Source organism: Ostrea edulis, chromosome 8, assembly GCF_947568905.1.
Source record: "Ostrea edulis chromosome 8, xbOstEdul1.1, whole genome shotgun sequence".
NCBI classification, from domain to species: Eukaryota; Metazoa; Mollusca; class Bivalvia; order Ostreida; family Ostreidae; genus Ostrea; species Ostrea edulis.
Genome location: NC_079171.1, coordinates 75,881,920 through 75,954,008, shown reverse-complemented (window position 1 = coordinate 75,954,008; position 72,089 = coordinate 75,881,920). Strand labels below are relative to the sequence as shown.

The 72,089-nt window shown below is 36.2% G+C and overlaps 4 protein-coding genes and 2 long non-coding RNA genes across 6 annotated transcripts in view; 3 read left to right on the top strand and 3 right to left on the bottom strand.

Moving 5' to 3' along the window:
- LOC125667406 (NAD(P)H-hydrate epimerase-like) overlaps window positions 1-12,517 on the bottom strand; it is a 22,894-nt gene extending 10,377 nt beyond the window's left edge. Inside the window, exons 1-2 of the mRNA XM_048900913.2 lie at window positions 12,447-12,517; window positions 11,225-11,458 (exon numbers count right to left, since the gene is read on the bottom strand). Of these exons, the coding sequence (XP_048756870.2) occupies window positions 11,225-11,340 (116 nt within the window). The 5' untranslated portion in view covers window positions 11,341-11,458; window positions 12,447-12,517. The remainder of the gene's footprint in view (window positions 1-11,224; window positions 11,459-12,446) is intronic.
- A 4,257-nt stretch (window positions 12,518-16,774) lies between these two features.
- Window positions 16,775-21,722, top strand: LOC125667413 (uncharacterized). Its single transcript, XM_048900920.2, has 2 exons — window positions 16,775-17,579; window positions 20,814-21,722. Exons 1-2 carry the CDS (start codon window positions 17,346-17,348, stop codon window positions 21,303-21,305), a joined length of 726 nt encoding a protein of 241 aa, XP_048756877.2. The 5' UTR covers window positions 16,775-17,345; the 3' UTR covers window positions 21,306-21,722.
- A 9,256-nt stretch (window positions 21,723-30,978) lies between these two features.
- Window positions 30,979-35,382, top strand: LOC125667398 (mucin-2-like). Its single transcript, XM_048900895.2, has one exon. It carries the CDS (start codon window positions 30,979-30,981, stop codon window positions 35,380-35,382), a length of 4,404 nt encoding a protein of 1,467 aa, XP_048756852.2.
- Window positions 35,383-39,465: 4,083 nt separating this feature from the next.
- On the top strand, window positions 39,466-41,405 carry LOC125667414 (uncharacterized). The gene is made up of 3 exons (XR_007367177.2): window positions 39,466-39,901; window positions 40,855-40,939; window positions 41,074-41,405. It is a non-coding gene; the product is annotated as an uncharacterized LOC125667414 (long non-coding RNA).
- Window positions 41,406-52,433: 11,028 nt separating this feature from the next.
- On the bottom strand, window positions 52,434-60,747 carry LOC130049792 (uncharacterized; the record flags this gene model as incomplete). The annotated part of the gene is made up of 3 exons (XM_056147802.1): window positions 52,434-52,645; window positions 58,831-58,980; window positions 59,808-60,747. Coding segments are annotated over 3 exons (1,302 nt in total), but the record flags the coding sequence as incomplete, so codon positions are not given.
- Window positions 60,748-63,666: 2,919 nt separating this feature from the next.
- On the bottom strand, window positions 63,667-67,072 carry LOC130049319 (uncharacterized). Its single transcript, XR_008797820.1, has 2 exons — window positions 66,824-67,072; window positions 63,667-64,562 (listed from the first exon to the last, which is right to left on the bottom strand). It is a non-coding gene; the product is annotated as an uncharacterized LOC130049319 (long non-coding RNA).
- Window positions 67,073-72,089: the final 5,017 nt, after the last annotated feature.

Here is a 72,089-nt window from a genome sequence, read left to right as displayed (position 1 = left end):
CATTGCTATTCTAGGCTAGCCCCACGTAGTGCTAGACGTTGTTATTCTAAGCTAGCCTCACATAATGCTAGACATTGTTATTCTAGGCTAGCCCCACGTAGTAACATAATGCTAGACATTGCTATTCTAGGCTAGCCCCACGTAGCGCTAGACGTTGCTATTCTAGGCTAGCCCCACGTAGCGCTAGACATTGATATTCTAGGCTAGCCACACGTAGCGCTAGATATTGCTATTCTAGGCTAGCCCCACGTAGCGCTAGACATTGATATTCTAGGCTAGCCCCACGTAGTGCTAGATATTACTATTCTAGGCTAGCCCCACGTAGTGCTAGATATTGCTATTCTAGGCTAGCCTCACATAATGCTAGACGTTGCTATTCTAAGCTAGCCCCACGTAGTGCTAGATATTGTTATTGTAGGCTAGCCCCACATAGCACTAGACATTGTTATTCTAGGCTAGCCCCACGTAGTGCTAGACGTTGCTATTCTAAGCTAGCCTCACATAATGCTAGACATTGCTATTGTAGGCTAGCCCCACGTAGCGCTAGACGTTGCTATTCTAGGCTAGCCCCACGTAGTGCTAGACATTGCTATTCTAGGCTAGCCCCACGTAGTGCTAGATATTGCTATTCTAAGTTAGGCCCACGTAGTGCTAGACATTGCAATTCTAAGCTAGCCTCACATAATGCTAGACATTGTTATTCTAGGCTAGCCCCACGTAGCGCTAGACGTTGCTATTCTAAGCTAGCCCCATGTAGTGCTAGACATTGCTATTCTAGGCTAGCCCCCCGTGGTGCTAGACATTTCTATTCTAGGCTAGTCCTACGTAGCGCTAGACATTGCTATTCTAGGCTAGCCCCACGTAGTGCTAGACATTGCTATTCTAGGCTAGCCCCACGTAGTGCTAGATATTGCTATTCTAAGTTAGGCCCACGTAGTGCTAGACATTGCTATTCTAGGCTAGCCCCCCGTGGTGCTAGACATTTCTATTCTAGGTTAGTCCTACGTAGAGCTAGACATTGCTATTCTAGGCTAGCCCCACGTAGCGCTAGACGTTGCTATTCTAAGCTAGCCCCACGTAGTGCTAGACATTGCTATTCTAGGCTAGCCCCCCGTGGTGCTAGACATTTCTATTCTAGGTTAGTCCTACGTAGCGCTAGACATTGCTATTCTAGGCTAGCCCCACGTAGCACTAGACATTGCTATTCTAGGCTAGCCCCACGTAAGGTTAACAAGCGTCAATTCACGCAGTGCGATCATCTAATCTAGCAGTACGATCTTGAACGCAACTCGGTTCTCGAATCGCAAACCTTTGACCTATAATTTTGAATCACACAGCGACACTGGTCAGTATCTATAAATAGCATCAAACAGGTGAGAATGATCGCCAATGACGTCACCTGAATTGCCCAGCGAGCACCTTTAACATTCCACATACTGATAGGTCATCCGTCCAACTGATGATACTAAAATCAATACACATTAACACAACATAGAAATTTATTCAGATTTTATAGCCCTGCTAATTTCCTCCGTTTTCAACAGTACGTTAAACCTTTCAGATGACGTCGATTTTCCTGTGGATTTATCGGGCTCGGAATCCCGATAGAACGAAATTAACACCACGAGAAAACCCGTCAGGTACCCATTATCACGGCGAGAATAATTTGTAAGACCAGACTCACACAATAGAAACTGCATTATATCTGATTCCCGCTCTAATAATTCATCGATATTCCGACAAAAACCGGCAACATCATCAATTATGTAACAGAATATATCGCTTAATTAGCTTAATTAGCCGAATTCGTGCCAGGAGTTGAAGCAGACTAGATCTGGGTGTGTATTAAACTTAACAGTCTATATTCTCAAAGTCACTAGAGGTACTCTGTGTAACTGAAGTGTAATATCACGTGTTTCGGCACTTTTAAACATTTTGCTTATTTCCACACACCTCTTTTTAATTTCTTCTACATTCTTTAGAGAATCTTTTGCGTAGACCCTGAGAAAATATATAATAACCGGATGTCAAGGGTAATAGTCAATTTGCGCATGCACAACTGCACAATTAGAACAGGGTAGCACGTGATCGTACACGTGGGAAAAAATCAACTTGCGCATACACAAGTTCATGTTGAACGGAATGTTTCATATACAATTGTCAAGATAATTTTAAAAAGTTCTGCAAAGTTTGTAAAAAACAGATTTAAGTTTTTAATTTAAAAAATGATGTTATGGAGTCTAATTTCATTTATATAAGTTACATGAAAACATATTCACTTCAGCATCGCTCAACAAAGGAAGTAGAGTTTTTGTGTTCATATCTTAATGGACATCATATGTGATGTTGTACCGAGCTAATAAAATGAAAATGGACATTCAACCTAGTGAGCATCAATATTTTGTTGTCAAATTTATTGTCAGAGTCATATTTTGTAAAATCTATATCACTGGATTAAAGTATTTTATTGCCAAATCTATATCATTGGATTAAGGCATTTTGTTGCCAGATTCATATCATCGGATTAAGATATTTTGTTGCCAGATTCATATCACCGGATTAAGGTATTTTGTTGCCAGATTCATATCACCGGATTAAGGTATTCTGTTGCCAGATTCATATCACGGGATTAAGGTATATTGTTGCCAGATTCATATCACCGGATTAAGGTATTTTTTGCCAGATTCATTTCATCGGATTAAGGTATTTTATTGCCAAATCTATATCATTGGATTAAGGCATTTTGTTGCCAGATTCATATCACCGGATCAAGGTATTTTGTTGCCAGATTCATATCACCGGATTAAGGTATTTTGTTGCCAGATTCATATCACCGGATTAAGGTATGCAACTCGAACTTGATCATTTAGACCAGATTGTGTCCCCTGTTGAATTTGAACTTTAAAATCCAGAACAAATACAATCGTGGTTTGATATAAATCACAAGATGACCCTGGCCATTAGAATGACATCAGCCTTACACACGTAGTTCACAAATACATTGAATTGAGACTATGACAACAACTGTAATTCAACCTCCCAAACGGCCTTGACATCAGGGTATGACCTTGAAATCACATTTATGCATTCTGTGTTCAGTCCCCGTTCACGCTTGTCCGTGAAGGATGCCGCACCCTAAGGAAAATTTTGATGCGTCCCTTAACCCCTTCTTTAGTCTACTGAATATTGTGATGCGTCCCTTAACCCCCTATATATCCTTTAGTCTACTGAATATTCTGCTTGTTTCGGAACAACCACAGCGGGGGCATTCATTCCTGTTCTATGTGGTTCTCAATAATGGGAAAGATATGAAGCCATTAAAAAAAACAAATTAACTTCTCTGTTCCAGCCTTCCATCAATTAGTATGCAGAAGATTTATCGACCAGCCCACGGTTTTATTTTTATGACTGACAATCAGTGCATTTATAAACGACATTTCCGAACCATAAAAGACTTCAAACTTTATATGCATGATGTACAATAAAAGATATTCATAAATGATATTTCACAAGACAGAAATCTACGTGAAAAGTATGCACATTGAATTTGTTCCAGGTCAGTTTCATGCTTGCAAACATACCAGGAGTTGTAGAACTTTACTTAAGGTAGTACTCTACATCGTCATAATGGCTGACTTCCTTTAAAAACATGGATGACAAAATCGATATCAGCAATATTTGACTTTTCCTTTTCCATTTAAATACCTAGCCGAGTAGCTTAGTAGGTTAGAATACCGACTGCTGAACTGTAGGTCGCAGGTTCGAGTCCAGCAGGGGTTTTAAATTTTTTTCAGATTACCTTCTACTAAAACTGTATTTTTTGACAAAATAAAGTAAATTTGAAAATTTTTAAATTCAAAATATTTTTGTATATATTCTACACTTTTCATCTACATCAAATTTCCCTGGTGTAGCATACCTCCTTAAGGTGGTATCAGCCTTCACCAAGCTATTTAAATGTAGGGTGATTCAATACGAGGGGTTGTAGAACTTTACTTAAGGTAGTATCAGCCCCCATCAAGCTGTGATATACATTGTTTTGTAATATGAATTAAGGAAGGTCAGCAATTTATTACCTGATCTTTCAAATTGTCATAGATATTCAGCATAGCTTATTCGAAATATGAGTTTACATAGAAATCTGTGGATCATAGGTTTGAATCTCGCAGAATTCGAATTTCTTATCAATCTAACAATAAACTATACGTTTGCAAGAGATTATGCAGAAATTTATTACATCAGCTCATTATTATATGAATGTAATACTTTCCTTTTATTATGAATTTCTTCGGTTCTCATGCCTCCTTAAACCACTCTTAACAAGACACCCGTATGTAGAATAAAAATCCCTGCATTACATATCCATCTTCAAGTTCTTAACAAAGACCCTAATTTAAAACTGTGAGAGCTCGAGAAGTAAAAAGGACAAAACCATGCACTCACTTTATAATATTTCCTCAAAATTACTAAGTTTGACAACGTGTATTTTCTCAAAATTGAAGAAAATCCTTCTCTATCTTCAATAAAGCATGGGCCCTCCATATAACATTAAATTTAATACAAAGGGACAAAATCCAGCAAGAAAAGTCGAAATGGATCAAATTTACAACATGATCTACGTCACCTACAGAGAAACTACTGGCAACTTGATATGTGACAGAAAATTAAAATAGAAACAGAAAACCCAGAACGGACGGACGGACGGATATCGTTATACCATACATTATAAGACACATAGAGACACAGGCGAATGAAAACTAAATATCTCAAAATCCGAAATGTTGGTTTGCCTTGTCAATAGAATATCTCTGTCATTTTCTGCTTTATCTCCCTTCCATTGGACCCGCACTCCCGCTATCCCCTTCCCGTTAGAACTTCAATTCATCTATCCCCATTCCCATCAGACCCTCACTTCTGCTATCTCCCCTCCCCTTAGACCCTCACTTCTGCTATATCCCGTCGTTAGACCCTCACTTCCGCTACCCACCCCCTCCCGTTAGATCCTCACTTCTCATTCTCTCACCAGAGGGCGCGTTACACATGCTTCACATACAGTGCGAGGAGCGCACGGAACTCTGGGTAGAGAATGCCTCACTTCTGCTACCCCTCTCCCGTTAGATCCTCACTTCCGCTACCTTCCCCCCGTTAGACTCTCACTTTCGTTACCCCCTCCCGTTAGACCCTAACTTCCACTTTCTCCTCTCCTGTTCGTACAACACACAGATAACCATCTTAATTTACTCAGGAGGACGATCAATAGCATGATCACTCGAGGATTTGCTCCAAATGGCAGGCTACAGACAAAATAAATCTGCTTCATTTCGGCACTTTATACATAATATCGCTTAATAAGATATTCAAAGATCTACTGAGCCGCAGATACAAGTTAATCTAGCCCCGTTGTACCGCAGATCGTACAATCACTGCAGCTGAATTAGTTAAAAGGCAAATCTGAATGAAGGCAAATTACAGAGAGGTTTATATCTCCACAATCAGCTTATTTATCCATCTTACGCTAATGGAGAGACATTGCACTGTAGAACGCTGACGTGCCTGTATGATGATACTGCACTGTAGAACGCGGACATGCCTGTACGATGAAAACAAGAGGTCCGTGGGCCACAACCTTCATCTTTATTTAACTCGCCTTACAGGTCTTCCATTGATTTAAAAAATATATCTACCCTCTTTAATCCAATGACAAACTCTGACCCCCATATCTTGACCTAAATCACGGGGTTATAACGTAACGGTACATGAACCCACACAACACAGGGCTGCTTCAATATATCTATTACTTACATGAACCCACACAACACAGGGCTGCTTCAATATATCTATTACTTACATGAACCCACACAACACAGGGCTGCTTCAATATATCTATTACTTACATGAACCCACACAACACAGGGCTGCTTCAATATATCTATTACTTACATGGCATTACTGTTCTGAAGAAGGGGTTCTTTAAATTAGATTCCCCAAATATTAAATGTATTATGTAACATTTGTTCGAACCTAAACACGGATTCTGTAAAAAAAAAAAAAAAAAAAAAAAAAAAAAAAGAGAGAGAGAGAGAAAGAGAGAGAGAGAGGAGAGAGAGAGAAAACCGTGATTGCACAACACAATTTGGGAAATTTGCATATTGATGTAATTCCTTATAGTCCTGCTTCTCTTGAAAAAAATTACCTACATGTTTTCATGAAAGACTGCATCCCTATTCAAGAATACGTGAAGTCAAAATACGAATCTGCACTATGGGAATGCTTGGTTGGCTGGCTGAATATAGTTTAAAATCCCTCTCTCGATATTTTTTTTTCACTCATATGGAGACGTCACCATTGCCGGTGAAGGGCTGCAAAAGTTAGGCCTATGCTGGGCGCTTATGGCCTCGTACCACACCTGTTGCGACACGGGACCTCGGTTTTCGCGGTCGTATACTGTGAACTAATCAGAAACTGGGGCCGGCGTTGTCATCTGGACAAGGAATGTCTTTCAAGCTCAGAATAATCGTGTACTGCACACATCAAATTCATCTGGCAAGTGGACCTTTTTAATTTGTACTTCATGTTTCATATATGTCATTTGTGTTTCTTGTCTCCCGAAAAGATTAATCAGGTCCCCGTTGTTTTAATCTTGCGAAGATGTTTTCTTAAATATGACCATGTAAAACTTACGTAGGCCACACACACCCTTTTAATTATTCCTGGATCCGCCCCTATGTATGATAAGGCATTTGCTGGCAAGCAATCGAGTCTAGATATGTTGCAATCCAGCTAAAGCCTCAGGAGCGAGATCAAAAGATCGATGTCGGATAAAAATCTAAGTTAGGGGGAGGGGGGGATAAAATCCCCCGTAAGTTTCTGTCATCCGACATCGATTATACTTTAGTGGAAAAAGAACAAATGACAATTAAGCGATTGTTAAATTGTTAAAAACCACATAATAATATTACATTTCAATGACCATCTAATAGTTTTAATGTGCACTTTCATTTGTGAATTAACTGTAGACAATTATACAGAGTGGTATCTATAATCGTATCTTTTTACTTGTTAATCGATTAGTTTCAACATCCATGAATTTAGTTTTAAAGGGTGGAGGGGTCTTGGTGAAAACTATGTGAATTTAGTTTTTAGTCAGACATTGAACTTTTGATCTCGCCCCTAATGATGTCTCTAAAGGACAGAAAAAGAATTCTTAATTTCCAAACAATCAGAGACATTTTCAGAAGGTCAGTTCAAACAATATTTATTTAAATAATTTGATTTGATTGGGCAGCAGACTATTAGCCTATATAAGCTCCCTCGCTTTACACAGTCAGCCTCTGCTACAGTGTAAAACCACTACTTTCCTACCCAGACCCCACAACAGACACAAAACACGTTGCATTGTTCTTCCTTATAATCAGGATAATGGATTATACATATATATATAATTTATGAGCTATAGGATCTGACAAAAAACCCACTCTCACGTTATTTGGCAGAATTCTGCAATCAGCCTTTGATTGCTTTTAAATCCACGGAACTATCGGGCCTCCTACAGTGATTTCTATATCCATTAAAATTATTACATACATTTTTCTATAAGTTTAAAAATAATTGGGATTCAATAAATATCGAGCTCTCTGATGGTTTGCCGTCGTGATACAGCCTTTACTGTTACTACATTGAAGGGGTGGCGGGCGGGGGGTGGGTGAGGGGGGGGGGGGGGGACGTGACTCTGATAGTATCAAGCACATCACACAAAATAAGATCAATGGCGGGAATCAGCCTGATCAATGGCGGGAATCAGCCTGAAACACTTACATTGATATTTCTTGTACCCCCCCCCCCTTTCCATTTGGCATTTTCATCCCATACAAAAATCCTTCCCCCATGCTGCAATACCCATCCCAATCCCAAATCTGAGACATAATCCTAATCCTAATACCATATCCTGATCCTCACCCCATTCCACAACTTAATTCCAAACTACAGCCCTACAATCCCAAACCACAGCCTTATACCTTATAATGCCACATCCTCCCAAACCCATTGTGCAAATCTCAAAACATACACCACAAATCCCACATATTAACCCTCCATCCCAAACCACAACCTTATAATGCCACATCCTCCCAAACCCATTGTGTAAATCTCAAAACGTACACCACAAATCCCAAATATTAACCCTCAATCCACAAATCCCAAATATTAACCCTCAATCCCAAACCACAAACAACAATCACCTACTACAAACAACACCTCTTCCAAATAATAATTTCTATACTATCTGACCCCATACCAGAAATCATACTCCTATCACACACCAGTTGACAGGGGATGCTTTCTCCTCCTAGGCACCTGATCCCACCTCTGGTAGATACAAGGGTCCGTATTTGCCCAACTCTCTATTTTGTATTGCCTATAAGAGTTATGAGATTGATCACTGTTCGATATCTTCGCTTTTTAAACTACGAACTCTAACATAGTTCTGCTTCCATCGGATCCCACACCACAGTCCCACACATTAATTCTAACTCCCATTGCATCCAACACCATAATCACAATCCCACCTAATCCTACAAAAGAATCCCACTATCATTCCTTTCCACACCATGATAGCAGCTCTTATCTGATCCTACACAAAAATGTCTACCCCATCAAAATCTCATTGTCATCTGATCCCAAACCACAGTTCCGATTCCAATCTGATCCCATACTGCAATATCGAATCCCATACTGCAATATCTGATCCCATACTGCAATATCGGATCCCATACTACAATATCGGATCCCATACAACAATACCTGATCCCACACTACAATATCTGATCCCATATCACAACTCCACTCTTAATTGTATAAAAGCTATGAAATCCCACATGTCTTATGATCCCATGAAAAGATGGAACTGCAACAGGTTAGCCAGCAATGACACATATTTACAACATGCTACTTAAGGTAGGTAAATACTATTAGAAATTTCTGTCAATCAAATTTTTTTTTCATTTAAATAACTTTAACAACTCATAAACTAACTAAAAAACCCATATTAGACATACCTTTGCAGGTTTATTTTTATACTATGTGCTACAGAGCACATATACCCCCAAATGCAAAAGCCAAATTTTAACACAAGAATGCATGATCTCATGTTATATTAAAAATATGCACCAAAGCACATCATATTAAGCTATAATATATAAAAACCAATAGCTATTCATTTACTGAGAGAATTTTTAAGGATATTCAATTGAAAACATACACAATTGCTGTTTAATCTGCTCACATCCTTCAGAAAAAAATCACAGAATATCGCAATTTTGAAAAATTCTCAAAATCTAAATTGTTTACATGCCAGTTTTTCTTTTGAAATATTTAGAATTATATCTAAGGTTAACAAAAAAACATATTTTACCATAGTTGACCAGAGATATTTTGCAAAATGGTCTCTTGAATACGTAAACCCCCATTTTTAAATTTAAGTTTTACAATTATTCTTTGCACACTATGGAAATAGTAAATTGTAACAGCAAATACATTCTTAAAATCAAGATTAACAGAATATGACAATATATATATATATATATATATATATATATATATATATATATATATATATATGTAAATCATACTGAAAATTTTGTCCCTGACAATTAGAACACAAGGAGTAGGGGGGGGGGGTACCCCCACCCCTTCCTTTTTCTCACAATGTTTTTGGTGTGTGTGTTATTCCTTTATTTTTGTTTGGCTATCAATCATATCATACATAAAAATACATACATGCTATCTCATACTTACAGAAAAAATAAATATAGTGTAGCATATATATCTAGCAACTACAGCACGTACAAATAATTTTGTTTCTTGAAAGTACTTGTGAAGAAGAGTTCAAATATTCAACAACTTTGCTGATGATTTTCTGAGGATTTATAATTCTGGGTTTCTTTGAACCAAACACAAACTCACTAAAAACAGTTTGAATTCCACTGTGAGGGTCACGCCTATGTATGATTTTTAACTTGTTCAGGCTTAGATTGCAAGTTATGAGCCTTTTAGAGATCAATGTAGATATTACATTGCTTTGTACCATTGGAGCTAGTGAGGACTTGATAGTATAATAATTCAAGGTAAATATATTTATGATTCACATTTGAATGCTAAATTTGACTCGTACAGTTCTTGTAAACTACAAACATCAGACATAGAAGTTATAACTGGAACTTTCTAGTCGGTGTTTAAAATTTAAAACCGGATACGTAAAAGCACGGACTTTCCTTAAGGTGATTAATGATTCAGTTATGTGTCTTCATTTCTGGGACTCTGATCGTGAAGAAAGATCACTGTACAAAGGCAGATAACTGTGTATTTATCATTAGTTACAGAATTAAAGATCACTGTACAAAGGCAGATAACTGTGTATTTATCATTAGTTACAGAATTAAAGATCACTGTACAAAGGCAGATAACTGTGTGTTTATCATTAGTTACAGAATTAAAGATCACTGTACAAAGGCAGATAACTGTGTATTTATCATTAGTTACAGAATTAAAGCTTCACCATACAGTATCTCCAAGCACACACAATAAATGTTGCTAGTTAATCCTGTTATGCCTCATTGGCTTTGTCATTTCATGCCTCATTATAATGCCATTTTTGAACATACATTAAGTCTAAAATGTTTCATGAAGTATGCCAGCGTGAAACATTGCTGTTCGTAGCTTCATTTTTTTTTTTTCATAAATGAAATTGATTTCTTAAATAAGGACTCGACAAAGTACAACCTTATTACCCAAACAACTGTCGTAACAGACACACATACAACTTACATCAAATAAGTCTACACTAGGCATTAAATATACACAGACAGACAGACCTCAGATTTACAGACAGACAGACCTCAGATTTACAGACAGACAGACAGATTTACTGACAGAGACTTCAGATTTACAGACAGACAGACCTCAGATTTACAGACAGACAGACCTCAGATTTACAGACAGACAGATTTACAGACAGACAGACAGATTTACAGACAGACAGATCTACAGACAGACCTCAGATTTACTGACAGACAGACCTCAGATTTACTGACAGACAGACCTCAGATTTACTGACAGACAGATTTACTGACAGACAGACCTCAGATTTACTGACAGACAGACAGATTTACAGACAGACAGACCTCAGATTTACAGGCAGGCCTGAAGCTTTACAGACAGACAGACTCACCCTAAATATTTGAGGTTCCCTGGCTCCACAGACATCTTGGATGTTGTGAAGAAAGTACGAGTTATTTTCGTCCGAGTTGAAAATCGAAAGAGAGAGCGGGTAACCTGGACAATCATACAGTCTGCCTGACCTTTGACCTTCAAGTGTCTTCTAATGAGGAAGTTTATAATAATTTCCGGTGAAACACCTTCATCAGCTGTTCCTAGGCTTCTTGTCTCACATTTCGATAAAAACCTGTAAAATGAGGAATATCTAAAGCAAAAAAGGAGGAAAGTAGAAAAATGAGTATTAAGAAATTGACATATGTCTTAGTCTTTGAAATTAGTCACTGGCCCAAAGACCAGCTCCAGTAAAATTGGGGTTGTATTTGTGATTGATTGATTGATGTTTTCCGCCACACTCAACAATTTTTCAGTTATCTGGTGGCGCTCAGCTTTTATTGGTGGAAGAGAGAACCCAGACACCATGTACCTGGGAAGAGACCATTGACTTTCCACAAGTAAGGGTAAACTTTCTCAATTACCGCCGCGAGCAGGATTCGAGCCGGCGCCGACCAGAGGTGTGAGGCCGTTTGATTTTGAGCGTGATGCTCTAACCACTCAGTCACGGAGGCCCCCCTTGTATTTGTGAAAACATTAGAAATCAGTCCTTTCCTTGTATAGGTATTACTATCTGATAAAATCATATAACCATAAAAATACTTAAAGGGAATGATTATCAAATCATATAACTATATAAATACTTAAAGGGAATGATTATCAAATCATATAACTATATAAATACTTAAAGGGAATGATTATCAAATCATATAACTATATAAATACTTAAAGGGAATGATGTCTTGTTATGTCACCCTGTTATTATAGTTTATAATCCTTACATCATTCTGTACATGTTTAATGTGTTATATCAATAGAAGAATTTGTAAAATCTTCCCCGTAAGGAATACATAATCTTACACTAGAGTTGACCCCACATAGGTATATGTGCCCACTATTCACACATTGAGACACAGGCACCTGTGAACAATATGTGTGCGGTACAGGTAAACATCAGAGGAAATTCGAAAGTATTGCTATGTGTTGTTGTTTGCAAGAATCGGAGTAGAGAAACTCTCTTTTAAGAATTTGCAAAAATAGCAAGCTTAGAGTTCTTGAGTATGGAAATTATATGTCCACATGTTATTTTAGTTTTTGTTTAAACAAACTGAAACTTAAAGTACCTGTCTCAGGGTTTTGACAATCGGGTTCAAGTTCCTAAAAATTCTTATCTTTTGGGTCTACACCAATTCAACACCCACTTTTTTCAGCCCGCATAGAATACCCCAGAAATTGTTTATATTCGATCAATGATCGATTTAATAATTTTTCAATCAAATAATACAAAATTTCATGTAAATACAGCATTTTGTTCTAGTTTTAAGCTCAGTGGATGGTGGATAAGCCTGAGGAAATAGATTTGATCAGCGTGGTGACACGATATAAGATTATAAAGTTTAACAAGCATGATGTTTTAATTAACATGTTATCCAGCTGTACATACAACATTGATATATTTCAATTTAGCAGACTAAGTGTTAAGGTTATATGATACCCAAGATTTTAGACACATTAAATGAAGTAGGATTTTTCATTATTTGATCAAACAGCAATCATTAGTCATTAATGAAAAACATCAATTATATATCAGACGTTTTTGAAGGAATTCAATTTTTCTGTATTTTTTCCCCCCGATGATTGAGTATTCAAGTAATGATTTATGAAGAATGCAAATTGGTTTCATAGGAACTTTTTAGGTAAATATAATTATAATGGGTTTTTATCAATAGCAAACCTGTACCAATAGTTTTATAAAATCTATAACAATTTTTTGAGAGGCTCCCTACGCTCTTGAACATTTGACAATGTTCATGCACCATACTTATATAAATAAGTTTATATATACATAAGTATATATATATATATATATATATATATATATATATATATATATATATATATATATATATATATATGGGGCGAAAATTTTCAGTACCTAGTTGTGATTATTTAGTGCTTTATATATTAATTAATTGATTTTCACATGTATCGTTTAGATCCTAGGGGTAAACGTAAGGTTGGGTGTTATAATTGTTTGTTTGTGCTTTATATTAAATATTCTATACAATTGCATCGAGAGATCCACTCTCCTTATAAATATCTTAAACACTGAATGACACAGCGACTGTGTGGGATTGCATCAGTGTGTATAAGTAGCGCTTTAGGAGCATAACAAAGCTTCCTTTTTTAGGGAAGTCGTTGTGGCCGAGTGGACTTACGCACTGGTTTGAAAATCTTGCTAGGCGGTGGGTGCCGTACGTCGCTGGGCGAAAATTTTCAGTACCTAGTTGTGATTATTTAGTGCTTTATATATATATATATATATATATATATATATATATATATATATATATATATATATAAAGCACCTAGGATCTAAACGATTAATTAATATATATTAATTAATTGATTATCATATGTCTCTCTTTCTTCGTCTCTCTCTCTCTCTGTGAAAATTTTCAGTACCTAGTTGTGATTATTTAGTGCTTTATATATATATATATATATATATATATATATATATATATATATATATATATATATCTTTCCGCTTTATTTTCAGGCATCTTTCTGTCTGTCTCTTTCTTCGTCTCTCTCTCTCTCTCTCTCTCTCTCTCTCTCTCTCTCTCTCTCTCTCTCTCTCAGAGTCTTTAACCATAACACGTAACACATTCTTCCGGCTTTTCCTTTGGTTTTGTTTTACAGAAGATTGCTTGCATTCTAAGTTCTGAAGTGTAACTTGTTTCGATTCACATTCAACACTAAAACAAAACAAATATTCATTGAATCGAGCACGTTCAATCATTTTGATGAAAAGAAAATTAACAGTGTCACCTATCGCGGTGAGAAAATTAAATATGATTTCCAAAGATCACAAATTCGTGTAAAGGATTCGCCCCTGTTGCGGTTTGATATTTACATGTAATAATAATCGAGTTATTGATCCCTGTCACCGATCGGTGTGCAAACCGCTAATTGATTTGTCATGTTACTATGGAAACCATGACGAGGTCGAGTAAGGACGAACCGCCCCTCACGATCGAGTGGTTTCCAAGTTTATTGAGAATTTTTAATTTAAAAAAGGGTGGTTAAATTAACTTGAAATGAATTAGTGATTTCAAATTCTTCAATACTGAATAATGATGATAATAACAATTATTATTAATATTCTCGTCGTTATTATTAATACCATCATTACGTAAAATTGTAAAAATAAGATAAGAGATTAATGATTAGAAAAATTCAAAAGAGACAGACGCGGATACAAGGATTCTAAACCAAAGAATATCTCGGAAACATATCCGGCTGTAGGCAGGCTTAAAGACCCGAAAATAGGCCGGGAGACCCGAAAGCAAGCCAGGTGACTCGGGGACAGAAGACCCCGCGTTCTCGAAGACTCTGAAACTCGGAGAGCCCCGGAAACAGATCCGGAGGCAGACCCAGAAACACGGAGACGGAAATGTAGGCCCAGACACATGCCCGGGCAAGGCATCCAATAAAAACTTCCGTCCTTAATCAGACACATGCCCGGGCAAGTCATCCAATGAAAACTCGCGTCCTTAACCAACAGGCTCGGATTCAGACAGGAAGACCCCGCCCCTTAAAAAGAGAGAGACAGATTAGTTGTTGATCAATCGGATGTTGAAAAACAACGTCAAAATAATAATAATAATAATAAAAACAAATATCAGAAACTAATTCCTCCCAATGTCTTGATATAAAAGTGATAACATCGCCCAACATACTACAAACATAAAATTGAACATGAGGTCTGACTGAATTACCAAAAAAATCTTTGCCCTACTCGGTCTCCGCCCTGGAACCGCTGGGAGCCTCTGAATCATCGCCATTTAGTAGCGCCCCCAATGTAAATTCCTGGATCCGCACCTGCTGAATTTCGACAGGGTCTTGCACTCTAGTAGCAAACAAAGATGGCCGAGCAGGCACCGATTTCGTAAACTCTAACAACCGCCTGCAATGTTTTAGATTATTCATATGATAAAATAATTATTGACCATATGCTTCATATATCCTCGGAATACAATATTTACTTGGCCCACCATGCTCGGCGAATATTTTACATCGCAGATAGCTAGCCGAACATAATCCACTATTTGTTCATGACTGGTATTGTACATAACTGTACGGGACATGACTAGTATTGTACATAACTGTACGGTACATGACTAGTATTGTACATAACTGTACGGGACATGACTAGTATTGTACATAACTGTACGGGACATGACTAGTATTGTACATAACTGTACGGGACATGACTAGTATTGTACATAACTGTACGGGACATGACTAGTATTGTACATAACTGTACGGGACATGACTAGTATTGTACATAACTGTACGGTACATGACTAGTATTGTACATAACTGTACGGGACATGACTAGTATTGTACATAACTGTACGGTACATGACTAGTATTGTACATAACTGTACGGGACATGACTAGTATTGTACATAACTGTACAGGACATGACTAGTATTGTACATAACTGTACGGTACATGACTAGTATTGTACATAACTGTACGGTACATAACTAGTATTGTACATAACTGTACGGTACATGACTAGTATTGTACATAACTGTATGGGACATGACTAGTATTGTACATAACTGTACGGTACATGACTAGTATTGTACATAACTGTACGGTACATGACTAGTATTGTACATAACTGTACGGTACATGACTAGTATTGTACATAACTGTACGGTACATGACTAGTATTGTACATAACTGTACGGGACATGACTAGTATTGTACATAACTGTACGGTACATGACTAGTATTGTACATAACTATACGGTACATGATTAGTATTGTACATAACTGTACGGTACATGATTAGTATTGTACATAACTGTACGGTACATGACTAGTATTGTACATAACTGTACGGGACATGACTAGTATTGTACATAACTGTACGGGACATGACTAGTATTGTACATAACTGTACGGTACATGACTAGTATTGTACATAACTGTACGGGACATGACTAGTATTGTACATAACTGTACGGGACATGATTATTATTGTACATAACTGTACGGGACATGACTAGTATTGTACATAACTGTACGGGACATGACTAGTATTGTACATAACTGTACGGTACATGATTATACCATTGCTCATGATTAGCATGTTTCTTGATTAACTGTACATGATTAATTACACGTATTAAGTCAGATCTCGTAAATCATAAATTTACGCTCCTTTTCGATTTAAAATTCAAAGTTCAGACTGTCAACTTCGAGGTTCGCCATATGTAACGAGATTCCTGTCTTCAAAAAAAAAAAAAAAAAAAACCCGACGGGAATTGAATAAATGATTAAATTCAAAGTGGAATTTTAACGATTTCATTACCAACGCAGGTAACCTGCCTAATCATTATGCTGATTATAATTTTTTTTTTATCTACAACAGTTGACAAACTAATGGTCTGGAACGAAAGCTCAATGATGCAGAAGGGGTACAACGCGCGCCACCTGTCGTCAGGGGTCCGTGACATGAGGTCTGTGATTTCCTTTCAAAAAAGCGTTAGAGTGGGATAGACGCGGGTTTGTTTTTTTTTCTTGGAGGAAATTCGAGCGTCAATGGTTATAGAAAGAACCCGACAACTGGGAATTCATTCGGCCTAGACTGGATTTTATAGGTCACACGGAAGAAATTGACATACCTTCGGCTTTTCTTATTTTATAAGAGGAGCCTGCAGTGTTCATCTATACGGGATTTTTTTTTTAAATATAAGTCACAGAATTGGGATAAAAATCGTGATATCTGGTGTTCTGTTTTTCCATTTCAGTGGATGGTGCACTAAATTACCAAAATTACCGAATTCTTAAAACATGTGAGGGTTATGATTTTGATTTGATTTTTTTTTTCTTAGAGGAAAATACTTTTTTTATTAATTAAAAGTGATGGATATGAAATATTTAATCAGTGTGCTTGCATTCTTTGTTCTGGGCGTGTGCATGCCCTTTGAACTTTAGAAATGACACAGCGATATGCGATGGAGCTCCGAGGGAGGATATCCGTAACGAGGAGCATTACGGGAAATCCAATCTGGACGATAGTGAGACTGTGTTCAATAGTTCTTATTCTCGCTCGGGAGGTGTGGCCACACGCTAAAATGTTAGATCCACCCTCGAGATCGACGTTGTGGCGGCAGGGGTACAGCGCTAGCGTAAATTACGACGACAGTCAGCTGTTCTGTGGCGGGTATAGGGTAAGTAAAGATCCGCCTCTGAATTCTCCTATACAGAAATTTAATAGAAGTCTTGATCCGCCCCAGTACAAACAAATGCGACATGGTAGGTGATGTTTTAAGGGATGTTTTCTTCTAAAGAAATAGTAAAAAAAAAATAAAAAATTTCATACATGCATTTTTAAAAAAAAAATTAAAATGAGTCTAAATGACTCGTACAAATGATATCAATTCTATGCATTTATTTTCAAGGTTAAAGCAATTATAAACTTACTATTTATAATCTTAATAATTATAATTTTAATAATTATAATCTTAGTAATAATAATCTTAATAATCATAATCTTAATAATAATAATCTTAATAATAATAATCTTAATGATTATAATCTTAATAATTAGAATCTTAATAATTAGAATCTTAATAATTGTAATCTTAATAATTATAATCCTATCATCTTAATGCAAGTTTAAAACAATACTTCCTGGACAAGAAATAAATCTGCTATCTACATGTATAAGTTGTTTCCTAGTGTAATATAAATCTGCTATCTACATGTATCAGAACTTGTCTCCTAGTGTAATATAAATCTGCTATCTACATGTATAAGTTGTCTCCTAGTGTAATATAAATCTGCTATCTACATGTATAAGTTGTCTCCTAGTGTAATATAAATCTGCTATCTACATGTATCAGAACTTTTCTCCTAGTGTAATATAAATCTGCTATCTACATGTATCAGAACTTGTCTCCTAGTGTAATATAAATCTGCTATCTACATGTATAAGTTGTTTCCTAGTGTAATTTTTGACAAACATACAATAATTTCAAGCTCAATAAGTGTCATTCATTTATACATACCTATAACACTGTCATTCATTTATACATATCTATAACACTGCCATTCATTTATACATATCTATAACACTGTCATTCATTTATACATCTCTACAACACTGGAGAGGAATAAGGAGATCATTCATTTATACATATCTAGAACACTGGAGAGGAATAAGGAGATTTGGACAATCTAATTAAAATCAGATCTTAAGATACGCTCACAGTCGCGAGTATACGGCGCGCATCTAAGAAGTCCGGTTTTAATTAGATTGGAGATTTGGGGTGATATCCGCTGCATCTGACGCAGTTTTACACGTTCAAACATCTGGTGGAATTAATCGGCGGCTGTGACGAGTAGCCTGATATTTCACTAGCTGTGACGTGTAGTCTGATATTTCACTAGATATGTACCTGGTCATATCCCCGGGGGAAACTGATGATTTCTTGTCCGAAATTCATATAACACAGCCAGTGCTTGACCTCATTGAAATCCATTAATTCGCTCCAATCTCAGATGTGTGCGATGTGTCAATTTATTAATTAACTAATTAACATCCAAGGAGTTCATTACCGTCGTCGTTTCGTGCTTATAATTCGGTGTTAGACATTTTTGAAACTGTCTGTACCTTGTAGAATAACGACCCAGAACCACTTCTGTATAACCTATACTGAGGGTTGTATTTCCTCTCGAAAAAATGATACACCAGTAATGAAAAATGACTTTTATGATGCACTTTCAAATCCTGTTGTATAATGCACTTTCGTATTTCCACGAAAGCATAATACTTAATTTCTAATTCAAAATATTCCGATTAAAATTACACATTTTATAAAGTCTAATTTTTAGTGCACACGACCAAAAAAAAAATTTGTAATTTTGATTAGCTTGATTTACCGCACATGGTCAGGAATTTATTCTTTATTTGTTTTTTCTTTTCTACATTTTACAACCAGGAAATATGGGGCGTGCTAATGTCCCTATAAATTAAATACAAGAGAAGTCCTGATTTTCTTGTTTTATTTCTCTTGTTTTATTTTCATTTAACCATAATTATGTAACAGTATGTACCGAACCACCATGCCAATGACCCTAACAAAAAATAAATGAAGATTTGAATAAAATACTTCCTTCTTCCTTTATCAATGTCGTCAATGACAGATGGTGCCACTGAGAGTGGCGGTACGAATCCGATGTGTTGTCTTCTTTTACTTCTTAGTGAGTAAATTTTAATCACTTCAAAACGTCACCAGCTACTAAAATGGAGGCACGAGGGGGGGGGGGGCTAGAGTCCCCATTTCACCATTCCCTTCCCATCCACCCCCACCCCCACCCCCACCCCCCACCCCACCCCCCGATACTCACCCACCACCACTCGTCCATCATCCTCCCCCCGAACTGTCCACGTTCCTATAATGAATAAATGTTGAATATATGGAGTACATGAAATAATCAACCAATTCAAGCTTGCATAAAACCTCATCTACCCCATTAATTAAGCATTACATGTCATTAATTAAAGCATTACATGTCATTAATTAAAGCATTACATGTCATTAATTAAAGCATTACATGTCGGTATAATTGTTATCAAACGTGTAGCAAATTCTATCATAGCGTACTCGTACTTTTTTGCAATGTTGCGTCAAGGAGTTTATAGGAGATTTTATACCTCGGCGTCATGTGTATATTAATGGCTGTACATCTCCGAAAAATCTGTACTCTTTGCATGTTTCAAACATAATTACCGTAATGTAATGGAAATGCAATGCCAGAATTGTTGAAGAATGACACCACCCCCACCCCAACCCCACCCCCTGGGGTAAATTCACGACATATTTCTGATATAACGGTCACTATGCTTTAAATGAAATATATTTTTATGTAGTAGTAGCAAGACCCAATTGACTATATAAGTACTGCGAACATTCTTGGATGGGTTTATTTCATGAGTTGTCTGCTCTTGTCGTGACGTTTTGAAGGAGTGGGTGTTGTTTATTGGTTTTGGGCGGGTCTTATAAATGAGACCTTTTAAAACACCGAGGTCCCGTATCGCGGTGGGCGTTTACATGGTAAAGAGGCCTTACTGCTACTGCCCGAGTGTCAAGCAAAGTTTAAAGGTCAAAGTTAACTTACAGCTGTTGACGTTTCAATGTGAATTTAAAAAAAACAAAGAACTCGAGAAATGACGAGAGAAAAACAAAGAAATAAAAGGCAAACTTTCAATGAACTCATGTCGGCGGCTGACGTAGAAGTAGAAGTTTTTTTCCCGGCATTAGTAAAATAAAACTTTTATAATCAGATGGCCTAACTCTCTTAAATATTACTTAAAAAAAAAACACACAAATAAATAAAAAGGAAGGACAACCGAAGACCAAGATTAAAGTACTATACTTTTTTTTTTTTTTTAATTTCAGAACGTTGTGCAGAATGGTGGAAAATGTGGCGTGTGCGGTGACCCGTATCAAGGACCCCATGAAAACGAGGCTGGTGGGAAATATGCCAGCGGTATCATTTCTAGACATTATGACGTCAGTGATAAATACCTCAACGTAACCATTGACCTCTCAGTGTTTCATAAAGGATATTTTGAATTCCGAATTTGTCCGAACAATGACGTAAATGTCCGAGTAAAACAAGCGTGCTTAGACCGCTATTTGTTAAAGATACAGTCTGTGGAGTTTTTTCCTGTTGTTGACGGAATGTATATGAAGTCTGGTTCATTTATTCCCGGCAGTACTCGGTATTTTCCGGAAGACCGAGGCGTCTACGACCTGAGGTTGGTGATTCCGGAAAGACTGAACTGTAGTCAATGTGTGCTGCAGTGGACCCACGTGACAGGTGAGGTCAAGATAAAAATAGATGAAGTCATTTTGAGTCCACCAGGGTTTTTTTTTTTTTTTTTTTAAACAAAGTTCAGATTGCTTTCTACTAAAACTGCATTTTTTGACTAAATCAAGTAAATTTGAAAGCTTTTGATTTCAAAATATTGTTGTACATACCCTCCACTTTTCTTCTATATCAAATACCTCTGGTGTAACATACCTCCTTAAGGAATACATGCATATCATTCCAAAATGAACAAAAATATTCAGAAGTCATTCTAGACTTAAATCCCTAACAATGTTTAAGTTTAGATCCTTCGTCGTCACACTGACAGAGAGCTGCATCATTTCAAAACTACTACACAACCATCGAATCCCAGGGGGACCCGGGTTAGAGTAGACCTCAGTACTCCTTGCTTGTCGTAAGAGGCGACTAAATGGGGCGGTCCTTCGGATGAAACTACAAAAACCGAGGTCCCGTGCCACAGCAGGTGTGGCACGATAAAGATTCCTCCCTGCTCAAAGGCCATAAGAGCCGAGCATAGGCCTAAATTTTGCAGCCCTTCACCGGCAATGGTGACGTCTCCATATCAGTGAAAGATTCTGGAGAGGGACGTTAATCAATATGATATCAATCACAGACATCAAATTATACATTCTAAAATAATTTATTGAGCATTTCATTCTTACTAACATCCAATAGCATAGTCCTTTACGAATGAGCACAGAAACTGGTGGCGTTAAAAGGGACTTGTGATGTTAGTGTAAATTTTTCACAGAAATTGATGACGTCAGTGTAGATCTTTCGCAGAAACTGATGACGTTAAAAGCTTGACTCTGTAAAATGGATTTTAAACGTGATCTGAAAGACTTGTATTCGATCAGTGCACATTTCAAAACAAACCTTGGAGACAGAGGGGACTTCTTGAGACATACACATGATTTATTCACATGTCGTCTGCTGTTTAAAGATTCAGGCTGACATGCAGCTCCATTAAATCATTTCTGGAATGAGGGAAGTTTATTTCTCGTGTGAGTAAATCAAACGCACCATTGTTGAAAATGATCATTTTACTCATTGTAAATCAAACGCACCATTGTTGAAAAATTGATGTTCGTAAAGAGATCGATTGTTTTTATTCTCAGAAGTCTGAAGCACTTTTATCATGGAACGAGTGTATTTTAGGCTTGCACTTATATTTAAGCGTGATTCTAACATTTACACGTGTAATCCATGATTCTAACATTTACACGTGCATTGTGTGATTCTGATATTTACACGTGCACTGTGTGATTCTAACATTTACATGCGCGCTGCAGCATTGTAACTTAACAGTTTAATAATTAAAACATACCTCCAGGTTTTCCGTGACTGCATGCGTGTGTACAAAACGTAATGAATCAAGAAATAATCAGAAATTGATGATGTTTCATTCCTGGAAAATAGACACACTGAACCCTTTGTTTTTGGGGGGTGGGCTAAGCTAACGCGGCAGTGTTGCAGTCAAATGTCGTCGTGAAGAGCAATCTGCAGGGGCGGGTCCAGCAACCTGTGACCGAATTTAAAGATTTATGTTTATTTTTTAATTTGATCATCGTGGTGGCATACCATAAACCTTTCAGCTAAATTAGAATTTAACCCCCCTCCCTCCCCCCCCCCCCAAAAAAAAAGATGGAAAAATAAAAAATAAATAAATACAATCCTGACATCGCAAAAAAAAAAAAAAAAAAAAAAAAAAAAAAAAAAAAAAACCAACTATGAATTTATTTTAAAACAAAGTGAACGGTAGACACTGTGTCACAATAATTAGAATAATCGCAAATCAATTAAACTTAGTCATATAGATGAATAGAGGGGAACTGATCGATCACTGATCGATAATTGATTCAGGGTGTGCTCCAGTTACGGCTGATGAATGGTTCTAGGTTGTGCTCTCTCACCACTAAACAATGCAACACAATGCCTGACATTGAGCATGCGCGAAATATATTTTATGGATATAGTTCACGATTTAGAAGTTTCTCAGAATTCGTAATGCAATCACTGTTCGTATCCATGGGCGGATCAAAAATACATCTCAAAAGGGAGCGCTATATGCCTGTACCCTTTGAAATGGTACTTAGATCTTCTTATACAAGGGTATGGACCTCTCAAATAGCAAAACAATGACTTTGAACGGGGTGTAACTGAAAATCTCTAAGATTAGCCACTGTGTTACATCGACCTATCATTTAATGAATATAGATGCTCAATCTATTTCTTGATCATTTCCCTCTTTCTCTGTCTCTTTGAGTTATCTCTCTATCATTCTTTTTTCTTTCTCTCTCTTGTCTGTATATATGTATGTTTCTCTCTCTCTCTCCATCTCTCTCTCTCTCTCTCTCTCTCTCTCTCTCTCTCTCTCTCTCTCTCTCTCTCTCTCTCTCCAATAGAGCGTCTTCTCAGATCCGTCAGCATGTAATAAACAGCAGACAATAAAAAACCTCATGTACGATCATTTGTCTGAGGGTGACGATTTTGACAGCAGTGTAATTAATTAGAATATTTAATTTTCCTGTCAGTTTCAGGTGAAGCATTACCTGTGTGATCTAGTCTGACAACTCGGGGTTTCTCTTCGGATTATAACACGTCTAACCCTGAACATGTTCCATTCTTTTAAGTAAACTAAATACTTAAAGTGAATCAGCATTTTTATTACTTTAAAAGGTGACATACTTATCGTAATGTTTCGCAACATTTCTTTTCAATTTTTTTTATTTCCGGAAGAGAGAGAGAGAGAGAGAGAGAGAGAGAGAGAGAGAGAGAGAGAGAGAGGCCTTTCCACATGTAATAATGATTACAGTTTGCGATTAAGTCACAGACATTTTTGACATTTTGATTTACAAATTAGAAAGTACAACTTATACAGTGTATTGACCTATTATATCCTGTATTGACCTATTATAGATCGTATACTACCCTCTATATTGACTGATATATCGTATATTGGCCTCTGTATCATATAATGCCCTCTGTATCATATAATGCCCTCTGTGTTATTATTGACCAATGTATCGTATGCTGCTCTCTGCATTGACCGATAGATCCTATACTGCCCTCTGTATTGACCTGTAGATCGTATACTGCCCTCTGTATTGGCCTATATATTGTATGCTGCCCTCTGTATTGACCTATAGATTGTATGCTGCCCTCTGTATTGACCTATAGATTGTATGCTGCCCTCTGTATTGACCTATAGATTGTATGCTGCCCTCTGTATTGACCTATAGATTGTATGCTGCCCTCTGTATTGACCTATAGATTGTATGCTGCCCTCTGTATTGACCCATTAAAGGTAACAAAAGACACCGATACAATTTTCTGAATGTGAAATCTGAAGAAGGTAGTTTTAGGGAGGTAAAGTCAATTTCACATGATGATGCAGGATCATCGCTATTACAATGAGTCATAAATCCTGTTTAGGTTCGGGTAAAAGCACGAGGACGTTCTCCTCTTGCTATTAGTGATCAGTGTAAACTTCTGTCCCTGTTTATATAATTCTACATACAACAGAAAACGAACCAAAAAATATTGGTGTTCTTCGTTTTCTAACCATTAAACGGATTCTAGCAGTCAATTAGCGGTTAATGTAGAAAAAAAAACCGAACTTAATCACGTAATTAATTAGAAAAAATAAATGACTGAATCATGTATTTCTAATTATCATCGCTCATTAATTTGTGACTGTGGCATCAGAACGCGCTGTCGGTCCGTCAGGCCGTCTGTGTTTTTCCCTCCTTTTTAATATGCTCGATTTTTTAAGAATTCATACAGTGTTTCTTTCTTGTATCTGGGTCAAGGTCACCGCGGGAAAAAATAACTCTGTAGGGTTGAGGTATATGTAGTTATGGTTCGGTGGTCAACGATTAGTAGAATAGACGCGCCATTGTGTAGACCAGCACGCGATATCGCTGTGAAGGTTTTAATCAAGAATAATTCAACGTCCCGGATTTATTTCATAGAATTGCATATTTAAATAACGAATTTTGTGATTGATGAGTGCAGGTTTTGAAATTTAAAAAATCGTCAACGTTGATTGCAGTCATATCCCATGAATAAAATGGCTAGGTTTATCTGTTGTCAAATTTTAGGCAGAAATAAAATATATGTGTGTTTCCGATTTCCCGACCCTGCTTACTGTTTTCCTGCCAACCTTAAGATTTTATTGACAATAAATATAAATAGAATGAAAGTCAACAATTTTCAAATTGGATATATTTTTTTTTTTCTTTTCTTGTTTGAGTTTCTCTGATTTTTAATTTGACTCCAATTAATCTTCAAAATGTTTGAGAAGTCTCTGTAATGTATATAAACATGTATTCAATTAGTGCATCAGAAACTACGATTTAAAATAAAATGTTTCAATAAAATAAAATGTATTATTTATTTACCCTGCCTAATTTTTTGGGAAAAGTGAAATAGGAAACGCACATATATCTTATTTTGGCCTTATTCTAATATTGAAGGCAATGCAAACTGTGACTGGCGGAATTTTTCATGTACATAACTATGCACGGAATAACACCTGTTGCTGTAACTGATGTAATACCCAATATCTGATGACAAATTCAGCAAAATAAAGAAGGGGATGTTCCTTTAGACTATACATACAATGAACGTTTCGTATAAACCGCCATAACGCCGTCTTCCCGCCATACCGTCGTCTTCCCGACAAAACGTCGTCTTCCCGCCATAACGTCGGCTTCCCGGACACGGAAACATTGTCAGACATAATCGGGTTACTGAGATCAAGGTCTTCCAAAGAAGGAAACTGACGCGAGGAAACACATTTCGTTTGTTTTTATATATTACATCATGTCATGAATGGCTTTAATGTATTACAAGTGTAAGGAGGTGAGAGGCACGCAGATGTGCTACTGAAATGAAATTTGATAATGAATTTTCTATAAAATTGGCATATATTGGATAAATTGTTTAGAAATCTGACACTTACACAGTGCCTTTATTCCGCATTTTTTCTATCTGTTGACCCCCGAGGTCAATGCAAATCGGAGATTACGAACAGGAATGACTGTGAGGTAGACAATAATTCATGAATCGACATTTTCTGCTCATTTGACGAGTTTATTGTTTCAATGCGATTATACATATTCAATATCTTCTTGTCTTTGTCAACTTACAGTGTATTTACAGTTTCAGCTTGCATTGCTTTAAAGATTCCTCACATAATGAAACTTTCTGTTATTTCCATGTTGAAGTAATCGGCGGGTGGGGGTGGGGGTGGAGGGATCTGATATTCATGTTCTGATAAGATTTCTACTGGGGAGGTATGTAGTCATAGGTTTGATGAATTAAAAAAATACTCCAGTCAAATGGAAAGACTTTTCGAGTTATTTCCCCCTGAATACAGGGGGCGGGGCGCACAAATTACAAATAAATTACAAACAACGTAACAACAGACATCGTAACAACAAACAGACAACGTAACAACAAACAGACAACGTAACAACAAACAGACAGCGTAACAACAAACAGACAACGTAACAACAGACAACGTAATAAACAGACAACGTAATAAACAGACAACGTAACAACAGACAACGTAACAACAAACAGACAACGTAACAACAGACAACGTAACAACAGACAACGTAACAACAAACAAACAACGTAACAACAAACAGACAACGTAACAACGGACAACGTAATAAACAGACAACGTAACATACAGACAACATAACAAACAGACAACGTAACAACAGACAACGTAACAACAAACAGACAACGTAACAACAGACAACGTAACAACAAACAAAAAACAGAAAACAAACAAACAACGTAACCGCAAAAAAACAACAACAACAAACAAACAAACAGCGCAGAGAAACAAAACATGAGATTAAACATTCACCACTGTCTCTAACCAGAAACTTTGACTTCAGTATGAGATTAAATTAAAAATGTTACTGTTCAAATAAAAGAAAAGCTTAACTTTGAGATTTTTTGTTGTTGAGAAATCCAAGCCCGATCTCTGTCTTCGTTCATGTATCTAGATGTACATTCGTATTCAACTGTTGGCTTTTATCATCACATTTATAATCGCTTTTATCATCACATTTATCATCGCTTTTATCGTTGCAGGCAACTACTGGGGGACGCTAAGTAACGGAACCAGTTGTTTGGGGTGCGGATTTCAGGAAACCTACATCAACTGCGCTGATATTTCTATTGGAAACTTGTCAGAAATTGATACTGAAGCAGTAAATACTCCCCAGACGGGCCCTACACATTCATCCCACATAAGTAAAAGGACCACTGATATTTCGCCCCACCTATTGGCGGGTTTAAATTTTACAAAAGATGGAGAAGGGGAGGAGTGTAGAAGGTGTCATGCGGTACCCACCTGGAATCACTACCCCGGTATGGATGAATGGTGCGATGTGAACTGTCGGAAGGGGAACTGTCCGCCCTGTCGATGTTACTGCGGCTGTCCAGCAACAGACTTCAAAAACCCGTAAGTAATGATAGCTGTTTCCAGTGTAATGAACACCCGTAAGTAATGATAGCTGTTTCCAGTGTAGCAAACACCCGTAAGTAATGATAGCTGTTTCCAGTGTAGCAAACACCCGTAAGTAATGATAGCTGTTTCCAGTGTAATGAACACCCGTAAGTAATGATAGCTGTTTCCAGTGTAATGAACACCCGTAAGTAATGATAGCTGTTTCCAGTGTAATGAACACCCGTAAGTAATGATAGCTGTTTCCAGTGTAATGAACACCCGTAAGTAATGATAGCTGTTTCCAGTGTAATGAACACCCGTAAGTAATGATAGCTGTTTCCAGTGTAGCAAACACCCGTAAGTAATGATAGCTGTTTCCAGTGTAGCAAACACCCGTAAGTAATGATAGCTGTTTCCAGTGTAATGAACACCCGTAAGTAATGATAGCTGTTTCCAGTGTAATGAACACCCGTAAGTAATGATAGCTGTTTCCAGTGTAATGAACACCCGTAAGTAATGATAGCTGTTTCCAGTGTAATGAACACCCGTAAGTAATGATAGCTGTTTCCAGTGTAATGAACACCCGTAAGTAATGATAGCTGTTTCCAGTGTAGCAAACACCCGTAAGTAATGATAGCTGTTTCCAGTGTAGCAAACACCCGTAAGTAATGATAGCTGTTTCCAGTGTAATGAACACCCGTAAGTAATGATAGCTGTTTCCAGTGTAGCAAACACCCGTAAGTAATGATAGCTGTTTCCAGTGTAATGAACACCCGTAAGTAATGATAGCTGTTTCCAGTGTAGCAAACACCCGTAAGTAATGATAGCTGTTTCCAGTGTAATGAACACCCGTAAGTAATGATAGCTGTTTCCAGTGTAATGAACACCCGTAAGTAATGATAGCTGTTTCCAGTGTAGCAAACACCCGTAAGTAATGATAGCTGTTTCCAGTGTAATGAACACCCGTAAGTAATGATAGCTGTTTCCAGTGTAATGAACACCCGTAAGTAATGATAGCTGTTTCCAGTGTAATGAACACCCGTAAGTAATGGTAACTGTTTCCAGTGTAATTAAATTAGTGAATAGAATATATTTCTCTGCACAGCAATACTTCCCGTGTTTCATTTCTGTACTTGTATTGCACATATTTGTGTGATTGGAATTTAGTTCTCAAAACATTATCGATCCTGATAGCTAATGAAAACACCGTTATAACAATTATCGTTTATGATTGACAATAACAACATTTTTATTAGAGTTATACTTCGTGATTGCTGTTGACAACACTTTTAGTAGAGCTATCGTTCCTGTTAGCTAATGACAAACAGTCACTAGATTTATCGTTTCTGATAGCTGATGACAAACACTTTCATCAGAGTTGTTGTTCCTGATGGCTAATGTTAAACACAGTCACTAAAGTTATCGTTCCTGATACCTAAACATGGTAATCAGAGTTATCGTTCCTGATAGCTAAAGACCATCATAGTCATAAGAGTTATCGTTCCTGATAACTAATGACAATCTTAGTCATAAGAGTTATTGTTCCTAACAGCTGATGACAAACGTAGTCATTAGAGTTATCGTTCCTGATTGCTAATGACAAACGTAGTCATCAGAGTTATTCCTGATTGCTAATGACAACACTTTCACTGCAGTTTATTATCATCATTGTGGTGTTTTTTAATTTGAAATCAAATGTACAATAATTAGAGATACACAATGGGTGACATTTGCAGTCACATGACACAATGGGTGGAGCTAGCAGTCACATGACACATTTTTACAACTGCATTGTAAATAAATCATGGAATCTTTTTTTTAGTGAAAATTCAATTTGAAGAAAGGAAACTCACTGAAAATATCTTTTTTCCAAATAAGAATTTTACAAATTGCATCTAGACGTTTGGCGAGCGCTTACAACAATGAATGTTGGGGATTTAAATGATTGGGAATTATAGCATAGAACTTACAACAATGAATGTTGGGGATTTAAATGATAGGGAATTATAGCATAGGACTTACAACAATGAATGTTGGGGATTTAAATGATAGGGAATTATAGCATAAGTGTGATGAAATGGGAATGAACAATAACTTTATCAAAATTGCTTTAAATGCTATTTCGAATAATTTGAATATAAACATAACACAAAATCTTCAACTTCACACCATAACGTGCCCCCCCCCCCCACCCCCCTCCGATGATTAAACAAAGTCCCTCTCATTTAGTACAGTAGTGGTCGAATTCAATTTAATGATATAACAGCCACAAGATGAAGTCCCCCTTGGTTGGCAATAAGTCCATATCATATTTATAAATCTACCATGTTCACATTCATCTGCACCATGCTAGGATCAGGTCGCGAGATAAGATCATGTTTATAATTGTCGGGATGGCCAACAAAACGGATTTCACAATGAAAGGTGAAGATAATGAACAGTGATCAATGAAAGGTGAAGATAACGAACAGTGATCGATCTCATAACTTATACAAGCAATACAAAATAGAGAGTTGGGCAAACACGGACCCCTGGACACACCAGAGATGGGATCAGGTGCTTAGGAGTAAGCATCCCCTGTCGACCGATCACACCCGCCTTGAACCCAAGTGTCAGATTAGGTACTTTTCGTAAAATTTGATTTTGATTATTGGTCGCATTACAAATAGTTAAGATTCTGGTGTGTCTAGGTGTCCGTGTTTCTACATTTTCCACATACAAGTATGTTATTTAATATTATCTAGATTTATTTGTGAAAAGGGCGGGGACTCCTACCTCGCCCTTCGTCAAAATAGATCAAAATAAATTCGGAAAAGATATACAATGGCTATTGTTTATCGTCGTGATTATTAATAGCAGCACTTTTGAACTAATTAGGCTGTGTTTTCCCCCCGGTTCATATAATTGTAAGTACACTACATTAAATCAACTCCCATCATTACTTTCAGTTCTTTGATTATAACTTTTAAGTAAACTGCTTTCCAGGTATTGCTACTCTCTTACACACAGACAGTTTGAAGTTCTCGTTATCCACTCCTAGTACTATGTTGTGTTGTGTTGTTGTGTTGTGTCGTGTGGTGTTGTGTTTGAATTAGAATTATATAGCGTGTGTAAATTCAGGAGGGGTGTGTGAGTTGTATTAATTGCGTGTGAAAGTTCAGGAGAAGGGTGTGGATTAACACTGTCGATGTTTCCTCCTAATATTCCTTTCCTTGTGTTACAGATGTATTGGTGTAGGGGAAGAGCGCGGCTTCCAGATGGACACGTGGTGTTGGCGGGAGTGTTGTGAGTACGATTGCCCGCGAGACAAGTGTCAGTGTAATGTCAATATCAAAGACCCCTACAGTGATGCTTATCATGTACAGCGAGAGTTCATCGCAGTCACGCCGAGTGCGAGAAACAGCGAGATCTCCACCACTATTGCTCAAAGTTCAATAGCACCGAAACACACAATATCGCACGTAGCTAGCACAACGACCGCTACAACAACAATAACAACGACAACAAAATTAAGCACAACAACTTATCCAGCAACAACAACAACAACCAGAAAGACGACAACTACAGAAAAAAGAGTGGAGGTAACTCCTCCCACATCCAGTCCACAACCGGAAGTGGTGGATGTCAGGAAATATCTTAAAAATGGGAATGTACATAAAAAACCTCAGAAAACCAGAATTCCTTTCAGAAAAATACACATCTATAAACCTCCGGAAACCAAACCTTTAATGAATGGGTTCCACTCGCCGAAAATAATAATATTCAAACCTAAAATGAAGGCTGAAAATAAAGATGTTGAAAAACCAACCATTGAAAAGCTAAATTCTGTTGATAGTACCGTTAAGTCAAAAACGTATTCAAATTTGCCATATCCTATTGAAAAGAAGCCATCTGAAAATCGAACAGAGAAAGTACAATCATATAAGTCAACTACTATCACTCCACTGGTGACAACAGCAACAACAACATCAACAAAAGAACCTACAACACAGCAAACACAACCGATACCACCACAGGAATCCCCAGGGACACCACAAACGACACCACTACAAACAACAACACAAGCATCACCACAGAAACCACCACAAAATTCACCACATACTACACCACAGACGCCACCACATACACCATCAGGAACACCACCTCCAACACCAACACAGACTTCACCACAGACACAAGCAGCTTTAACTACAACAACACAGACACAAGCAAAAACACGAATAAACCCTATCGAAGGTCCTATGATCAATATTCATAATCCCATGGAGATTTCTGGAAAGGACCCAACAGGTATTCCTCTGGAGGGTTTAAAATCGTCCCTGTTTGGCCAGTTCTTTCTATCGAAAGTTACAGACGATGTTGAAGATATCCTGGACCCTCATAAAGACGTTGAATACAAACCCAATAACGTCAGCAGCTTTTTCAATCTGGAGGATCCTTATCAAACGTTCCAACAGTCTGTAAGCGTCTCCCTGTTTACTATTGATGACACGGAATCAACGACAGTGGATCAAACTAACAGTCGTGTGGCGGATTCAACTACCAGCGGGATGGTTTATCAACCTACATCAGCTATCTCAACACAAACAGAAATCATTTCAACTAGCATACCAAATCCGTCTTCAACAAAAGCACCAAAGGCAGCAACGACTACAACTGTGATAAGGACAAGAAAAATCGATCTTATACCGCCAATATCTCTTGTTGTCTCAAGTTCCGTCCCTTCAACCGAAACAACAACTGTAACCGAATTAACAACTACAGCGCCTATAGTATCAGCAACAGTTCCTCTACCTCCACTTCCTCCTGATATCAAACAATCTGGAATAATCATGTTCATTAAAAGTCATTCTTCAACGAATGCAACACCAACTGCAGCAACAACATCAACACCAACAATTACAGGGACAACACCAGCGGCAACCAATCCCCTACCGCCAATTCCCCCTGCTTTTAAAGATTCCAAGAAAATCACGTTCAATAAAACTCCAAATGATTTTAAAAAATTTAGTACAGTTCTTTGGTCCAGGAGGAGACCATCTGTCACCGCCACGGCACCGAGTCCTTTCACAAGCCTCAGCAAGAGGAAACCAAGGAAACCAAAGCCTAGGAAGGCCAAGAATAAGCATCGGGTGTCTGTAGGGGAAACAACATTAAACCTTATCAAAGATTCGAAATTGACATCGGGGTTTAACCAAAAAGCGATTACTGAATCTTATCAACGAACGAAACCGTCACCAGGAACTAGTCTGGTTACAAAACCACCCGGATCACCTAACTACCAAACTCCAATGACTGAACAGGATGTAGAATCTAAGACAGCAGAGAAAGAAATCGAGAAAACACCGAAATCCGTGGACAGACGACAACCAGAGGAAAGCAATACAGTTCTTCCGGCGGATGCTCTGCCTGATGATAATATACCTAAAGTCGTTCCGTATCTGATATTCTTTCCAGATGAAAAAGTCGAAAAATATGATGGCTATTCCAGACGACAACCTACTCAACTAGAGCTCAGGCAACCCAAGATAATATTCAATTCCCAAGAGGTGGCACCCACTCATATAGTGGAAACTCCGTCGACCTATCCAATGCAACGCATTAAATCTAGAGACGATGAAACCCAGAAAAAGTTCCACGGAAACGCGTCCTCAAATATCGAAGAGATTCCAAATACAACGTCAGAAGACGCACAAACCAGGATTAATGCTAAAATTAGAATCAACGAGGAAGGCCCCACAGAGTATCCGGTGATAACAAATGTGAACAAAATAAAAAACGTCACTGAAATATATGGAAACTCGTCTTCGAATTTCCAGGTGGCGCAGTTCAACAGCATCAAAGTCAAACAGGATGGCGGGAAAATTTACATGAATGATAAATTTCCAACATTTGAGCCATATATCCCTAGCAATGAAACAAATTCAACAGAAAACATTGATCACCAAAAGGTGAAGAATGTAGTGCACCACAATTTTGTTCTGAACAGTTTGCTGGAGAATGTTAGAGACATTTTTAAAAATGGTCAATCAAAAATCCAATTCCTACTGAAAAGTGAGAAAGGAAACACAGAAAAGAATCGTGTTTTGATTTCCACAAAAAAGGAGGAGTATCCGCAATTGTCGAACAGTAACCTTAAAATGACTACACTCTCGACTATTTTGGCTACAAAGGATCGCACTTCAGGCATTTATCTGAAAGATGTGGGTGGAGAGGATGTAAGACATTTTCAAAGCGAGGCTCAGTCAAATCTAGATCTCGAAAACACCCTTGTTGACGGTGATATCAAGAAAACGTATCATCTAAAGAAAATGTCTGAAGAAAAGGTGAAGCCAATCAAAGACACGACACCTACATACTATCCGATACTGCAGACCGTGGGAGTCTCACCCACCGATGTGGAATTTTCTGGTCCGACACGTGATCCAAAGAGCACTAAAACTGCGTTACCTATGACGTCATTTCTTCCAATACCGCCTCCGATTCCTAGTGAAGAATTGTCCTTCCATGCTCCTATTAGTGATACACCTTCGCAACCAAACCCCACGGTGGATATTCAGGCAACTGGGCCGTCAGATGACTACAGAGAAGAAAAAATGACCCGATCTGACGTTCCACCGATTCCTTCAATATTTCCTTCTAATGAACGGTCTCCTGTACCAACACCAAAACTGACGGATCTAAAGACAACAATATCTTCCAAAGTTGTGACAAAACGTTTATCAACAACCACAGTTTCGTCACCGACAACACCGACGGTTTCATCCCTGAAAACGACGATTTCGTCACCGACAACACCGACGGTTTCATCCCTCATAACGACAGTTTCGTCACCGACAACACCTACAGTTTCATCCATGACAACTACACCGGTAACCATAGTCCCAGATTTCCACGTTCCGACGATACCGCGGGATCTGACTACTCCTTTCTACAAAATCAACCAGATTTTCTTTCCGCCGGATTTCACACAAAGAAAGTCCCTGACTGACATCATCAATGTGGCTGATCCAGAGCAGATAGAGGGAGCGTACACACAAAGTGTTCGGCCGCAGACATTGCAAGAAATAGGCGCCAGCGACGTGATGCTGTCCACGCCCTATCACGTTAAAGATCCAGTCTCAGTAGTTCCACTTCTCACACCCACCACAACTGTTCCACTAAACACCTCCACTCCTAGTACTCCACCTACCATCTCCTCTTCTCAGGGAAAATTGCCCACAGTACATCGCTTGATAAAGGTGATGCCGAGTCGAAAGACCGAAAATTTACCGCAGGAACGCTCTGGATCGACATTCTCTTTGACCAGGGATGTACCAAAGAAACCCGACTCCCAGGACGGCAAGGATGAAAGGAAATCGAATAACGTCATACCCAAGATAGAGTCGCCCCCAATTTTCAAGCATGCTAACGGTTCCGCGTTGATGACAAATGTCCACAAGAATACCAAACACGTCAAAACGTTCCGAAATTTCGGAAAAGACATTTTACTGAAAATATTCAAGTCTCCAAAGGTGAAGAAAGAAGACGTGCTCTCCGGGAAGGTTCAGCTGCCGCGGGGGAAGAAAGCAGTTATTCTCGATATCGGCCTCATGAACAAGATAATGGACACATTCAAAAGATGGCTCACTAGCATGAACCTTCTAGTGGTAGAAAGATAAAACTCACCAGCACCAGTCGATATAAACAGGATACTTCTCTCATTATTTATTGAAAACGGTCAATGCATGATTTATTGAATGATCGACCGAATTGCATCGTTTGTTCTCTCCTACAGGATGTATATCACGTGACGTATGACTGTATAATATGTGTGGTCATATGTGTGGACTTATGAAATACGTGTCATGATGTTTGATACACGTGTAATGACGAATGGTACACGTGTAATGACGTATAATACACGTGTAATGGCGAAGAATACATGTGTCTCTAATTGTTACAGGTTTAATTGTTCAATGTCCAAGTACATGATTGTACATTGAATTTGTATAGTGAGAGAGAGAGAGAGAGAGAGAGAGAGAGAGAGAGAGAGAGAGAGAGAGAGAGACAGACAGAGAGAGAGACAGAGAACAAAAAGAGAGAGAGAGAGAGTTATTGTGCGAGTGAATCTAAATTCGATTAGTCTTTAGGAAGAAATCAGATATTAATTTGTTATCAGAGTATTTACTACAATTTTCTAACTGAAGAGATGACCGTTAAATAATGCTTTTATTAGTTGTCGGGCATCATCACGGTTTTTTTGTGTATGAACTGAAGCGAAAATGTGTCACAATGGTATGTAATTGAATAGGCTATTGTTGGTCGTTGTTAAGAAGTATGTTCTATATCAATACTTATTTATTTCATTTTATACACTGATGTAATTTTACATATTTGTTACACGCCTTCTACTTCCCGTTGTGAAGTCGTATTGTATGATATTCCCCACATTCTTAGCTACTCTTAGCAACTCATCTGTTGATTTGGCTGTTATATTTCATTAACATCCTGACTGAGACGTTGATATATCAATAATCACTTCAACACAAAATACGTTTTCACTTTCCAAATTTTTATTTCGGAAACCAGGTCTCTCTAATATCAAAGCCATAAACGCTGAAAACGTCAACATCCGATAGCTTTTAATGACATGGCCAATAATATAATATCCCTCGCACAGAAACCAAATTGTCCTCGCGCCCGATAACGTTATAGTGTGGTCCTTGCTTTATTATATTATGATGATATGCGTAATTATCATTATATGGTTCTTAATGTCTGTTGATTATTTCTTTACATAATTGATTATAGCATCATTCAGAATCGTCGACTTATTTCCCCGAGACTCCTGATTTAAGGAAGGACCATGGTCATCAGTGTAAAGTAAAACAATTCTTAAAACTTGAAGGTGTATAACACGACATGAATTGTTAGGTTATGCAGATTGAGCCCGAGCGATATAAATTGTTAGGTTATGAAGATTGAGCCCGAGCGATATTATGAAGATTGCGCCCGAGCGATATAAATTGTTAGGTTATGAAGATTGAGCCCGAGCAATATAAATTGTTAGGTTATGAAGATTGCGCCCGAGCGATATAAATTGTTAGGTTATGAAGATTGAGCCCGAGCGATATGAATTGTTGGGTTATGAAGATTGAGCCAGAGCGCTATAAATTGTTAGGTTATGAAGATTGAACCCGAGCGCTAACAGCAATTTGTTTTTCTAGAAGCTGTAGATCCATTGAGGGTATAAAAACTTGTTGTTATCGTCAACCCTACACAATAACTGTGGATATGAAACATAGTGTAACATTGTTATATTTACATACCAGCATCATAGTGTGATATTGTTATTTATCATATATATATATATATATATATATATATATATATATATATATATATATATATATTATAGTGTGACATTAATATTTTGAAAAGTAAAATTACATACTAGTATCTTGGTGGTTTATTTTGTGTTTGCATCAAGTGGTTGTGTCCAATACATAAAGAAAACTTGCGCAAAGTTCAAATGCTTGACTCAAAATCTTAACATGACTATTCACCCTGTAACAGGAAAGAAAAAAAGCACCAAAGCAGACCGGGATTTGAGTCCGGGCCACCCCGAATCTCCAATCAGGCGCACTATTAACCGAGCGGAAAGCGGTGATCAAACCTGTCCTATTGCCAATACCCCCTCTTTAAATGTCTTCACACCTTGAATACATCAACCCAGGATCTTTATCTCCTGGCAGGCATTCTCACCTGTCAGTCTTGGGGCTGGTCTACAACAGCAGCTGTAATTGGTAGGGAGGAAATACAACGGTCCAGACCGAGATTCGAACCCAGACCCCTGAATCTCCATCCTTCAGGTGCTCTAGGAACTGGTCAATCAGGCCACCGGTGATCGACCCCGTCCGACTGCCACAGTCTCCCTGTCTACAGTCTACTATAAGATTTTGTGAAAGCAAATGCTATTCAATACAGAATTGTACTGAACGAATCTTACTCCTCCTAAATAGAGACCTCACGGCGGGTGTGACTTGTCGCCAGGGGATGCCTTACTCTTCCCAGGCACCTGATCCCACCTCTAGTTTCTTCCAGGGGTCGGTGTTTGTACAACTCTCTATTTTACATCGCTTATAGGAGTTATGAGATTGATCGCTGTTCGTTATCTTCGCCTTTACAGAGAAGATGATCCTCTCGACTCGTACCGCGACTATTCTCAGATGTAAAGAATTTGTCGTGTATAATCTTTCTTTTGATGTAGGATTTCGTTCTTTTTTGCCCTTATGTAACACGTGATTTTTTGCAAACAAATGGATATGCTTGACTGCATTGTTCATCAAGGTGAATAGAAAACGGCTTTGACAACTGTCGATAGGTACACAACTTACAAATACAATGCCATTAAACGATGTAATGTCACTTCATGACAACATTACGACTAAAATCACAAATCCACTGAATAACACAGTGATACTTAATGATTCAAATGACACTTAATGTCGTAATGTCACTTAATGTCGTAATGACACTTAATGTCGTAATGTCACTTAATGTCGTAATGTCACTTAATGATTCAAATGACACTTAATGTCGTAATGACACTTAATGTCGTAATGTCATTTAATGTCGTAATGACACTTAATGTCGTAATATCACTTAATGATTCAAATGACACTTAATGTCGTAATGTCACTTAATGTCGTAATGTCACTTAATGATTCAAATGACACTTAATGTCGTAATGTCACTTAATGTCGTAATGACACTTAATGTCGTAATGACACTTAATGTCGTAATGTCACTTAATGTCGTAATGACACTTAATGTCGTAATGTCACTTAATGATTCAAATGACACTTAATGTCGTAATGTCACTTAATGATTCAAATGTCATTTAATGTCGTAATGTCACTTAATGATTCAAATGACACTTAATGTCGTAATGTCACTTAATGATTCAAATGACACTTAATGTCGTAATGTCACTTAATGATTCAAATGTCACTTAATGTCGTAATGTCACTTAATGTCATAATGTCACTTAATGTCGTAATGACACTTAATGTCGTAATGTCACTTAATGATTCAAATGACACTTAATGTCGTAATGACACTTAATGTCGTAATGACACTTAATGTCGTAATGTCACTTAATGATTCAAATGTCACTTAATGTCATAATGTCACTTAATGTCGTAATGACACTTAATGTCGTAATGTCACTTAATGATTCAAATGTCACTTAATGTCGTAATGACACTTAATGATTCAAATGACACTTAATGTCATAATGTCACTCAATGTCATAATGTCACTTAATGTCTTAATGTCACTTAATGTCGTAATGACACTTAATGTCGTAATGACACTTAATGTCGTAATGTCACTTAACGATTCAAATGACACTTAATGTCGTAATGTCACTTAATGTCGTAATGACACTTAATGTCGTAATGTCACTTAACGATTCAAATGACACTTAATGTCATAATGTCACTTAATGTCGTAATGACACTTAATGTCGTAATGTCACTTAATGATTCAAATGACACTTAATGTCATAATGTCACTTAATGTCGTAATGACACTTAATGTCGTAATGTCACTTAATGATTCAAATGTCACTTAATGTCGTAATGACACTTAATGTCGTAATGACACTTAATGTCGTAATGTCACTTAATGTCGTAATGTCACTTAATGTCGTAATGACACTTAATGTCGTAATGACACTTAAGGTAGAGACCGATAGCAACCATGTGATCAGTAAAAATCGTGTATTTTCACGTGAAATTATTTTTCGGAATTCCGTACATCGCCATAGAGTAGTTGAAAAACAAAAAGGGGTTCCGAAAGTACAAGTTGTTGCTGTGACTGATGATTGAGAGGGTCGTCTCAACAAAAGATATAGAAATTTGGCCATAGTTTAGATTAGGAATACGTCAATGTAAGAATAGTGGACTAAATGTTTCGTCCGTGCAGAATGGCACTTTTTACCTCACGAAATTCACCACCATGCATAGCTGCGCTACGTAAACAAACTTGTTGATGTAGCGTGATCGTGATGTCCGAGTGCTGCGAGTTTCAATACTGTTTATGTAGTCATTGAGAGTTTAAACAAAGTTTCTTCTGAGAAGAGGAATTCGATGGATGCATTCAACGTGGACAACGAAATCATAATTTCGTTTGGTAAGTGAAAAAAATGGCAAATTGAATTTGTATTCAACCCACTTTTCCTCTGCTATTTCACAACGCGATTTTATAATAACATCTATAAACGCACAATTTGGAGCTGTTTCATTTTTTGTGCATTTATGTATTCCATATGTGCCCAAAATATAACTCCTACATGTGCATGTAATTGTAAATGGATGTCATGCATATGCCAGATTTGAAAAACAATAGGGCTATCACAAGTTTGGGGGGGGGGGGGGGGGGGTTGCACTAAAATTCTATTTGGTATAACTGATAGTACTTATAGTATCTTGAAATTTCATTGACCTAAGAGATATTTCAAATCTGGGGTTTCGTGTTTCATGCAAGCATGTAGGTCTACAAAACTTTATTTAAAATATTTGTAAAATCACAAGCCCTCCTCATAGGCAAATAAATGTATTGTATGAAAATAAGATATGTATGTCCTTCTCTTGACCCACACTCCGTAAAGGAGACAGGTCTGATAAATCTAGAGTTGACTTGTTTTGATATTATTAGAATGAACTGGCAGTTTATGAAAACATATCTGTCATCTCATATTGTAATATGATAATTATGATGTTTATTCACCTCATTAAGGACCCGGGGGTGGGAGGGTATGTACTGTTTAAATAGAAGGTAACTATAACAATATGAAATAAATAACAATCATGCAGATGTACTACTACTGCAAGAGTTCACATTGCTGCACTGCACACATTTAACATACATGTAGTGTTACATATGTAATACTGATTTCAGACAAGATTTTAAAAATTAACATAATAAAATACATGTTGTGTGTGTAATTTTCAATATATCAGCATTTTAAAGTTCACTAAACATGCATTGAGACACACAATTTTAAAATTGACACTGTCTGACACAGTATAATTAATGATTAATACTGACTGTGCAAATATTAATTATGATGATTTTTTTCTAAGCATCATCCTAAGGACCAGTGCAAGTTGAAATGGGCTTCCAGCCAACAACTTCAACAGCAATTTGCCATGAAAATCAGCAAGAAAGGTACAATATTTTCTATCTTAGTAAGATAGAATTTTTCATTTTAACACCAGACATTTATAAAGACAATTCTTAGTATATTAGATATTCATCTTTTTTTCAATATTTGAATATACAGAATATATTTTTTATAACAGGTACTTCATTTACATTGATGATGTCATATCCCCTGGACCCCACAACTTTACAGGTTACAGAGAAAATTCAAGAACTTCTGCAAAATGTGGGAATTGGATAGAATCAATAATGTATTTGTGAGCCCAGAGCAATGGATATATTGTGCAACATACTAAAGTGTGAATTTAATGGAAAACAAGTACATGTACTCATGTATTACATGTCTTTTTTAAAGACAATAATATTGTATAAATATAGAGGAAGTGTCATTGTTGATTATTCTAAGTTTTTGATATATCAAAATCAGTAAACATTTCTAAATGAAAATAAAATACCAATTTTATAACTTTAACCGGCGCGAGCCCCCCTAAAATTTTCAAGTTTAAAGTAAATTGTGGTCTCTTGTTTAGAGAAATATATACGATAAAAGAATCCATAATTTCCTCCACTCTCAGAGAAATAAATGTCTGACAAAATCTTTTGATTTATTGAATTACTTTTAGTGGGAGAACTGCTACTTTTTCCAAAAACCCTTAAAATTTGCGTTATTTTATTAATTTCACCTTATTAAAAATGACAGAAAATAATAAAAATGACTACATAGGAGACATATTTTAAACCCTAAAAAATATGTAAAATCCAGGAGTTTCTGGGGAATCGCCCCCCCCCCCTTCAAGGCGGCCCCCAGACCCCTGCCTCATACAGTTGCACCCCCCCCCTCCCAACTTCAATTCCTGATCCGCCCCAGAAATAGCTTATAGAAACCTTCTTATTGTCATGTTCAATTTTCAAAGAGGTAATTTGGGAATGCTTAAACATTCTAAGTTATAAAAAGGTCAGTTGTTTATCTCTGCTGGCTGAATCTTTCTTCTCAATGCACGGAGTGCAATTCATGACGTCTATGTTCCTGCTCATTCTTTCTCCTCCATACCATGCAGTATATTAAAGGGGTTGGGATGTAATGGAGACATTTGTTTTAACAAATATAAATTGTATTTCAATTTTTTGTGGGGATTTTTATTTGGGAAAACTCTTGATATTAATCATCAAATATGATGACGTATGATAAATCTATATTCTGAGTGTAAGTGCACAAAGGTCAACAACGAGAACTACAACAAAATATAAGCTAAAATTTGAAATACATACTTTCTGTATTATATTTATTAATTTAAAAAAGGTATTACAAAGAATCTTCGAATTTCAGCAAGCTGTTTTTGATGGATTGTTTACAACATCTTTTAATAACCCTTTTTCTTACGAAAATGTGTAGTTTGTTAAAAGGGGGTGGGGTTAGGAATATTTTGCTAGTTCCATATTGAACCCCATTATGGTGTATAATTTTTTTCATATATTTTACTTACTAATAGACTGACCACTTAATGAAATAAAATAAGAAATTTGATGGGTAATTTTTTTGCAGCTTAAGCAAAGGTATGACCCTGTGTGCAAATATTGTGCACTGTTTTAAGGTAATTGGCCAGTGTAGCTCTGTTGAAGTAATGTTGTTGCATGTTAATAATGATTGCTGAACTTGAAATTGATGTGTAATATACAATTATGTGAAAGGTTGTTTAGAACCATATATGACAAGTTATGATCCTTTTTACAATAAAAATGTTATAGCTCTATTTGTATAATGCTCTCTACTTATTTTTCTTCACTTTTTACGCTTTACAAGGACTAAAGAAGGTGTTGTTAAAATCGTCATATTTCTCAAAAACAAGGTCGATTACCTACATTGATTTTTTATTATGTTTTATATCGAAGCTTCATCATAAACATATATCAAAATAAAAAAAATTCAATGGTTAATTTTTTTAGCATCAACCTATCAATCTCTACCTTAATGTCGTAATGTCACTTAATGTCGTAATGTCACTTAATGTCGTAATGACACTTAATGTCGTAATGTCACTTAATGTCGTAATGTCACTTAATGATTCAAATGACACTTAATGTCGTAATGACACTTAATGTCGTAATGACACTTAATGTCGTAATGTCACTTAATGTCGTAATGACACTTAATGTCGTAATGTCACTTAATGTCGTAATGTCACTTAATGTCGTAATGTCACTTAATATCGTAATGTCACTTAATGATTCAAATGACACTTAATGTCGTAATGACACTTAATGTCGTAATGTCACTTAATGTCGTAATGACACATAATGTCGTAATGACACTTAATGTCGTAATGACACTTAATGTCGTAATGTCACTTAATGTCGTAATGTCACTTAATGATTCAAATGACACTTAATGTCGTAATGTCACTTAATGTCGTAATGTCACTTAATGTGGTAATGACACTTAATGTCGTAATGTCACTTAATGTCGTAATGACACTTAATGTCGTAATGTCACTTAATGATTCAAATGACACTTAATGTCGTAATGACACATAATGTCGTAATATCACTTAATGTGGTAATGACACTTAATGTCGTAATGTCACTTAATGTCGTAATGACACTTAATGTCGTAATGACACTTAATGTCGTAATGTCACTTAATGTAATGTCACTTAATGTCGTAATGACACTTAATGTCGTAATGACACTTAATGTCACTTAATGTCGTAATGACACTTAATGTCGTAATGACACTTAATGTCGTAATGACACTTAATGTCGTAATGTCACTTAATGTCGTAATGTCACTTAATGTCGTAATGTCACTTAATGATTCAAATGACACTTAATGTCGTAATGACACTTAATGTCGTAATGACATTAATGTCGTAATGTCACTTAATGTCGTAATGTCACTTAATGTCGTAATGTCACTTAATGATTCAAATGACACTTAATGTCGTAATGTCACTTAATGTCGTAATGTCACTTAATGATTCAAATGACACTTAATGTCGTAATGACACTTAATGTCGTAATGTCATTTAATGTCGTAATGTCACTTAATGTCGTAATGTCACTTAATGTCGTAATGTCACTTAATGTCGTAATGTCACTTAATGATTCAAATGACACTTAATGTCACTTAATGTCGTAATGACACTTAATGTCACTTAATGTCGTAATGTCACTTAATGTCGTAATGACACTTAATGACACTTAATATCGTAATGTCACTTAATGTCGTAGTGTCACTTAATGTCGTAATGACACTTAATGTCGTAATGTCACTTAATGTCGTAATATCACTTAATGATTCAAATGACACTTAATGTCGTAATGACACTTAATGTTGTAATGTCACTTAATGTCGTAATGACACTTAATGTCGTAATGTCACTTAATGTCGTAATGTCACTTAATGATTCAAATGACACTTAATGTCGTAATGACACTTAATGTCGTAATGACACTCAATGTCGTAATGTCACTTAATGTCGTAATGTCACTTAATGTCGTAATGGCACTTAATATCGTAATGACACTTAATGTCGTAATGTCACTTAATGATTCAAATGACACTTAATGTCGTAATGACACTTAATGTCGTAATGACATTTAATGTCACTTAATGTCGTAATGTCACTTAATGTCGTAATGACACTCAATGTCGTAATGACACTTAATGTCGTAATGACACTTAATGTCGTAATGTCACTTAATGTCGTAATGACACTTAATGTCGTAATGACACTTAATGTCGTAATGACACTTAATGTCGTAATGACACTTAATGTCGTAACGTCACTTAATGTCGTAATGTCACTTAATGATTCAAATGACACTTAATGTCGTAATGACACTTAATGTCGTAATGTCACTTAATGTCGTAATGTCACTTAATGATTCAAATGTCACTTAATGTCGTAATGTCACTTAATGTCGTAATGTCACTTAATGATCAAATGTCACTTAATGTCGTAATGTCACTTAATGTCGTAATGACACTTAATGATTCAAATGACACTTAATGTCGTAATGTCACTTAATGATTCAAATGACACTTAATGTCGTAATGTCACTTAATGTCGTAATGTCACTTAATGTCGTAATGTCACTTAATATCGTAATGTCACTAAATGTCGTAATGATTCAAATGTCACTTAATGTCGTAATGTTACTTAATGTCGTAATGACACTTAATGATTCAAATGTCACTTAATGTCGTAATGTCACTTAATGTCGTAATGACACTTAATGTCGTAATGACACTTAATGTCGTAATGTCACTTAATATCGTAATGACACTTAATGTCGTAATGTCACTTAATGTCGTAATGACACTTAATGTCGTAATGACACTCAATGTCGTAATGTCACTTAATGTCGTAATGACACTTAATGTCGTAATGTCACTTAATGTCGTAATGACACTTAATGTCGTAATGACACTCAATGTCGTAATGTCACTTAATGTCGTAATGTCACTCAATGTCGTAATGTCACTTAATGTCGTAATGACACTTAATGTCGTAATGTCACTTAATGTCGTAATGACACTTAATGTCGTAATGTCACTTAATGTCGTAATGTCACTTAATGTCGTAATGTCACTTCATTACGCAAAATAACATAATGGCGCAATGACATCAAATGACTCAATTAATAACACAGTGATACTTAATGATACAAATAACACTTAATGACGTAATGTCACTTAATGACGAAAATAACAAAGACGCAATGACAGTCAATGACGCAAAGCCACGGAATAAAACTTAATGACGTAATAGCACTTAATGACAAAATGTCACTTATGACAAAATGTCACTTAATGATACAATAGCACCTACTGACACAATAAAACTTAATGACACGATGTCACTTAATAATGCAATGCCACTTATGACACAATAACGCTTAATGAAGCAATGACATTCAAAGATGCAATGGCACTTGATGACGCAATAGCAGTTAATGACGCAATGAAACTTGAGCCCCGTTCACACATTAATGAATGAGACGCCGGATCATCCCGGATTGTCAATCCGTGGTGGTCCATGACAATCCGCCATCACCCTGTACAAACCGTATATGCATCCCAGCATCGTTCGGGGTCATCCGGCTTGGTAACACCAAACCGGGAAAAAATCATCATGTTGAGTTTTTCACCGGATCTCCCCGGAAGAAAATCCCCCGTATTGATCCGTATAAGTACTGTGTACCTCCGTGTATCAATCAAGAGGCCCGTGTATCAACCGAGAAGACCATGTACCCACTGAAGTAACCGTGTATAGTCCGGGGTCAACCGTGTACGAAACTTTTCTGCTGAAGAACACGAATGTCTACGTTTTGTACACGGATTGTTCCCGGTAACTACATGGACAGTCGCGATAAACGCAGGGGAGAAAAACCTTGATCATCCAAGAACATCGGTGTATCTCAGTGAAACAATCGTGGATGCACCGGCAGAAACTGTGATCTTCCATACGCGCCGTGATCAAGCCGGCACTAACCGGGATTTTTTTTTCCGGGGACATACGGGTAGCTACCGTGCTTATCCGTAGGGAAACCGGCGTTTTCCGTGTCTGCATCGTGATACAACCTTGCTGACATCGGAATTACCACGTCACAGAACCCAAAGACGCCGGATCACCTTGGATGACTAGAATTTTGCATCTGGCGTCGACCGGTTCCTGATCCGTAAATGTGTGAAAGGAGCTTTAATGACGAAATAATATTTAATGACGCAAAAATACTTAATGACACAATGTGACCACTCGGATCACCTCGTTCAATTCCATCTAGATGTGGGGTACCGGAATCTGCCGAAGACTGCCGAATGAGAATGTCACTTAAGGACACAATATCATTTTACGATGCTCCTTAACACAATGCGAACATCAATAATTGCTTGTGTACTGTTTAACCCGATAATATTTCACTCATATGGAGACGTTATGGTATAATTGCTTGGAAGAATGATAACTCATGCTATTGAAGTTTAAATAAAATGTTTCCTGCACATTATCTGTTTTATATTAATGGATCAACAAGTAAAAATAACGAACAGTGATCAAACATGTTATAAACGACACAAAATTATCAGAAGTACACACACGGACCCTGGACACACCAGAGATGGGGATCAGGTGCCTAGAAGGAGTGAGGATCCCCAGTCGACCAGTCACACCCGCTGTAATCCGTAGTCAACATTACATTTATTACTTTTTAGCATTTATTGTATGCTCTGTTAATTATAATTTATTAATCTTTCGTTGAATATTTTTATTTATTATCTATTAGTTTTTTGGGTTTTTTCCCATGTTTTCTTTGACATTCTATTCATTCTTAGTGCATAGTAACGAGAGAACCACAGCGCGCACTGATTACCTCGTGTTGTCGTTCGTGTGTCGCACATTTAGGATAAGTCCATTGGATGAATAAGATGTGTTCTAATTCGCTCCCTACAAAACACTGACTAACAAGCTAAAAACAATAAACATGTAGTTAGCAGTGTACATACATTTGTTGGTTTGGTGTCGTTTTAGTGCTAGTGCTTATTATTTATTTGCAGGTTTGGTGTCGTTTTAGTGCTAGTGCTTATTATTTATTTGTAGAATTGGTGTCGTTTTAGTGCTAGTGTTTATTATTTATTTTTTGTTTTGGGGGTTTTTTGGTCTTTTTTTTTTTTTTGGCCACCTTATGTACACTTTCGTTTGTCTTGAGGAAGGGACAGGTCGTCCCGAAAATTGGAGAGAGAGAGAGAGAGAGAGAGAGAGAGAGAGAGAGAGAGAGAGAGAGAGATTTCTTTCATATTGATCTAAAGTTTGTTTACCTTTGGCTGTGGTGTTTTTATCAGGTGGGGGGGGGGGGGGGGCTGTGAGGGGGGGAGGCATTGAAGATTAATATGCGTATACTTTCATATTGCAGGAACTCAGTGCGCGTGTGAGTGTGCACACTCTATTGACAAATAGTCGTCCAAGCGGGGCGATGCAATAAATAACCAATTAGCTTAATGGTGTAAACAAAATAAGGAGTCATAACAACGTACATACTGACTATGTGAAACAGAATATAGGCCTGGGGTATTGACCTAACTCTGTAATTTCCAGCCATAACTATATCAGTTTATCCTACGTTACACAAACACGAGGTTCTATCTTGTTCCAGACTGTACTTCGCCAAGTCTGTCTCTCTCTTTCTCTCTTTATCCCTCTCTTGTGCGTTCTCTCTCTCTCTTTTCTCTCTCTCTCTGCCTGTTTATCTGTCTCTCTCTGTCTCTCTCATTCTTTCTCTTTTGCTTGGTCTCATTCTCCCTCTCTCTGTCTCTCTCAGTTAGTCTATTTTTCTTTCTCTCTGTTTATTTCGCTGTCCATCTCTGTCTAACTCTCTGTATCTGTCTCTCTTTCATTCTCTCTCTCTCTCTCTCTCTAAATCTTTCTATCCCCCCTCTCTCTGTGTGTCTCTCTCTGTCTCTGTCTGTCTCTCTCTCTGTCTCCCTCTCTCTCTTTCCCTGTCTCCGTGTCTGCCTCTCTGTCTCCCTCTCTCTATCTCTGTCTGTCTCTCTCTGTCTCCCTCTCTCTATTTCTCTGTCTCTGTCCGTCTCTCTCTGTCTCCCTCTCTCTCTGTCTGTCTGTCTCTGTCTGTCTCTCTCTCTCTATTTCTCTGTCTCTGTCTGTCTCTCTCTGTCTATTTCTCTGTCTATTTCTCTATCTCTGTCTGTCTCTCTCTCTCTATTTCTCTGTCTCTGTCTGTCTCCCTCTCTCTATCTCTGTCTGTCTCTCTCTCTGTCTCCCTCTCTCTATCTCTGTCTGTCTCTCTCTCTGTCTCCCTCTCTCTATCTCTGTCTGTCTCTCTGTCTCCCTCTCTCTGTCTATTTCTCTGTCTCTGTCTGTCTCTCTCTCTCTCTATTTCTCTGTCTCTGTCTGTCTCTGTCTGTCTCTCTCTCTCTATTTCTCTGTCTCTGTCTGTCTCTCTCTGTCTCCCTCTCTCTATTTCTCTGTCTCTGTCTGTCTTTCTCTGTCTCCCTCTCTCTATCTCTGTCTGTCTCTCTCTGTCTCCCTCTCTCTATTTCTCTGTCTCTGTCTGTCTTTCTCTGTCTCCCTCTCTCTATCTCTGTCTGTCTCTCTCTGTCTCCCTCTCTATTTCTCTGTCTCTGTCTGTCTCTCTCTGTCTCCCTCTCTCTATTTCTCTGTCTCTGTCTGTCTCTCTCTCTCTCTCTCTCTCTATTTCTCTGTCTCTGTCTGTCTCTCTCTCTGTCTCCCTCTCTCTATTTCTCTGTCTCTGTCTCTCTCTGTCTCCCTATCTCTATCTCTCTCTGTCTCTCTCTCTCTCTGTCTCTGTCTCTCTCTTTCTCTCTCTCTCTCTCTCTATCCCTCCCTGTCTCCGTGTCTGCCTCTCTATCACTGTATCTCCGTCTATCTCTGTCTCTGTGTCTTATTCTGAATCTCCCTGTTTCTCTGTGACTTAAGCAAGTTGTATTATAAGCATGGACGAATTGGTCACCTTTAGGTCCCCAGGGGGCAAAAGGGGGCAAGGCTCAAAAACGTCCCTTGTTCAACTGTTTAAATGTATTTTGATAATGAAATCTGGTGTAATTATCCAATAATTAATGTTTCAAATTTTAAATTTCGTCCAATCCTGTTTGACAACGTTGCTGTCTATCTAGCATTTTTTTCACAGACAGACGAGGGGCGGATCCAGTAATTGCGGTTACGGGGGGTGTCACTTAGACAGGAAGCTGCTGGATTTTACAGATTTTACATAGGGCTCCCACTTAAGTCATTTATACATTTTTCTATTTTTGATATGTTGAAATTAATAAAGTTCTCCCAATAAATTCAAGAAATCAAAAGATTTTGTCATTTATTTCTCCGTGAGTGGAAGAAATTATTGCTTCTTTTATCGTTTAGTAAAAAAGATACCACTATTTATCTTGAATTTGAAAATTTTAGGGGGGGGGGGGGCGGGGCGCCGGCTGCCCCCCTTAAATCCGCCACTGGTGAGGTCCGTATTTTCTTATGTGATGTCTCCTTCCTCGATATGTACATGTTGTACTTGTAAGTTTAAAATCTTTTGACGCGCACCTGCTGATTTTAAAATGAATTATTTCTAAAGTTCTGTTGCAATCTTTAACAAAAACACCCAATATTGAAATCTAAAGAAAATGATACCGGTACTCACACTCTATTTAAACTCTTACGGGATCTTACAAAAGAAAATGATACCGGTACTCACACTCTATTTAAACTCTTACGGGATCTTACAAAAGAAAATGATACCGGTACTCACACTCTATTTAAACTCTTACGGGATCTTACAAAAGAAAATGATACCGGTACTCACACTCTATTTAAACTCTTACGGGATCTTACAAAAGAGATGGGATGAGACCTTTTTAAGGAAGTACTCAAATTAAATTGTATCTTAATTCTGTTTTCCATTTTTAAATAAAGTATTTCATATTAGAATTTTCATATGTTTCTTCGGAGTTAGATTTTTAGCGACCGCTTTGCAACAAAATTATCTTGTTTGTCGTTGACTTACTCTCACGCCTCATTTCAAAATATTTGTGATCACGTGACGTTGCAAAAGTTGAATGAATTACATGGCGACGCGAAAGTGTGGACGACTGTTAGTGAGAGACCCAACCATTTGAGCAATGAAAGGAGTTATATTTCATTTTTTAACATACAATTATTTTCCTACCACCACATACTGTACACGAAATTCTGTTCTTCCGTGATGTCCATCATACTGACAAAATGTCGGTCTGGTTTCCAACATCGAATACAATACTGTTTAGTACGACACATATACTCCGAGGTCGAAAGTCAAGAGATATCTGACGTTGTGACTGTGTGCAACTCTGATGCGCAATAAAAAAGAAACACCAAAGGCTCAAGGTTAACATGACGTCATTTCATGAAGGTCATACATTAAGATCGAGATCGAATTGCCAACTTTCATTGAGACCCGCTCAGGGGCATTTCGTTGTTTCTTTATTATGCTGTAGACGACAAATTGTTATACATAAAAAACGTATATTGAATATAATTTAATCACGAAGCGTGAGTGACGTAGATTTACCAGGGGTGTTAAATAGAATTACCAGAATATAGGAGTGTTAAATGGAAATGATACGCTATGGGATATAAATAGAATAACCAGGTTATAAGGATATAAATAGAATAACCAGGTTATAAGGATATAAATAGAATAACCAGGTTATAAGGATATAAATAGAATAACCAGGTTATAAGGATATAAATAGAATTGGAGAAGTATGGAGGTGTTGAATGGAACTACCACGGCATGGGGGTTGAATTAATTACTAGAGTATGGGACGGGTGTTTAACGGAAGAGTTAATTAAAATTACCAGGGTATACATGTTAGAATTACCCGGGTATGTGGTGGGTGTTAAACTGAACTGCTACGACCGGGGGGGGGGGTAAATAGACTGACAGGTATCAAAGAATGGGGGTGTTAAACAGAACCACCACGTCATGCACGAGAATAGAATTATCAGAATATGGGAGTGTTAATTGGAATACCACGACAGAAGGGTTGACAGAATTACCAGAGTAAGAGAAAGGGAAGGGTGTGTGTGTAGTAAACGGAAGCACCACCACATGCGATGGTTAGAGCCACTAGAGTAAAGGGGTGTTAAACGGAACAACAACGGCATGTCAGAGTATGGGGCGTTTTACAGAACTGCCACGGCATGGGATGTACTAAGTTATTGACATCGTATAATGCTGTTTATTATGTTAGTATTATGTTTTGCTGTTTTCCGCCACACTCAACCATTTTTCAGTTATCTGGTGACGCCCAGTTTTTATTGGTGGAAGAGAGAACGCAGATACAATGTACCTGGGACGAGGCCACCGACCTTCCGAAAGTAAACTGGGAAACTTTCTAACTTACCGGCACGAGCGGGATTCGAACCCGCACCGACAGAGGTGAGAGGCTGTGTGATTTTGAGCGCGATGCTCTAACTACTCGGCCACAGAGTTCACATAATTGTCACGAATTACCAGGGATATCAAATACAATGACCGATTGAGATGGGGTTGGGGGGGGGGGATTATCAAGAAATGGGGTTTTCGTACAGCTATGGAACAGAAAAAAGTAAATTCTTTGGACGGAGGTCACATTTGATCGCAAACTTTGGAAACTTTTGTATTTCATCTCATTTTCTGAATAGTGGTCTATGTTTTAATTGAAGCGAATAATTTATTCATTTAAAAATGATATGAAGTAGGTGCTGATTACATGAATTAAAACACTCTGTATACAATTCTTGATGTCAGCAAAACGGGTTGTGACGTCAGCAAAACGGTGTGTGCTGAGATGACGTCCAATTCTTAAACAATTTACATTCAATCTTGCCACAAGATGGCGTTGTTTCGATTCACATTAACACACACACACACTAACACAAACTCTCACAGTTCACATACATGTATGGACGCAACACAAGTTATTCCTTCACTCGGAACACCTCGGTACTCATCCTTAACTGTCGGAGGTCCCACCCGACGGTTTATTGTATCGGATTTTCGGGCGCCGTCTCCCCCGGCTGCTGGACTTCCGGCGTTTCTTGACAACAATCACCACGACAACGAGGATGATGACGACCACCCCACTCACGCCTATGACGATCAGAATCACGTGATCATTTTCTTCCGATGGAGAATTTTCTGAATTTGTAGAGTTGTATCCGTTTGCTGAAATAAAAAAAAAAAAATAGACAATAACAAAACAACGGATGGTGACGTATGTGAATATTAGATATAAGCATTACCCTAATTACCTCCCTTACCTGAGGGGGTGTGGTGGTGGTGGGGGGGGGGGTGGTGGTGGTGGATGAGTATCGAGGGGCTGTATTACAATGGCGGATTTAAGGGGGGCGCGGCCCCCATAAAAGTTTCAAATTTAAGGTAAATCGTGGTATCTTGTTTAGAAAAATGTACCAAACGATAAAAGAAGCTATCGTTTCTTCCTCCCCCGGAGAACTACATGACAAAATCTTTTGAATTCTTGAATCACTTTTATTGGGAGAACTTAATTTTTTTCAAAACCCCTTAAAATTTTCGTCATTTTATTAATTTCACCTTATCAAATATGATAGAAATTAGTACGAATGACTAAATACGACACATATTTCAAGCCCTATAAAATATGTAAAATCCTGGAGATTTCCGGGGGCTTCGCCCCCACGGCCCCCACCAGGACTTTGCTCAAGGAGGCCCTTGGACCCTCTGCCTCATAAAGTGCCCACCCCCACCCCAACCCCCGAAACCGCAATTCCTGGATCCGCCCCTGGTATTGAGACTCCCCAGTGAGTGCAGGGCAAAACATTGGTGGGGGGGGGGGGGGGCATGCCTAGGGGCAAAGTCCCCTAAAACTACTGAGTTTTGATAATTAAAAATAAAACGTATACATATATACTTTTTGGGGGACATACTTCATCAAAAAATGGATCATATTTGTGAGGGGTCGTGCGCCTGCGCTAAACACACCACTGTTATCTACATCTAGTCCCGCACGGTTGCGGTCGCGGCAGTTCACTATTATATCGTTTACTTCGTGACCGGGACGCCGTAAGTTCGAACCCCGCTCCGGTAAGTGAGAAAGTTTCCCAGTTTACTTTCGGAAGGTCGGTGGTCTCTTCTCAAGTACATTGTATCTGGGTTCTCTCTTCCACCAATAAAAACTGGGCGCCACCATATAACTGAAAGTGACGTAAACCAAAGTCCTGCGCGGAAAAAGATATGAAACATCAAAATGGCATAAAGTCCATAATTTTGGTAAGTTAAATACTTTTATTATAATTAGTGTAAATATAAAGTGTAAATTCTAAGTTAGAAAGGTTCAGCAGAAATCATTTTATGAATTAAATTTATGAGTGTTTCATATATTACATATAATGCTGTCTGACGTGTTTCATGACAACTGTTTGACCGTTCTTGGCACACTGATTTTGACTACGTATAACTCTGTTTACCTGATCAGGATATAGGGCTCACGGCGGATGTGACCGATCGACAGGGGAACCTTACTCCTCCTAGGCAGCTGATCCCACCTCTGGTATGTTCAGGGGTCCGTGTTTGCCCAACTATCTATTTTGTATTGCTTGTAGGAGTTATGAGATTGATCACTGTTCGTTATCTTCACCTTAATAGGAGTTATGAGATTGATCACTGTTCGTTATCTTCACCTTAATAGGTGTTATGAGATTGATCACTGTTCGTTATCTTCACCTTAATAGGTGTTATGAGATTGATCACTGTTCGTTATCTTCACCTTAATAGGAGTTATGAGATTGATCACTGTTCGTTATCTTCACCTTAATAGGTGTTATGAGATTGATCACTGTTCGTTATCTTCACCTTAATAGGAGTTATGAGATTGATCACTGTTCGTTATCTTCACCTTAATAGGTGTTATGAGATTGATCACTGTTCGTTATCTTCACCTTAATAGGTGTTATGAGATTGATCACTGTTCGTTATCTTCACCTTAATAGGTGTTATGAGATTGATCACTGTTCGTTATCTTCACCTTTCATTAAGAAAATACGTATAGAACAATAACACAGGCAGTGCTGTATTATCACTCCGCTCTCTCGACACACGTGGGTTATCTTCCTTTAAAGTTTACCGTATATAGATGTGTATGTATTAAACGTCTGTACAGAGTTAAAAGGGATTTATATTTAATGTAGGTGATGCAAATTTGATTAAACAATCAATTTAAAAAAGGCAGATTACTAATATTTATAAATCATAATATTTTGAATTCATTGGTAAATAAAAGAAAATTATAAGAATCATTTCATTTGGATGGAAATATGCATCCGTTTTAAACAGTTTATATAATCACTCTGAAAACCAGTGAAGGAACGTTTCTATAGCGTGTATCGCCGGGACACCGGGTAAAGAGGAAGGTAAGGTGATACTGTGAAGGAACGTTTCTGTAGCGTGTATCGCCGGGACACCGGGTGAAACTGTGGACCAGAAACCACGACCGTTCCTCTCCCCCGTAATTGGTAAAATGGAGGAAGGGGCCACATTCTGAATGGGTTCAAAACTGGTTGGATAAAAGAAGTGCAGTATGATGCAATAAATACTCGTACAAAATGGCGGTGTGTTTACATTCGCGCTTGCAGCCAATAGATTTAACGGAGTATGAAATAGTTTTTAAATAGCGTCGGGATTCCGTTAGTTATTTATAACATTGTTTAGTCATGTGGCATTCCATGTGTCACATGGTTTTGTTATCGTCTGCTATATTTCCGGAAATATACAAGTGAAAGCGAGATGGGTAGAAAGGGGAAAGAGTTATCAAGCGATGTAAAGAATGTTATATGGAATCTCTTAGACCAGGGAAATTCTACTCGGAAAGTGTCAGAGCTGTTAGGAATTCCTCATACGACGATTTCAAGCGTGAAAAAACGTATTGAACAGAGAGGTTCAGAGGAAGACACCAAACTTCATCTTCATCTCCATAAACATGGTTTCTCGAGGCGAGTGTCTAAGAAGAAAGTGTTTGTGAAGGATGTTAACAGGAAAAAAGATTGTCTTGGTGCAGGGAAAAGAGACGATTGACAGTAGAAAACTATTGGAACAGAGTTATTTTTTCGGACGAATCTGAAATCATGATAGGACATGATTCCCGTGTGTAAGTATGGCGCAAAAAGGATGAGGGATGGCGGCCTGATTTAGTGACACCACGACAAAGTAAGCCATGTTATGAAGTGATGATTTGGGGGTGTGTGACATGGGAAGGTGTGGGGACTATCACGTCTGTGAATGGCAATATAAACGCTGAGAAATATCAGGAGATCATTGATGAGAACTTGTGGCCAGTTATAACCCGTCATTTCCCCGCTGAAAATTACATATTTCAGCAGGAAAACGCTCAGGTACATCGGGCTAGAAGCACCCAGGAATTTCTGCACAGAAACAATGTTACCACCATGAGTTGGCCAGCACAGAGTCCAGATCTCAATATCATCGAGAATATGTGGTTGCTACTACAAAGAAAGCTTCAGACACGAGTTGGGAGGATCAGGAGTAGGGATACCCTCTTTCGAGAGATTCAGGACATCTGGACAGGGGTCACGGTAGACTATGTTAGAAGCCTATATCGATCGATTCCTCAAAGATTATTGAGTGTTATAGATTGAAAGGACATTTGACAAAGTATTAGTTAAGTTTAGTTTCTTTTATTATTTTTAGAAACGGCATACCAACAGTTTTATTCTGACCTAATTCCGTCGCGAATGTAAACACGCCGCAATTTTGTACGAATACTTATTGCATCATACTGTACATGTACTGAAAAGTGCTTAGCGAAACTCTTACATTATGTCGGTATTGTTAATGAGTAGATACAGAAGGAGAGGAAATTTCATGCATTATTTTTTTAAAATAATTACACAGCTAAATAGTACATTTTCTATAAGGAAATTAGAGATATGGATGGGAAAAAAACGTCATGAAAATGTTAACTATGTTGAAATATAAACTGTTGATAAATATAAAAATATAATTATAGTGATTATGATCATTTTGGCCCAACCTGCCCCGTGAACTAAAACCCTACCCCTGGGATCATGAAATTTAGAAATTGATAAAAGAACTACCTGCTCCTTTTAGATACCCATACGTATTTAGTCTTAATGTCGGTATCAATAGCATTAAAGAAAATGCTATTGAAATGTTTTACACATAAACACTTTTTAGAAAGTTTGGTCCCGCCCTGCAGTCTGAACATGAAAGGTGAATATCCCGAAGATCATGAAATTTACAAAACACTATATATGGTATGCTTGTTTGTAGGCTCCCTCATAGCCAAAATTTAATCCTTAATAAAAGTTGATGATTTCATAATGTCATTGTCGCATTTATAATGTCATTATCGTATTTATATAATGTCATTATCGTATTTATATAATGTCATTATCACATTTATAATGTCTTTATCGCATTTATATAATGTCATTATCGCATTTATAATATCTTTATCGCATTTATATAATGTCATTGTTGCATTTATAATGTCATTATCGCATTTATAATGTCAATATAGCATTTATATAATGTCATTGTCGCATTTATAATGTCTTACATCACATTTATAATGTCTTACATCACATTTATAATGTCATTGTCGCATTTATAATGTTTTATATCGCGTTTCTAATGTCTACTATCGCATTTATAATGTCTTCATCGCATTTATAATGTCTTCATCGCATTTATATAATGTCTTTATCGCATTTATAATGTCATCATCGCATTTTTTATAATGTCTTTATCGCATTTATATAATGTCTTTATCGCATTTATAATGTCATCATCGCATTTATAATAATGTCTTTATCGCATTCATCATGTCTTTATCACATTTATAATGTCTTTATCGCATTTATGATGTCTTTATCGCATTTATAATGTCTTTATCGCATTTCTAATGTCATCGTCGCATTTCTAATGTCATTATCGCATTTCTAATGTCATTATCGCATTTCTAATGTCTTTATCGCATTTCTAATGTCATCGTTGCATTTATAATGTCAATATCGCATTTATATAATGTCATTGTCGCATTTATAATGTCATTGTCGTATTTATAATGTCTTACATCGCATTTATAATGTCATTGTCGCATTTATAATGTTTTCATCGCATTTATACTGTCTTCATCGCATTTATAATGTCTTTATCGCATTTATAATGTCTTACATCGCATGTATAATGTCTTACATCGCATGTATAATGTCTTACAAAGGTATTCTCTTTTGATTTACAGACGTGATTTATGAAATACGCTAAGCGCTTTTGAGTACTACATGTATCAGTACTTTGCTTTTGAGTACTACATGTATCAGTACTTTGCTTTTCAGTACTACATGTATCAGTACTTTGCTTTTTAGTACTACATGTATCAGTACTTTGCTTTTGAGTACTACATGTATCAGTACTTTGCTTTTGAGTACTACATGTATCAGTACTTTGCTTTTCAGTACTACATGTATCAGTACTTTGCTTTTCAGTACTACATGTATCAGTACTTTGCTTTACAGTACTACATGTATCAGTACTTTGATAATTTGCTATGAATGATGTTTCCAAATTTGAGGAAAATATCGCTAATATTTCCGAATTCAAAGGAGGGGTGTTAGTTTAAAATAAATCACTGCACAAATTACAGGGACTGGTTCACGTTTTTCGAAGGAAATATTTTTCATTTTTTTTATGTTGAGAATTAAAAATATAACTCATTTAATTTTGATAACCAAAATCTGGACCGTCTGAATGCAAGGATAAGAGCAATATTTTAGCTTTGATTATGTGTTGTGTAAACAAAGACTCGAGTCTTTTTATGTAAACAAACAAACCAGTGAAACGTTTTAATTTTGTGATTTAAAGCATCTTTTCATTTTGTACAATCACAAATTTTAAATGACACATTTTACCTAAAGTATACTTGTTGATGTGTATAATAAACTTAGATGAATATCTATTTATTTTGAAATCTTCGTAAACAATAACACACATCAATCTTTGTTTTCAAAACAAATGATAAACTCTCTATAATGAGCTTCTGTCATTATGAATAACCAAAAAACATTTTTTTTTTTTGTGAAACCTTCTAAACATATTAGAGTGTAGATTTTGATCATTTAAAGTGAAAATTTTTATTATTTTTTTTATTTCTGTTTTTGTTTTTCTCGTTTTGTTTCAGTTTAAAACTCTGCATTCTTATAAGTCCTGTGTCAGCCGACAGCAATGGATGGTGAACTGTGTTAGGGCAATGTCCTATGTACAGGTATAAGCGAACGCATAGACTCTGTTTAGTTAGTATCGATTCGTTCACTTTACATCAAATACAGAACGCGCACCTGCTTCATTATCAGTGTTAATATCTGTTTTATCAGTGTTAATATCTGTTTTATCGGTGTTAGTATCTGTTTTATCAGTGTTAGTATCTGTTTTATCAGTGTTAATATCTGATTTATCAGTGTTAATATCTGTTTTATCAGTGTTAATATCTGTTTTATCGGTGTTAATATCAGTTTTATCGGTGTTAATATCTGTTTTATCAGTGTTGATATCTGTTTTATCAGCGTTAATATCTGTTTTATCAGCATTAATATCTGTTTTATCAGTGTCAATATCTATTTTATCAGTGTTAATATCTGTTTTATCGGTGTTAATATCTGTTTTATCGGTGTTAATTTCTGTTTTATTAGTGTTGATATCTTTTTCATCGGTGTTAATATCTGTTTTATCAGTGTTGATATCAGTTTTATCGGTGTTAATACCTGTTTTATCGGTGTTAATATCTGTTTTATCAATGTTAATATTTGTTTTATCAGTGTTAATATCTGTTTTATCAGTGTTTTATCAGCGTTAATATCTGTTTTATCAGCGTTAATATCTGTTTTATCAGCGTTAATATCTGTTTTATCAGTGTTAATATCTTATTTATCAGTGTTAATATCTGTTTTATCGGTGTTAATATCTGTTTTATCGGTGTTAATATCTGTTTTATCAGTGTTAACATCTGTTTTATCAGTGTTAACATCTGTTTTATCGGTGTTGATATCTGTTTTATCGGTGTTAGTATCCGTTTTATCGGTGTTAACATCTGTTTTATCGGTGTTAATATCTGTTTTATCGGTGTTAATATCTGTTTTATCAGTGTTAATATCTGTTTTATCGGTGTTAATATCTGTTTTATCAGTGTTAACATCTGTTTTATCGGTGTTGATATCTGTTTTATCGGTGTTAGTATCTGTTTTATCGGTGTTAACATCTGTTTTATCGGTGTTAATATCTGTTTTATCGGTGTTAGTATCTGTTTTATCAGTGTTAGTATCTGTTTTATCAATGTTAATATCTGTTTTATCAGTGTTAATATCTGATTTATCAGTGTTAATATCTGTTTTATCAGTGTTAATATCTGTTTTATCAGTGTTAATATCTGTTTTATCGGTGTTAATATCAGTTTTATCGGTGTTAATATCTGTTTTATCAGTGTTGATATCTGTTTTATCGGTGTTAATATCTGTTTTATCAGCGTTAATATCTGTTTTATCAGCATTAATATCTGTTTTATCAGTGTTAATATCTATTTTATCAGTGTTAATATCTGTTTTATCGGTGTTAATATCTGTTTTATCGGTGTTAATTTCTGTTTTATTAGTGTTGATATCTTTTTTATCGGTGTTAATATCTGTTTTATCAGTGTTGATATCTGTTTTATCGGTGTTGATATCTGTTTTATCGGTGTTAGTATCTGTTTTATCGGTGTTAACATCTGTTTTATCGGTGTTAATATCTGTTTTATCGGTGTTAGTATCTGTTTTATCAGTGTTAGTATCTGTTTTATCAATGTTAATATCTGTTTTATCAGTGTTAATATCTGATTTATCAGTGTTAATATCTGTTTTATCAGTGTTAATATCTGTTTTATCAGTGTTAATATCTGTTTTATCGGTGTTAATATCAGTTTTATCGGTGTTAATATCTGTTTTATCAGTGTTGATATCTGTTTTATCGGTGTTAATATCTGTTTTATCAGCGTTAATATCTGTTTTATCAGCATTAATATCTGTTTTATCAGTGTTAATATCTATTTTATCAGTGTTAATATCTGTTTTATCGGTGTTAATATCTGTTTTATCGGTGTTAATTTCTGTTTTATTAGTGTTGATATCTTTTTTATCGGTGTTAATATCTGTTTTATCAGTGTTGATATCTGTTTTATCGGTGTTAATATCTGTTTTATCGGTGTTAATATCTGTTTTATCAATGTTAATATTTGTTTTATCAGTGTTAATATCTGTTTTATCAGTGTTTTATTGGTGTTAATATCTGTTTTATCGGTGTTAATATCTGTTTTATCAGTGTTAATATCTGTTTTATCGGTGTTAATATCTGTTTTATCAGTGTTAACATCTGTTTTATCAGTGTTGTTATCTGTTTTATCGGTGTTGATATCTGTTTTATCGGTGTTAGTATCTGTTTTATCGGTGTTAACATCTGTTTTATCGGTGTTAATATCTGTTTTATCGGTGTTAATATCTGTTTTATCAGTGTTAATATCTGTTTTATCGGTGTTAATATCTGTTTTATCAGTGTTAATATCTGTTTTATCGGTGTTAATATCTGTTTTATCAGTGTTAACATCTGTTTTATCAGTGTTGTTATCTGTTTTATCGGTGCTGATATCTGTTTTATCGGTATTAGTATCTGTTTTATCGGTGTTAACATCTGTTTTGTCGGTGTTAATATCTGTTTTATCGGTGTTAGTATCTGTTTTATCAGTGTTAGTATCTGTTTTATCAATGTTAATATCTGTTTTATCAGTGTTAATATCTGATTTATCAGTGTTAATATCTGTTTTATCAGTGTTGATATCTGTTTTATCGGTGTTAATATCTGTTTTATCAGCGTTAATATCTGTTTTATCAGCATTAATATCTGTTTTATCAGTGTTAATATCTATTTTATCAGTGTTAATATCTGTTTTATCGGTGTTAATATCTGTTTTATCGGTGTTAATTTCTGTTTTATTAGTGTTGATATCTTTTTTATCGGTGTTAATATCTGTTTTATCAGTGTTGATATCTGTTTTATCGGTGTTAATATCTGTTTTATCGGTGTTAATATCTGTTTTATCAATGTTAATATTTGTTTTATCAGTGTTAATATCTGTTTTATCAGTGTTTTATCGGTGTTAATATCTGTTTTATCGGTGTTAATATCTGTTTTATCAGTGTTAGTATCTGTTTTATCGGTGTTAACATCTGTTTTATCGGTGTTAATATCTGTTTTTATCGGTGTTAATATCTGTTTTATCGGTGTTAGTATCTGTTTTATCGGTGTTAACATCTGTTTTATCGGTGTTGATATCTGTTTTATCGGTGTTGATATCTGTTTTATCGGTGTTAACATCTGTTTTATCGGTGTTAACATCTGTTTTATCAGTGTTAACATCTGTTTTATCAGTGTTGTTATCTGTTTTATCGGTGTTGATATCTGTTTTATCGGTTTTAGTATCTGTTTTATCGGTGCTAACATCTGTTTTATCGGTGCTAACATCTGTTTTATCGGTGTTAATATCTGTTTTATCGGTGTTAATATCTTTTTTATCGGCGTTAATATCTGTTTTATCGGTGTTGATATCTGTTTTATCGGTGTTAACATCTGTTTTATCGGTGTTGATATCTGTTTTATCGGTGTTGATATCTGTTTTATCGGTGTTGATATCTCTTTTATCGGTGTTAATATCTGTTTTATCAGCGTTAATATCTGTTTTATCAGCATTAATATCTGTTTTATCAGTGTTAATATCTATTTTATCAGTGTTAATATCTGTTTTATCGGTGTTAATATCTGTTTTATCGGTGTTAATTTCTGTTTTATCAGTGTTGATATCTTTTTTATCGGTGTTGATATCTGTTTTATCAGTGTTAATATCTGTTTTATCAGTGTTGATAACTGTTTTATCGGTGTTGATATCTGTTTTATCGGTGTTGATATCTGTTTTATCGGTGTTAATATCTGTTTTATCAGTGTTGATATCTGTTTTATCGGTGTTAATATCTGTTTTATCAGCGTTAATATCTGTTTTATCGGTGTTGATATCTGTTTTATCGGTGTTAACATCTGTTTTATCGGTGTTGACATCTGTTTTATCGGTGTTAACATCTGTTTTATCGGTGTTAACATCTGTTTTATCGGTGTTGATATCTGTTTTATCGGTGTTGATATCTGTTTTATCGGTGTTGATATCTGTTTTATCGGTGTTGATAACTGTTTTATCGGTGTTGATATCTGTTTTATCGGTGTTAATATCTGTTTTATCGGTGTTAACATCTGTTTTATCGGTGTTAACATCTGTTTTATTGGTGTTAGTATCTGTTTTATCGGTGTTAACATCTGTTTTATCGGTGTTAACATCTGTTTTATCGGTGTTGACATCTGTTTTATCGGTGTTGACATCTGTTTTATCGGTGTTAATATCTGTTTTATCGGTGTTGATATCTGTTTTATCGGTGTTAACATCTGTTTTATCGGTGTTAACATCTGTTTTATCGGTGTTGACATCTGTTTTATCGGTGTTGATATCTGTTTTATCGGTGTTAATATCTGTTTTATCGGTGTTAATATCTGTTTTATCAGTGTTAACATCTGTTTTATCGGTGTTAATATCTGTTTTATCGGTGTTAATATCTGTTTTATCAGTGTTAATATCTTTTTTTTACATTGAGTTCGTTATTATCTGGTGTCGCCTGTTCGTTTTTTCCTATATAGATTCGACATTTTACTATTTTAGCGTCGAGCTCGAACATACGGATATAAACATTAATTTTCGTTTGCAAGTGTGACTTTTAATCCTTTTCTTTCTTCTTCAAACTTTTCATATGTGATACACAACTCTGTTAAAAGGACTGATTCATGATTTCCCCCGAAATCTTCCAGGAACTTAAGGCGGCCACCAGACCCTTTGTCGTGTTTTGCGTACACTTCATTTTCTTTCTAGCTACACACCTGACAGGGGTACACTCCTTAGTTGTCTGACTTTAGATCGTGTCTGACTTATGATCATGTCCTACCCAGATTAACCTTATGGAGGTCCAAATTTTGGTTCAACTTTAAATGAGATGCATTCTGTAATGTTTACCATCCAAAATTAAAACTTTTTTTTTTAAAAGAAAACAACGCGAATTAGTCCCAAAGAGTTATATATAAACAAGTACATTACACATCATACCGAGGACACTCGAAAGCTTACGCCGAGACCGAGGACACTCGAAAGTCATCTGGAACACCTCGGGCCTTTCACCGAAAAACACGTGTCTCAGTAAGAGAGATCCGCCCGTAGTCGGTAAGATACATGTAGATCCACTCATTCTCGATAACAGAGATTCGCTCGTTCTTAGTAAGAGAGATCCGCCCGTCCCCGGCAAGAGAGATCCGCCCGTCCTCGGTAACAGAGATCCGCTCGTTCTCGGTAAGAGAGATCCGCCCATCCTCGGTATAAGAGAGATCCGTCCTTTCTCGGTAAGAGAGTTTCGTCCATCCTCGGTAAGACAGATCCCCCCCCCCCCTTCTCGGTAAGAGATATCCGCTCGTTCTCAGTAAGAGAGATCCACCCGTCCTCGGTAAGAGAGATCTGCTCGTCCTCGGGAAGAGAAATCCGCCCATCCCCGGTAAGAGAGATCCGTCCGTAGTCGTAAGAGAGATCCGCTCATCTTCAGTAAGAGAAATCCGCCCATCCTCGGTAAGAGAGAGCCGCTTGTTCTCAGTAAGAGAGAGCCGCTTGTTCTCAGTAAGAGAGATCCGCCCATCCTCGGTAAGAGAGATCCGCCCGTTCTCGGTAAGAGAGATCCGCCTATCCTCGGTAAGAGAGATCCGCCCGTTCTCGGTAAGAGAGATCCGTCCTTTCTCGGTATACATCTTAAATCGTAAATCATATACAACGCATGCAGGCGAAGTGAGTTGATCATAGAGAACCACAAACTTACCCTGTGTCAATAAAGCTAGACAGCACAGCAATATAAACATCGTCATGGTAACCACATGCATCGCGGGACAGCACACTGCACTCCCAGGTTTCACTCTGTAAAAAGGGAGTTAATATTACAAAGGTATAATTACCGCATCATGATTTAATATTACAAAGGTATAATTACCACGTAACGATTTAATATTACAAAGGTGACCACGTAACGATTTAATATTACAAAGGTATAATTACTACGTAACGAGTTAATATTGCAAAGGTGACCACGTAATGATTTAATACCACGTAATGATTTGATATTGCAAAGGTGGGCACGTAATGATTTAAAATTACAAAGGTATAATTACCACGTAACGATTTAATATTACAAAGGTGACCACGTAACGATTTAATATTACAAAGGTGACCACGTAACGATTTAATATTACATAGGTGACCACATAACGATTTAATATTACAAAAGTAATCAAGTAACTATTAATGTTACAGGGATAACAATATATCAATTTAACATTACAGAAGTAACCTCGTGAGATTTAATATCACAAAGGTAATCTTGTGAGGTTTACATTTACACAGGTAACTATGTAACACACAAACCTGCAATATTTTATAGGTAATCCCGGAGCAATTTAATATTACATATTACTATAACGATTTGATATTACACGGGTAATGACGTAATTATTTGGTATTACGGCAGTAGACACTTAACAATTTGATATTACACGGGTAATGACGTAATTATTTGGTATTACAGCAGTAGACACTGAACGATTTGATATTACACGGGTAATGACGTAATTATTTGGTATTACAGCAGTAGACACTGAACGATTTGATATTACACGGGTAATGACGTAATTATTTGGTATTACGGCAGTAGACACTTAACGATTTGATATTACACGGGTAATGACGTAATTATTTGGTATTACGGCAGTAGACACTTAACGATTTGATATTACACGGGTAAGAATGTAACGCAAACATCCACAGCAATCGGAACTCCTCGAATGTCTCGCGCACTTGACATAGATCTCGGATGTAATACGGTGGCATGGATGCCACCGTATTACATCCGAGATCTATGTCGAGTGAGCGAGACATTCGAGGAGTTCCGATTGACATCCACAGTGATATTACTGACATCATTATATAACGCATACCTCTGTAATATGAAACACGTAATATTACAACACAGTACACACGTGCGGGCTTAATATCCTGGCATGCGGGTCCTGTAAAACGACCCATTCCCAATAGAAAATTAGCTGTTTCCCCCAAATTGGGATTAAAAATTTCCCAAATTTCCAGCTCACAAACATTGTAAAGATGTGTTGTTACATAAATCTGAACATCTTAATGACATATATAAGCACACAATGACACAATGATGATAGTTTTTGTTTCATTTTATTTACAGAATACCGCAGTATCTATATGCGACATAAGAACTGGAGCGTACCTTTAATCACGACACATAAATGACAGCATGTTGTCTTTCTACCTACAATGCATCAGTCTTTGTCTAAGTACTTTACCCAAAATATGTTATTTGGCGTAAAACGAGAGAGAGAGAGAGAGAGAGAGAGAGAGAGAGAGAGAGAGAGAGAGAGAGAGAGAGAGAGAGAGTAAAAAGTGTATACCAAAAAAGGGTCAATTAACCCCGGCATATAACAACATATATCTGTATTTTCCACAAGTAATCCCTTGACGATAGCATTACACATGTGCATCACTTAACACGAACAAATGTACTATTTAGCAGGTGAATCGTCTGGAGGTGGACATAACACCGTAATTGCGTGAAATGCACATGCCCGCCTAAGAAAAAAAATAAATGCAAGTAATTATTACGCACCGTGCATATGAACGTGCAGCTCAGTCAGCCTGTTCGTCTCCGCATGTCAGGGACCAAGAATCTTAATTAATTTCATGCAGAAATTTTAAATGTCAGTTTTACGACGTTTTATGATACAGGCTTTTCTTTTTAATGAACTCCAGTAAAATACACACATCACCTTGGTAACGGAAAATGAACATAGCTTATCGATGTCTTCTCTCTCTCTCTCTCTCTCTCTCTCTCTCTCTCTCTCTCTCTCTCTCTCTCCAATATGCCTGTGGTGTTCAGTAATAATTGATATCTCGGATTCAATTATTATTCTCGATAAAGTGCGTTTAATATTGAATGAGATAGGCACAATGAATAGCACCTGGACAGAAAGCACTCAACTTCTATATATATATATATATATATATATATATATATATATATATATATATAAAGCACTCACTAAACCCCCCATTCCCGAACTTTATATCTGCTTATCAGATTCCCCACCCCCGGGACTTACCTGTGACCAAGGTAGTCCCCCTTCGAGAAGAATTGTTTGTCCACGCACTTCTATCACTACCTGCGTTTACCTGGATCTACCCGTGCGATCGATATGCCACCCACACCTAACAGAAACAAAGGGGGCGGGGCTCGCACGTATAAACAGCACAAGGTCCCACGGTATCCGATAGTGGCTCGGGGTAATTCTAGTCTCCGGGGCGCGACCTCTGAATTCTGACGTGATCTACGAGTTCGGTTCATTAGACGTACTGTGTTGTACCTGCATATAACGAGATCAACATGTGAACGGACAACACCCTGGACAAACGAGGAGCGGATCTAATTTTAGTCATTCCATGAATACTAAGATTATAAGGGATTCGACCCCTTAGTTGGAGAATATGATGGGAAATAAAAATAAAAAGTGTGTTGTTCTTTTTTAAATTCTTAGATTTCATTTTTGAAAATTTTAAAGATTATTTGTCGATATCTACGCTCAAGATAGAAATGCGAGTAAATTTGACGTGATTATATATTGCATTGAGTTCCGGAGAAGTTCACCGCCCCTGATGATCCGCCCAAAATTATCTTGGATCCGCGCACACGCGCGTGTTAATATCTATCCACAATCTTAATCATATACAGGTGAGTAATGTGGGGGAAAGGGGGAAGTTAGTTCTCGATTCACCCAAAATAAAGCAGGTATCCGCCCCTCCCTCTAAAAAAAGCAGGGATCCGCCCCTCCCTCTAAATAAAGCAGGGATTCGCCCCTCCCTCTAAATAAAGCAGGGATCCGCCCCTCCCTCTAAATAAAGCAAGGATCCTAGGTTCTTTCTCTAGCTCTCATCCGCCCCTCACTCTAAGCGATGAAACTTGTTAATATCAAGTGAGATCGTCCTCAAAATGCACACGCGTTATTAATTGCAGAAAAGTCATACATGTAGATAGTATTAATAGACATCTATAAAAGTCATACATGTAGTATTAATAGACATCTATAAAAGTCATACGTGTAGTATTAATAGACATCTATAAAAGTCATACGTGTAGTATTAATAGACATCTATAAAAGTCATACGTGTAGTATTAATAGACATCTATAAAAGTCATACGTGTAGATAGTATTAATAGACATCTATAAAAGTCATACGTGTAGTATTAATAGATATCTATAAAAGTCATACGTGTAGTATTAATAGACATCTATAAAAGTCATACGTGTAGATAGTATTAATAGACATCTATAAAAGTCATACGTGTAGTATTAATAGATATCTATAAAAGTCATACGTGTAGTATTAATAGACATCTATAAAAGTCATACGTGTAGATAGTATTAATAGACATCTATAAAAGTCATACGTGTAGTATTAATAGACATCTATAAAAGTCATACGTGTAGATAGTATTAATAGACATCTATAAAAGTCATACGTGTAGTATTAATAGACATCTATAAAAGTCATACGTGTAGATAGTATTAATAGACATCTATAAAAGTCATACGTATAGTATTAATAGATATCTATAAAAGTCATACCTGTAGATAGTATTAATAGACATCTATAAAAGTCATACGTGTAGTATTAATAGACATCTATAAAAGTCATACGTGTAGTATTAATAGACATCTATAAAAGTCATACGTGTAGATAGTATTAATAGACATCTATAAAAGTCATACGTATAGTATTAATAGATATCTATAAAAGTCATACGTGTAGATAGTATTAATAGACATCTATAAAAGTCATACGTGTAGATAGTATTAATAGACATCTATAAAAGTCATACGTGTAGTATTAATAGACATCTATAAAAGTCATACGTGTAGATAGTATTAATAGACATATATAAAAGTCATACGTGTAGTATTAATAGACATCTATAAAAGTCATACATGTAGTATTAATAGACATCTATAAAAGTCATACGTGTAGTATTAATAGACATCTATAAAAGTCATACGTGTAGTATTAATAGACATCTATAAAAGTCATACATGTAGTATTAATAGACATCTATAAAAGTCATACATGTAAATAGTATTAATAGACATCTATAAAAGTCATACATGTAGTATTAATAGACATCTATAAAAGTCATACGTATAGTATTAATAGACATCTATAAAAGTCATACGTATAGTATTAATAGACATCTATAAAAGTCATACGTGTAGATAGTATTAATAGACATCTATAAAAGTCATACGTGTAGATAGTATTAATAGACATCTATAAAAGTCATACGTGTAGTATTAATAGACATCTATAAAAGTCATACGTGTAGATAGTATTAATAGACATCTATAAAAGTCATACATGTAGTATTAATAGACATCTATAAAAGTCATACGTGTAGTATTAATAGACATCTATAAAAGTCATACGTGTAGGTAGTATTAATAGACATCTATAAAAGTCATACGTGTAGTATTAATAGACATCTATAAAAGTCATACGTATAGTATTAATAGACATCTATAAAAGTCATACATGTAAATAGTATTAATAGACATCTATAAAAGTCATACATGTAGTATTAATAGACATCTATAAAAGTCATACGTGTAGATAGTATTAATAGACATCTATAAAAGTCATACATGTAGTATTAATAGACATCTATAAAAGTCATACATGTAGGTAGTATTAATAGATATCTATAAAAGTCATACGTGTAGTATTAATAGATATCTATAAAAGTCATACGTATAGTATTAATAGACATCTATAAAAGTCATACGTGTAGGTAGTATTAATAGATATCTATAAAAGTCATACGTATAGTATTAATAGACATCTATAAAAGTCATACCTGTAGATAGTATTAATAGACATCGATAAAAGTCATACGTATAGTATTAATAGACATCTATAAAAGTCATACGTGTAGGTAGTATTAATAGATATTTATAAAAGTCATACGTATAGTATTAATAGACATCTATAAAAGTCATACGTGTAGGTAGTATTAATAGACATCTATAAAAGTCATACGTATAGTATTAATAGACATCTATAAAAGTCATACGTATAGTATTAATAGATATCTATAAAAGTCATACGTGTAGATAGTATTAATAGACATCTATAAAAGTCATACGTGTAGATAGTATTAATAGACATCTATAAAAGTCATACGTGTAGATAGTATTAATAGACATCTATAAAAGTCATACGTGTAGATAGTATTAATAGACATCTATAAAAGTCATACATGTAGTATTAATAGACATCTATAAAAGTCATACGTGTAAATAGTATTAATAGACATCTATAAAAGTCATACGTATAGTATTAATAGACATCTATAAAAGTCATACGTATAGTATTAATAGATATCTATAAAAGTCATACGTGTAGATAGTATTAATAGACATCTATAAAAGTCATACGTGTAGATAGTATTAATAGACATCTATAAAAGTCATACGTGTAGATAGTATTAATAGACATCTATAAAAGTCATACGTGTAGTATTAATAGACATCTATAAAAGTCATACATGTAGTATTAATAGACATGTATAAAAGTCATACATGTAAATAGTATTAATAGACATCTATAAAAGTCATACATGTAGTATTAATAGACATCTATAAAAGTCATACGTGTAGTATTAATAGACATCTATAAAAGTCATACGTGTAGTATTAATAGACATCTATAAAAGTCATACGTGTAGTATTAATAGACATCTATAAAAGTCATACATGTAGTATTAATAGACATCTATAAAAGTCATACGTGTAGTATTAATAGACATCTATAAAAGTCATACGTGTAGTATTAATAGATATCTATAAAAGTCATACGTGTAGGTAGTATTAATAGACATCTATAAAAGTCATACATGTAGTATTAATAGACATCTATAAAAGTCATACGTGTAGTATTAATAGACATCTATAAAAGTCATACGTGTAGGTAGTATTAATAGACATCTATAAAAGTCATACGTGTAGTATTAATAGACATCTATAAAAGTCATACGTGTAGATGGTATTAATAGACATCTATAAAAGTCATACGTATAGTATTAATAGACATCTATAAAAGTCATACGTATAGTATTAATAGATATCTATAAAAGTCATACGTGTAGATAGTATTAATAGACATCTATAAAAGTCATACGTGTAGATAGTATTAATAGACATCTATAAAAGTCATACGTGTAGGTAGTATTAATAGACATCTATAAAAGTCATACATGTAGTATTAATAGACATCTATAAAAGTCATACGTGTAGTATTAATAGACATCTATAAAAGTCATACGTGTAGGTAGTATTAATAGACATCTATAAAAGTCATACGTATAGTATTAATAGACATCTATAAAAGTCATACGTGTAGATAGTATTAATAGACATCTATAAAAGTCATACATGTAGTATTAATAGACATCTATAAAAGTCATACGTATAGTATTAATAGACATCTATAAAAGTCATACGTGTAGTATTAATAGACATCTATAAAAGTCATACGTGTAGTATTAATAGACATGTATAAAAGTCATACGTGTAGATAGTATTAATAGACATCTATAAAAGTCATACATGTAGTATTAATAGACATCTATAAAAGTCATACATGTAAATAGTATTAATAGACATCTATAAAAGTCATACATGTAGTATTAATAGACATCTATAAAAGTCATACGTGTAGTATTAATAGACATCTATAAAAGTCATACGTGTAGTATTAATAGACATCTATAAAAGTCATACGTGTAGTATTAATAGACATCTATAAAAGTCATACGTGTAGATAGTATTAATAGACATCTATAAAAGTCATACATGTAGTATTAATAGACATCTATAAAAGTCATACATGTAGGTAGTATTAATAGATATCTATAAAAGTCATACGTGTAGTATTAATAGATATCTATAAAAGTCATACGTATAGTATTAATAGACATCTATAAAAGTCATACGTGTAGGTAGTATTAATAGATATCTATAAAAGTCATACGTATAGTATTAATAGACATCTATAAAAGTCATACCTGTAGATAGTATTAATAGACATCTATAAAAGTCATACGTATAGTATTAATAGACATCTATAAAAGTCATACGTGTAGGTAGTATTAATAGATATCTATAAAAGTCATACGTGTAGTATTAATAGACATCTATAAAAGTCATACGTGTAGATAGTATTAATAGACATCTATAAAAGTCATACGTGTAGTATTAATAGATATCTATAAAAGTCATACGTGTAGTATTAATAGACATCTATAAAAGTCATACGTGTAGT

Coding starts and splice junctions, on each gene's coding strand:
- LOC125667413 (XM_048900920.2), top strand. CDS start 17,346: ATGACACAGCGATATGCGATGGAGCTCCGAGGGAGGATATCCGTAACG. Junction 17,580..20,813: donor TGTTCTGTGGCGGGTATAGG/GTAAGTAAAGAT, acceptor TTTTAATTTCAG/AACGTTGTGCAGAATGGTGG.
- LOC125667398 (XM_048900895.2), top strand. CDS start 30,979: ATGGACACGTGGTGTTGGCGGGAGTGTTGTGAGTACGATTGCCCGCGA.